The 72,089-nt window shown below is 40.5% G+C and overlaps 1 protein-coding gene across 1 annotated transcript; it reads left to right on the top strand.

Annotated features, from left to right (window-relative positions):
* The first annotated feature begins 19,673 nt into the window (after positions 1-19,673).
* uts2r (urotensin 2 receptor) lies at positions 19,674-45,740 on the top strand. The gene is made up of 3 exons (XM_030775411.1): positions 19,674-19,732; positions 20,439-21,530; positions 45,594-45,740. The coding sequence occupies exons 1-2, from the start codon at positions 19,681-19,683 to the stop codon at positions 21,527-21,529; spliced, it is 1,143 nt and encodes a 380-aa protein (XP_030631271.1). The 5' UTR covers positions 19,674-19,680; the 3' UTR covers position 21,530; positions 45,594-45,740.
* Positions 45,741-72,089: the final 26,349 nt, after the last annotated feature.

Genomic DNA, 72,089 nt, shown 5'->3' on the forward strand with positions numbered 1-72,089 from the left:
CCTCTGAAAACAAAACAAAAAAAAAACGTTTTTGACCGCAGCCTGTGGGGTGGTTAGGCAGGCGTGGCACTGAGCCCGCAGTGGTACAGGCCAATGTGAAAAAAACACGAGGACTTGTTTACGAGCCTGGCCCGGTGCATCGATGTAACATGGGCTCCAAGGCAGGTTTATTCTCATTGGTTGAGCTGAAGCTAAGTAAATCACACAGGTGCTCGCTCTCTCTCTCTCTCTCTCTCTCTCTCTCTCTCTCTCTCACACACACACACACGCACACACACACGCGGACAAACAGACAAAAAAAAGAGTTTGTGGTTAGCAGCGCCTTATACCTCACTCCAAAAAGTCAAGTAAAAGTTGAATGTCAAAATACATCCCTCTGCACGTGAAGAGGTTTCAAACCATAGCCAACTGGAGAACTTTTGGAAACTTGTTTTTTTTGTTGTTGTTTTTTTTTTTCTTTTTTTCCATAAGCATGCATATTCTTTATCAAGGTTTCGATCTGAGCATTTCTTAAAGTTGTCGGCATCGTAGGGGTAGTAACATTATCTCACCGACAATTCCTGCATTCATTCGTTGCAATCAATCTCACGGAGACCTCCTCCGTTCAGACTACACTTTATTAAAGTACCTGTAGCCCCAGCTGCTTTTAGTATGGATTTATGAGCTGTTGAAGAGATATGGGATTTCTTCATTGGTGATTATTAGTGCACTGTCACATTAATAATTGATATTCTTTCATCGGTTTTGGAGTGAAACGCCAGCACACAGCTCTAGCTCGTAATCCAGCTGCGTCTTTTGTTACAGATTGCTCCACACAGTTGGTATGGGGGCGTTTTTCAGAGAATAAAAAGCATCTCAGAGATAAAAAAGATTTTTCTCTTCCTTTTTTTTTATATATATATATATTTCCCAAGATGCTCTTGTATTAGCATAATTATCCGTGTGGGGTGTGCTGCTCATAGCACAGTCGAAGCAGAGAGAATGTTATGAATCCACATTAGTTTAAGGTTCACAACTCACAGTTTTTCAGTTCCTCCCCAAGAGAAGGAGCCAGTTAAAATAAGACTGATTCAGACCACAGGAACACAGAAAAGTCATGCCAATAACTATCTCTTCGCTCACATACCGCGTTTTCTGCTCTAATTCTGTTAAAACCCTCCTTAGGTAACTTGAACGATTTTTCCACGAAGGCACAGAATTAAGCAATCTGGCCAAACACAGGAACTGAATGAGATTCAGCACTGATCCAGCTGATACTACAAATGCATGGAAAGATTTATCTGAACTGTACAATTAGAAAAACACTGGAGGAAACCAACAGGTGGCCTCACTTAAAAGATTTCCAAAAGGCGATGAGATATCAAAGAGTTTCTGCTAATGGCCAACATGTCGTTAAGGAAATGTGCTCAAGCTGCTTTTCTGTCTCTTATATCAAACTAGCTGTTTGGCCATGAAATCAGCCGATAAAACCACAGTGGCCACCCCACGATGGGCAGCGTGAAACTACTCCAATCCAGAAACTTACATCAGAGGGTATTTTACATGAAAATTAACCACTGAACTATCCAAAGTTAGTCTGATGCAGATATAGAAGCGTTATCAATAATTCATACTTCTCTCTCTCTTTCTCTCTCTCTCTCACACACACACACATATTCAGACAACATTGTACCAATGGATGGACTGATCATGAAATTAAATCAAAGCTGTTGCAAAGATAATTAGGATAGACATAAAATGAAGAGATTTAATGAGCAGATTGCTATTCAAAAAGAACATTTCTCCCCCTATTGACTCACGGCTGAAAACCACGGTCTAATTACTCTTTTCAGAATTAATCTGCAATCCAGTCCTAAATAAACAAAAATATCTGTTTGACTACATTCGAAATTCATTAGCTAAGAATTATCATTCTGAGTTTGTGGATACTGGAAGAGAACATGGTGAGATGATAAACAAAAAAAGAGATTTTGTAATATGTCATTTATTTCTTTTCATAATGGAAGTAACACACCTCTAGGGAACCAGCAGTGGAAGGGAATGGAACATTCACGACAGCTGCGTTTACACTCAAGTAAACCAAAATCAATTTGCAAACTTTAAAAAACCAAAAAAAAAAAAACCAGCTCTTCTTACTCTTTTTTTTTTTTTAATACAGTACAGTTTTGTTCTTTCATTTTGGAATCTTTCTCTTTTTTTTTTTTTTCGTTTGTGTGCTACATATGAAGGAAGAGAAGACTTGAGGGTAAATGAATATAAGATTTTAGTATTCTTTAACTGCCGAATCAGATCAGGTTTCTCAGATCAACTTTCTATAGTGTTGTTACAGGTTTACTGGGATGGCGTGTCATTCGATTACCACTCGTTTCTACCACTCACCCAAAGAGACGCCCCTTAGATTCACTCTAGAAACATTGGGATTGTATAACAACAGAGGCGGTTGGCGTGAAATTGCATGTATCTGTGTCCCAAGAGAAACAGATAATCGAGTGAGAGAGAGAGAGAGAGAGAGAGAGATTTAGAGAGACTTTGGAAGAGACTATAGCTCCACTGAAAAGTTTAACAAAGTCACACCCAAAATGATTTACCAAACACGATTAACATACTTTAATTGGCTATAAACATTCACTTTAGGCATAAAAAGAAATTATAAACAATTTAAAAAGCCTAAGGGAGTTAATAGAGGGGTGTGTGGGGAGGGGAGGGGGGGTGCGGCGGTTGCGGTGAAACAGCATGTCCACAATAAAGGAGAAAAACTTTATTTCTCCTTTCCGACGGAGTACATCTCAATACATATCTAATGTTCTATCCAGAGTTCAAATACTTTACTTTTTGGCATGTAGTGATGGAGGAGGTGTGCCCAAGAGGCCATCCATCAGGTTATATTATAACCAGTCAGATATGAAAAATATTGACAAACCCTACAGCTCTCCTGGCAAAGGCTAATTGTAACTTGAGCAATTCCAGTCCATTCTTTATTCTCTCTGTGCTAAGGTTCATCTCATTTTTTGACCTTGTGTGCTTATTCACTTCAGTAGTGCCTGGAGGACTTTAAGAATGAGACGTGGTTAGTATTTTAAGGGCTCTTCTCCCTCCCACCACCTATAAGTGTTTGGCTTCACACAGTCGGCGAAAGAGAGCCTGAGGCGTTTTCCGTCTTGGCGAGAACATGGTTAGATCATTTTAATTACTGCGTCTTTAACGCGTTTTGATCAAGCGTTGAAAAAAACTGATTGTTAAACTTTTTTGGACTTAAGCGGAAAATTAGTGAAATGTCAGCCTAGAAACAGAACAACAGATGGAAGAGCAGCGAACCAAAACTTAACGAAATAATGAAGTTCTAGAAGGTTTCCATAAACCACGATAAAGAGAAGATTCAGCCTCTTTTTTTGTTTGTTTACTGTTTTACTGTTTAAGTTTTCTGGGAGAATATCTGAAACGTTGATAGGAAAATAGAGGTTGATTACTTATAAAAAAAAAAAAAAAAAAAAAAGAAAGAAAAAGAAAGTAGAACAGCGGGTTAGTACACATATCTGAAGGGTCATCTGAAAACAGTTCGCCAATGACCAAAACAGTAACTGTAAACTGCACAGTGGCATAGTTTAATCTCCACCCCCTTCTTCACTCTCCATTCTGTAAACAGAAGACTAAAGCATGTGGGGAAACAGAGCCCGGATGAAGGGGAATCTCCCTTCAAAAGACCTGCGAGCTTTAGAGAGAACCTAAAGGATCCTCCCTACATATTCTCACGTTTCCACCATATATGACGTCTTCACTCCCCTCAGAAGAACGCTTAACCCAGACAGAAAACCCAAGGAAACCAGACGCAGGGGCGCTAATAGACCGTGCGTCCTGTTTCAGAAGACGCCCGATCTGGCCAAGATAACCGCGGGTTGGGCAGCAAAGGCCGACCGTTTTACTCGTCATCTGTTCGCCAAGACGCGGAACGCAGAGCCAAAATCACATCTCTGAATATGCCTGCTGTCCAGCACACTCATCATTGTGTAGTTATCTATAAATATTGTGATGAGGCACAAAGCCACAGCAAAATTGTTACATAAATGTTCAATATGGCACATTTTGTACCATTTACTGGGCTTTTTTTTTCCAGGAACAAATCCGTTCATGCATACTGAGCAACTATCAACCAAGGACCTCTGATGAAAATGTCCCACAATTGTTTCCACATTTACCGTAGTTTCATTCGGATGTGCATCTCCAGGCCACTGTACAATTATATCTCCCTTCTATCAACAGAGCAGTTTTTTTAAGGTGCAACGCTGTTTTAGCAAAGCCATGTGTGTGGCATATATTTAAGGGGGTAGTGGAGAATACACGGAGAACATGCAGATGTTATCTCCTTTGCTTCCTGTTGTGTAGGTCAATGTCATGTACTTCTTCACGTCCCTAACAGTAAACATGTTTGTTCTTGTACATGGCCACACTGTGTAACGCTGTGTACGGAACAGAGGAACGTGATAAACACTCAGGAAGGATGTGGCTGTTGTTTGAATTAATAATATTTGAAACACAATAGATGGCGCGTATTTCATAAGTCACCTGTTGCAATCTTTGGAAAGTAAATTCTGAAATAAGGGAAGACTGGCAACATTCCCAAACTTCACTTACTTTACTCACTTTTTCATTTTGACCTATCTTGACTGCTGATCAAGTGTGGCTAGACACACACACACACACACACACACACACACACACAAAGAGAGAAGGCTAACGATTCCAGCCTTTGTAAATTTCCTGAATCCCTGCTTCACCCTAGCTGATTGGAACGAGACAAACAGAAAGACACTCTCCTGAAGGGTGGGGGTACGGGCTGGGGGTTGAGAGGTGACTGACTGGCTTCTTGACTATTCAGCAGCTGGCTGCTGGCAAACACACAACCTCTAGAAGTCACAGTTTGTCTCCATAGAAACTGTCCACACACACACTTTGGCCATAACTGTGCCTTTTTTTTTTTGTTTTTTTCAATTCTCCCGACAGACCTCAAGAAATATTAGGTCCCAAATCAGACACATGTGTAAGATCAGCGATGGTGCTCCTTAGTGGAGGTGCAGCTCATGCACTTATGGCTAAGTGAGAGAGAGAGAGATAGAGAGACAGGAGGGGGGGGGGGGGTCCTCTTCTGCCAAGAGTGTCAGTGCAGTGCTAATCTTTCAACCAGTGACATCAATGGTAAAGATCTGTCATGAAAACGATGGCTCGTTGACACACGCACTCTCTCGTTTAGATGCCGAAATTGCTCCAGTTTAACTACATTTCACTTTAGGTACACCACAGCTAATAACTACACCTCCTTTCACTGACAGAGAACAGATAGAAAGGCCACTTTTGGTCTTTCAAAAAAAACAATGTTTTAGCTAAAAAAAATGAGGAATATCTAGAGGAAAAAAGAAAGCAAGATATGAGGTCAAACTGGGTTAATATCAGGACAGGAAGTCCTACACAGCACTAGGAAATGGGTGTCTCTCACTATTTGAATTAAGCAACAGGAAACTGTACCAAAAACTGAAAAACCTGGAACTTAGAAAGAATAACACTATGAAATTGTAAACATGCCCCCCCCCACCCCCCTGTTGTTGTCCTGGTGAGTTGTACATGAGTGAAAAAATCACTCAGTATTACTGTGTACACATGCTGACATTCTCAGAGGTCCCTGCAACACAAAGGGATTTTTTTTTTTTTTTTTTTGGGTCACTCTACTTGAACTTTTGCACAGCTGAACTCAACGGAACAACAGCAAGTGCCCTTGCGTAAAAAAAGAAAAGTTAAAGAAAACACTAAAAGTCATTTCAAACCCCCCACCCCAAAAATTGCCCTAACGGCTGCATCTGATTGGCCATTGTGAGATTCTGGGACATAGAGTATGGTTCACTGAACTGCTTAGGCCACAGAGACCCTGGCTTCTCTTCTCCTCCAGTTCTGTTCAATCTTATGAGTATTTGCAGTTTTATTGATGACATAAAATTGCTATGTCTTTGTGTTGCAATGTTGCAGTGGAACAGCACCATGCCTCCTGGATGAGGAGATTTCGTGATCCCACCCCCCCCCCCCCTTCCGCCTACGCCGCTTTTAATTTTTAGAACTCTGAAATGCTCTGAATTTTCCCATCTAAATAAGTATTTCCGCCAAGCTAAAATGAACCTTTTGAGAGAACGCACTATGACTTTATATGGGGCTAGCGGAGCACACCCTCTGACCTTTCATTAATTATTCTATTTGTGTGTTCTACATGAGTAAGGATTTTGAATTATCATTAACATATGTGCTTGTTCTTATTGAGTTTTCAGAATTATTTTAATATGTTTAAGCGGCCATTTTTTACTGTTGTTAAACTTTACTGTTTGTTGTACAAAATGTGCCGGTGAATGAGTTTCAGTCATGAAGAGGATGTCTGTGGTTTCCAAGGCAGAAAACATTTGCAAAACGTGACTGTTTTTATTGTTGCTCTTTAAATGTCATTTCGCATTAACTTCTTCAGAGAAAAGAAAGAAGAGGAGAAAAGAAGAGGGGGAAAAAAACGAAAAAAAAATGAAATTGCAACCATGGCAACAATCGGCTGAATGGATGGACATCAGCCACAGTTCTCAGGAAAGCAGAACGATTTGTCTCTTTTTTTTTTGTTTTTGTTTTTTGGTACGCTTTGTTTTTTGTTAATTATAAGTCATCATCAGTGTTGGAGGTAACGAGCCACAGAGTAATGTGTTAATGTAATTATATTACTTTCCTCCATAACACAGTAAAGCATTACAGTTCAAATTTCAATAATCACATTACAGTGACTGGATTATTAAAATGTCCTTTACTGTGTTATACACACCTTTTCAAAAGAATGTTTTCCGTGCTGAATATTTCAATTTAACGGATAGTTCCAGTCCTGGGTGCTAATTGGTCAATACAGTGCTCCAGCAATGTTAAAATACATGTATACAGAAGCAGCTATGACGTGACACACATTTGTTCAACTTAACTGTATATCAATGATATGACTACCCACTGTCACTAAGGAGAGACTGGGTCCTTGACAGTAGCGCTCATTAAATGCGCCAACAGGTTAGTTAGCTGGCTAGCAAGGTCTGCTACATTTGAAAACCCCCCAAAAAACGGTGTAGCCAACCAGGACAATAATATGGTTAGCTTTTATGTTACTTTTAATCACAAAATACAGATAACGCAGCTGTTAGTTGATGATACCAACACGTATAACTAGCTACCTCAGAAACTACCAGTAGTTAACCATTGAAGCTAAATGACAAAATCCCGATTCATGTAGCTACACTATAGTTATCATTAGACGGCTAAGCTCGTGTGTTTCTATTTTTTGTTACGGGTCAAAACTGTGAACTCATGAATGAGGCCACGCTTTACAGTTATTTTAGAGCAGCTTAGGTGGTGTTCTTCACCACGACACGAAACTATTGCATTGAAAACAAAGTAATGAAAGGACTATGATGTTTGTCCTTGTATTTTTATGTGATAAACTGGGGAATTTGTAGTTTTAGAGAGTCACTCAAAAGTAAAGTAACGAGTAGTGTTATTACTTCTCAAAAGGAGTAACGAGTAAAGTAACCCCATTGCAATTTGAAGAAGTAATTGGTAACTTGTAACTAATTACTTTTTTTTTTTTGAGTAAATCCCCCCATCTCCACCATCCACCCCACTCTTCTGAAATCTGTTGAGCGCTTCTGATTGCTGATGTAAACCCTCTGACAGAGAACCCAGGTCATTTTGCATGTCTTTGGTTTGAAAGTACTCTCAGATCAATGTTTCTGTCAGTCCTGGTCCTTTGGTTTGAAAGTAACCTCAGATCAATGTTTCTGTCAGTCCTGGTCCCTTTCTCATTCAGCGGAGGTAGAAGAGCTCTCCCCAGCGTCCTCTGGGAGTCACTGACATATTTCAATAATTCACACCACTGACTGACTGACTGACTGACTGACTGACTGACCGATTCCCACTTTTGATTCTGTGCATTAAATATGCCTCTTGTCTCAGTCGAACCGTGAGCGGATTCACTAATCCAAGATCTTCAGAGATTTCAATAGGGCAAGTGTCCTTTCCCAATACACATATTTATATAAATATAATGTCTCTCATTTGTGGTTTTAATACTCATACACAGACACTGGTGGCTTTCCTGTTGCTCTACAGAGCACAGAAATGTGGTTCTCTCCTTATGAATTTATTCCATTATCTGCCCTAATCCCGTTCCGGATTGTTTGGTTTTACTGTGAGGCCCAATGTGGCACAGGCTCTCAGTTTCCAATCTACTCTCTTACAGCAGTCTTCAAATCCTCTCTCTTCTTAGTCAACCTTTCAACCACTCCATCAGAATGCGTGGCCCAATTTTTACCCATTAGAGAATCCAAAACGACAGTAATACTTGAGCCGTAAACATATCATATGAACTGAGTTAATACAAACAAAAATTACATAACCAAAGATTGATATATACAGATTTATCCAGATATCACACGCACACACACACACACACACACACACACACACACACACACACTCACACAGACAGAGTAAAAATTCCTTTTCAGCGCCGGCTTTGGGGGTCTAGGCCCAGGGATGTGTATGCACAGGGAAGAGATAAGGTTGTGCACACAACTGCATGTCTTGCTTTCTTTGGATTTTGCAGCCAGCGAGAAGTCTCGTCCAGGCTCCAAAATAAACACACAAAAGACATTTTGATTAACTGAAATGATAAAATGCAGATGATGAGCAAGGGGGTGCTGGGTAATTTTGTGGAATTTTGGAAAACGTTTAGAAAATGTGACAATTGTTTTAAGTTGCTCTGGACGAGCGGGGTGATGCGATATGATCTTCGGAAAACAGTTTTGCAGTTTGTGCCGCAAGAGTTACGTTTATGGCAGCGTCGTCACGCCGATGTCCGCTCACCGTTCGCCCCAAAAAGAAATCATCATTGTTCTGTGAAGACAGATCCAACCTCTCCTACCACGCATCCAACCTCTCCAATCTGTCAGAGAATTGAGAAATGGTTTCTCAAAAGTCAGGCGGGGATCAGTTTGCTTGTATGCCACAAAGTCTGCCTAAAACCTCTTATAATCTATAAAGATAACAACGCTAAAATCAAGTCCATGTGTTTCATATCAGTCTCTTCCTTTATTATTGTTCTTTTATTCAAGAAGCTTCTGCAGCAGATACATTTACTGGCATTGGGATCACCGCCATTCATGTCTGGCTATTACATCTCAAAGGGGTTACACAGTAAATTTCCAAACAGGCTGTAAAAATCCCTTTTAAACTCTGTTTGGGACTGTGAAAATGATGTCATTTGGGCAAAATGAGCTATTTGTGAATCTAGCACAGGTGGCTGTAGACAGCACATCCTGCTTTGACTGGGGAAACGCTGTTAAATAAGAACGTGAGAAATGATTTGTTGTTTTTCTGTCAAATCTCTGACGAGCGAGAACATTTTCTTCCCCACAGGCGATCTGAGACCCAACTCCCATCTAATTGAGTCATTATCTTCTATTATCAACATTTGGAAGATGTATTCGTGTAGTCTTTGGGGAATGTTCTATAGAGAGACGGAGGGTTAAAAAACAGCCAAGGGCGGGGAAATTGAAAAAAAAAAAAAAAAAAAGTTACAAAAGACAACGGGACTGAAATCTCTCATACAAACTTCGTGAGAAAAGATATCCCTAAGTAAACACGGCTTTGACCTGTCATTGTGTAAAGTTCTATAAACCTTGGAGCTCAGGAAGGGCTTGAACTCTGCTCTTCCATCTCCCCCCTGGGTCCCCGTCCCACACGGCTGTTGGAGTTGCCCTGACTTTGATTCGGCGGATCTGCGCTGGGAGTTGTGCAGTGATCAGGATTTTTAATGAGAGCAAACAAAACTGTCACTGAACTGATGCCATGATGGCATAATTGCACAGATATCCCAAAATAGCGAATATGCGACTCGCTGAAGAAAAAAAAATAAATAAAGGATGCACAAGTGTGTGCCAGTGTGTGTGTGTGTGTGTGGGTGTGTGTCTGTGTCTGTGTGTCTGTTTGAGTGTGTTTGTAGATTCAACAGGAAAACGAGGAGCCACATTAAAAGTATGACTTTCCGAAGTTTAAAAAAAAAAAATGATTAAGGAACAATTACATCCAAAAAAAAAAAAAAACTACAGCAACGTTTTAATTAATGTAATTGATGTTCTTATGTATTCTCGTCTAGCAAGAAAAGGGCATGGGGGAAAGCACCAAAGTAAATCCTTTGTAATCTTCCAAAAAGTAATCTTGTATTGAACTCAAAGAAGATTTGTATGCACTAAGGGGCTGGATGTCTCCTAATAGTGTTTAAGGGCAGCTGAAGCCAGCTGACTGTGTCCTGATCTTGCCTCTTTCTGTCTTTGAAGAGCAGGAGAGAGAGTTGCCCCTCACTGGCTTCTCGTTTCACATTGTGCCAGAGGTCTTCACTTTTATTGTCGACATGAACTGTGCTTGTCTTTCCCTCACCCTTGTCTTTCACTTTGAGGCCACTCTCTCACAATGACACGCCACAGGACTGCACTAAGATGGCCAAGAGGATGGATGCCTGTCTAAATGGAGTCCCTCCCTGTGTGAGTACAGAGTCATCTATTTTGAGTTACTGATAAAAGCTCTCTCTATTTCTCTCTGTCACTCTCTCTCTCTCTCTATCTCAGTCACACACATACACATAGATATATACTCATACATCATCAACAAGAGTGTTGCTTTTATTTTCTCTGTGTGTTAACCTCAAAATCTTTTTTATTTTTCCCTCAAACAGTGTTTTCACATTCAAGATCCTAATTCATTCCTGACTCCCAAACAAACATACAGGCACTTGGTTACAACCCACACAACTGACCCAAAGTATTGCTGAGTGTTTGAGTTGGCATGTTGTAAGATCTGTGCGAGAATTCTGCAAACTCAGACAAGAACAGGGAGAAAGGTAATAAATATTTAGTGAGAGAAAACATTTTGACCCGACATTTGAAGCCATGACGCAGACCTCTATATCGAGCTGTAATACAGAAATCAAAAAAAGTTCTTGAAGAAATGACAGAGCAAACAACTTGACCCCTGTCTAATTAGTGAAGTATAAGTCTTGCCCCCTTGGCTCCAAATCTGGTGGCTTCCAGTGCTTATATAGTGATCATATTAGAGGAAATTGGCTCAGTATTGAGAGGTTATGGAAAATGAATGACGACCCAATTAGATAATCACTGACGTTTAAGGTCAGACAATAAAAAAAAAAAAAAACACACACACACATTGGCTTTTCTCACAACTTATGGTCTATTAATTTCTCTCTTTTTTTTTTTTTTTGTCAAAGTTTTTTACTGAGCATGCTCCCTAATTGGTGTGGGAAGAGCTCAAGGACAGGCTGTTCCCAGTAGAACGCAGACACAGAGACCAGATGCTGAAAAGGATGATGGGATTTGATGCCCCATCTCTTCTCTGACCTCTATGACGCTGCTATGGTGACAAAAAAAAAAAAGTCGGCACAAAAACAGCTGCTTCACAGTTTGCGGTAAATATTCGGTGTCACACATTTGCAACTCACATTCAAACACAACATGAACAAATTTTTCAATAGGCGTTCACGCTGAAACTGTGGATGTAAATAAACATTTGACTCATTAACAAAAAAGCAGGAAGAAGAAGAAGAAGAAAGAGAGAAACGTCTTCTATGTAAGTGCACATGCTTGTCACTTTCAGGCAAAGTCAAAGCTTGGGGCTACATCCAGATTTACCCTGGGGCTAAGGGAATTCAGGGCAGGAATGCAAAGCCATCTGTGAAGTTAGACTAGATGTGTTTTAAAGGCATGTTTCAGATGCCTCTGATGACAGGCTGTAAGTGTTTTAAGTGTCTGAGGTCCTGAGAAGTGCCAGCGAGATTTTTTAGACGAAAATTACATTAGGTGGCTTGTAATTACATTCAGTCCAGTTCCATTTAGTCGAAATCCTTCAGGATCCTTTGGGATCAAGTGGTTCTAGTGCCACTCAGACGCAAACTGCGATCTGATCGCCCGCGGCTGGGTCACAGGGAGGTCGACCCTGAGAGATCGGCCGAAGTCCAGTAAGTCCAATTTACGTGACTGAATGTGAGTCCAAAAATATCCTTAGATTTCTGGAATTGAAACCAAAGCCGGACAAGTGAGTTGCAGTCAGCTTTTAATATTGTAGATCTCTTGCGTTTTTATCCTAGATGGAAATTGTCCTCTCTGTTTGCCTCCTTAATGCATTGGGTCTTCAACTTTATTTTGATAGTAGTAGAAGTAGTAGTAGCAGTAGTAGTAGTAGTAGTAGTAGTGGTAGTGTGTATCTATGAGATACACTGAGTTTTTAGTATATCAGATGAATTCAGTCACTGCCCTACGCTACAATAGCTACAAAAGAAATTCAAAGTGGATAAGACAGGAGCTGTAGATGGTGATTCTCTTCAACCCTGGTGTGAAACTCAAATTGGATTACAAGAGTCAAGAAGGAGGAGTAATTTGGATGAAAACCCCCCTTTGGCCGATGGACGTCACTAAGAAAAATTCATGCTGTGTTTTGACCCTTTGTTCTGGCTGCGTACTTTGATTCAGACCACTTTCAGTCGAATTTATTTACGGCCAAAACCTAACACCAGTCTATTCAGCTGGAATGAGGGAAACTACATAAGAAAGAAGAAAACCCCCCCCCCCCCCAGCAACATCATGTCTTCTGAGAGAACGTGCTATAGACTTGTATAGTTTACTTCCTATAAGTGGCGAATTTAAAAAATGAAACCCTTAACAAACAGAATAAGAAAAAATAATATTTCGGGTGATATTAACGATTGAGTCACGACCTTACATCCCTCTGAGATGAGGCTGGGAATGCCTGTTTTACCAGTTCCCACACATTTTTTGAGTTACATTAGAGTTTCATACCATTTTCTTCGTCTCTCTTTCGCAAAGCCAGCGCTGGACTGTGACTAAACCACAACGTGTTTGTTTGCCTCCCGTTGTCGCTTAAAATACATTTTTTGACTCCCCGCTCTTTCCCAGAGTAAGCAAGTTTGTTTTTAACACTAAGGTATATTTAACGAGGCTGCGCTCATGCACTTTCTGCTCCTCAAACGATGACAGACTCCTGGTTAGTTCAAAGATCAAAGGCAGTCTATGCAGGATGCTGCAAAGCTGGCAGAATCGCTCTCTCTCTCTCTCTCTGTCTCTCTCTCTCTCTCTCTGTCTCACTCTCTCTCTCTCTCTCTCTCTCTCTGTGTGTCTCTCTCTCTCTCTCTCTCTCTCTCTCTGGGTTCTATTTTCATCATTACAGTGACACATTCCAGCATGTGGTGGCTTATATATTATTTTCTCTCTTTCACAGACGCTAACATAATGGGGAAACGTGCTCTGTTTTCAGGTGTGTTAGTCTCTTACTGCTACTGCCCAGTGCTAGAGGGCAGCATGGCATTGTCAACTGCTCACCTTTTCAACACTGAAATTTGAAATCATTGGCCCTGTCTCATGTCTTCCTCCTACAGAGCCCTCAGCAAGCTTTCTCTCTCTTTCTGTCTGTCTGTCTGTCTGTCTGTCTGTCTCTCTCTCTCTCCCCCTTTCTTCCTAACCCTCTCTCCTACATTCTTGTCTGCTTATTTCTGGGCAAGTGTGGAGCACTGCTTTCACCACTACACCTGTCATATCAATGTCTTTCTTAAACAGAGCTCTCAGAGTGCATACATATGGTGTCTCTCTCCTTCTCTCTCTCTCTCTCTCACACACACACACACACCTTTACAGTTAACATTTGTGTTTTTCCTTTGAGGTGAAGTTGACCCCTGAGTGCTGGTTGTGAGGTCAGTGTGAGAGCAGAACAGCAGAGGCAGGGGGAACACAACAGCCCAGCTCTAACTCATTAGTGAAGACACCACACAAAGTATTCCCTCAGAATGTCACTCAGGTGTGAAAGTGTGTCTCTCTGTAGTCATTAGTACAGTGTGAGTGTAAGGACAAATAAAAAAAAAAGTTTGTTTTTTTTTCTTTTTATGGAAAAGAGCATGATTTTACACAGAAGAGAATCCAGTCAGTAAATGAAGCCTCGCCTTGTCCAAAAGGCAGAGTGACACGAACTCAGAGCCAACAACAACAACAACAGCAAAAAAAAACCCCGTGTGTGACGTTCTTTGACACTCCGTTCGCTCCGAACATTGTGTTCGTGAGGCACTTCACCGCTGTCAGTCGAGAATCTCATCACCAACCCGCGTGCCAGAGACCTCGACAATTCTTCACCGGACAAATCTACACCGAGATGCAAAAGACAACATCAAATAAAAAAAAAAAAAAAGAAGAAGAAGAAGAAGAAGGTTGTGCTGGATGTCGTGCAGTTCTTGGTCAGAGCCAACACCGTCTAAGAGATGAGAACATATCATTTCTTTCCAGTGCTAACCAGGACAATCTGGATCTACTTCATGACATCCTTCAGGTGTCTCCCACAAAAATGTGTTTTTCATATTAAGTCAGGCTGCCTCCGGATCTTAGCATCCCAACATCTTCACTAAACAGTTGCGCATGTGTGTGCGTGCATGTGTGTGCACATGTGCTTGCGTGTGTGTGTGTGTGTGTGTGAGTGTGTGAGTGCAAGAATGCACATGTGCACAAGTGTGCTGGCTGTGAGAACCAGGGTACAGGGTTTTGCAGTATCTTGTTGACCAAAATGTCACACTGAGAATATACATATCTGGGGGGGGGGGGGGGGGGGTTAAAAGCAACTTTGCAAGAACTTACAAAACTACTTTTCTTTCCCCCAAAACTATTCAACTGTTATCATTACATAATTAGGCGTAATTGGCTCATTAACCTTTAGGTACAGAACAATGGAAGTCAATGGGTACACCCCCACTTGGATACAAAGACACATATGTTTGCATGTGGGTGTTATTCTGGCTGTGCCAGGGGGGAAGAGCAAACAGTCTGTTTTGTCTCACCTGCAAATAGTTATGTTGGACTAACATTGAAACCTACAAATCCAAATCATTATACACATCGTGACCAGCATCGGTAAGAGGTGGACATGGCAGGGTGGAAAGTGATAATGGTGTCATTTTGTTGTTACTGGGCCTCTGGTGCTATATCAGATGATGAGGATGCTATTGTGAGCTGCCCAGATAAGAAAACAATCTCTTCCTTACCTGCCTTTGTCCCTTTGTTTACTCTACAGAAATCAACAAGCAACCTCACAAAACAACACTGGGGAGCCAAACCAACGGACCCTAAACAGACAGCAAACACAACAACTCAGACTCTCAACCTCCCTTTCTGTTCTTTTCTTTTCTTTTCTTTTCTTTTCTTTTCTTTTCTTTTTTTTTCTTTTCTTTTTTTTGTTCTCTTTCTGTAGTTCTTCCTGCTCTTCTCTGCCATTTTGCCTTTCTCTGTACCCCTGTCTCACTTCTGAGGCAAATAATTAATGGCGGTTTGATAGCCTCCAGATGTGATTTGCAAAGACCCACGAGAACATAACAAACTCCATCTTACTTTTGTGAGAGATCTGAAGTCAAAACACACACGCGTGCACACACACACACACGCACACACACACGCACACACACACATGCAAACACACAAGACATCTCGTTAAAGATGCGAAATGGGTGGGCAGGGTGGGCGGGGGGTCTGCACCTGTGCCCCACCCCTCCCCCATCCCACCTAAATTTTGGAAATTGTATATCAGGTGCTCTTAGAGAGAGCTGCTGGCTTTCATGTTGGAATGAAGGATGCTTATCTTAGATGAGAGAGGAAAAAAAAACAGTGACACCCCCCCCCCCACACACACACACACACACATACACACTGCCCACCTCCTCCACATCTTTCATACAACAGACAGGTCGTGCTTTTTAAAGGTTAAAACCAACTGGAGACGGTCAGCAACCAAATAAAAAACAGACAGGAATTCTTCAGCCTGTATGGACTCTATGAGCAGCGGCTGTTATCTGCATGCATTCCACATCCATGTTTGAATTCAGGCAGCTCTGTGTTGCCTGCCTTTTCACACAAATCACATTACCACCTTCTTTGAGCTTCATTTACCAATAAGGACGCCGTGTAATGTGATAAAATCAAAGAGACAGCATAAAAAGTCCGAGCTATTTGTAGAGTTGAACACCTCAAACAGACGAGATTCCAACAAAACCCAAGTTAATGCCAACACAGATTGACTCTGTAGTCTTCTGTCCAACACGGGATAATGTTACCGCTTCTTGTTGTTGATGTTATCAAGTTTGGCTTGTCCTTGGGCATGGAAAGTATAGAAATTCCATTCTAATATGTCCTTCGGGCAGACTCACTTTTCTGGACCTCTGTGGTTTGCTTTTCTCTCTCTCTCTCACACACACGCACACACACACACACACCTCTGAAAGGGTTTCATGGCCTCTGCTCTGACCTCCTGCCAACTCATGCTCTCTCATTAATTGAGATATTCGTTATGCACATTTGTAAAGACATGTTTAATGAAGGTGGACCACGGTTGCTATTAAATTAGACTGATATTGCCCAAGAGTACAAAACCAGTATCACACTAACAACATCTACACACACACACACACACACACACACACACACACACACACACACACATATATATATATATATATATATATATATATATATATAAGCAATTTACAAACCTCATCGCTTTTCAGCTAGTTTGTTTATTCACGAGAAAGGACATCAAATTCATACCAAAAGAATAGACTTTACTGCAGCATGAAGTCTCAGCAACTCTTAGATGTATATTAAATAAATCTTAAGAAAATACTGAGGTGTTTTTTTCTTCTTTTCTTCTTTTAAAAGTTAAAAAAAAGTCATGTCATGTCCTTATCCTCATTAGGATGTGACATGACACAACACAGCATGATAAAATACATTGCAAATTCTCCATGACAGATTTCTCAGAAATCCCTTTTCCATCTAAAACAGTTTTGCTCACATCCTCAAATATTACAAAAAAAATTGTCAAGAACCACCAACAACTGCTATTTTTTATTGCGGTTTCTTCAGCAGTCTAATTACCATAGGGTTACAGACGGGCTGTAATCTATTAAGTCTGATATGGGGTATTCTGAAGTTTCTCAACCTATTGGCCGCAGGGAATGTGTGTTCCAATGACTCACCAATAAGGTTTGGACATATTTTCAGTTGTCTGAATGGCCAGGCTGTGAACTGGCAGGCAGGCTATTGTGCCAAACACTTATTTCATATTACGTAACATTTTGATTCACTGCACTGCACAAAAAAAAAAAAAAAAAACCCCACAGAGATAAAAATCCGATTGCTTGCACTGAAGCATTGTATTCTTTGGAGAAGGTAAATTTGCTGAGGCACTTAATTGCAGCTAAAAAAAAAACCCCAAAAAAAACCACCAAACATGTGCTCTCCAAGAACACTGGAACAGCGTCAGTGAATATTTTCAAGTATGTGGTGTAACGTCCCAAATACTTGTTAAAATATTTTTATTGTACATTATGATCAGAGTTGGGATAGTATTATGCGGGACACTACACTGCATAAGATTTACTGTCAGGACATTTTGGTAAGAATTTTCAACCGGTCCGTCAGGACTGTTTCGGTTAAGAATAGGGTTGTCTTTATCACACGCTGGGGAGATTAAAGTGGGAGCATTATGAAAAATAAAATTATTTATAACTCTGTTTGGTGCAGTAGCAGAAAAATCATTAGTATACAACATCAGACCATCCTGTCGAGCCTCACAGTAGGTAATTCAGGGTGAGGAGTACAGGCTCTTGCCCTCTGCCAGCGGTGTTGTTTTCATGAGAAAGAACCCATACCACTCAAATTACATTGTGATAATAATGATAGGATTAATGTTTTTGTTTTGCCCCGGATAGTAAAAGATCAGCATTGCATGTGTTACAGGCGGATGAGGAATCAAGGAAGGTGGGAAAAAAACAAAACAAAACAAAAAAAAAAACGGTTTAACTTGATTTACGGCATACGATTCGTGTTTGTCAGAATTGTTTGGAGAAAAGATGTGTTAAAGTGACTATTGAATTCCGGGTTTACAAGCATACTGGGATGGTTTTAATTTTCTGTAAGTGGACTGAGTAAGACATTATCCAGAGTTCCACTCTAAATCTTTGCATATTGCAGAGGCGCAATCTAGCAAAACCTATCTGAATGATTAGGCTTACTGTTCCTCCTCAGAGATCTAAACCTTCCCTCCTAATTATCCATCCAACAAACCAGCTACACAGGGACAAGCAACAGAGAGAAAAAAAACATTTTGGTATGGCTTGAATATGATAGGGAGAAAAAGGTAAAGTAAAAAGCATTAAAAATAGCACTGCACAAATTGGGTTTCCCCACAGTTTCTACATGCACACACACACACACACACACACACACACACACTTGGCAGGCATATTAAGCGCGACTGCAGCATTAGGAGAAAGCTCACTGGCTTGTGTCGTACTCTCATTCTCCCACGTGTCAGGCATTTCTATACAACATAACCGTACACCACACGATTAGCCACGGACATATTGTTTTATTAGGAGCCAGAAAAGTGGAAAGACTTCTGATTCCACTCTCTAAGAATAACACGCAGAATGAAAGCTAAAAAGGGACCCATTCAAAAACGTTTTACGGGATTTTCCCTTGGTAGGGAACGTTATGTATTTCAAATGTTTTGGATTTTAGTCCTTAAAAGGAAAGTGTATCATTGTCTATGAGGAACAACAGACTCTTGTTGGGGGTCTTATTAAAAACTGAGACGGGCGCAGCTGGGTAAAAGTACACCTTAAAACATCATTACATAGAAGCCTACTTCAGTCCTGAGTCCTGAGTGGCCTGACGACCTTTGAGAGATTGAACGACGGAACAGAATGTGTCGTGGACGTAAGATGTGGAGCGGTCCAGCTGAGCTTCTCTGCCACTGGTGGCACGTGAATGTGAATCAAAAATAAACAAGCACCGCCGTCAGAGCACACGTACCCCGTGTACGTCCTCACAAATCCTTTCCTGTTCCTTCATTCTCCCTTTCTCTCTCCCTCCCTCTCTCTCTCTCTCTCTCTCTCTCCCTCCCTCTCTCTCTCTCTCCCTCCCTCTCTCTCTCTACCCTTTCTCCCTCATCTCCCCTCCCACTCCGTGTTAGTGTGTGTATGTGTGTGTGTGTGTGTGTGTGAGTTCCCCACTCTCTCGTTCCCTAACCCTTGTAGGCACAGACTCTGTTAGTGGAAGAGAGAGAGGATTTGAAAAAATCCAGCCATAGCTTAAAGTGCTTGTCGCCTTGGACTCCTCCACAACATAGGATTGTTATTTCTCTTTTTCCCCCCATTCTTCACCTCTAAGAATTACTGTTTTGTCATGGACTCATAAAGGTTTTGTTTTTTGGTTTTTTTTATTATTATTATCCAGATGTGTGGTACCAAGGTGTTGAGCTGAAGAGAAAGAGAAGTTTTTTCCACATAGCTGAAACACCTGGGTATGACTCATGTGCCCTCTTTCTGGGTATAATCTGTGCATGTGAAGACAATGTTAGTCTAGTGCTTTAATTTTTGTTTTCTCTTCGTGGAATCCATCGATGCTGGGGATTACAAATGAGCTGCCAGGATTTCTCTCCTGACAATGAAGCAAATATCTGTGCATAAACTCCAGGGAGCTAAATGACGTTATTCTGGACTCATTATAAATGCTGAACCTCTCTTTACTGGGAGACACGCGGTTTGTCGGATTCAATCAAGGTAAGATATCCTCCCTCTTAACCAAATGACATTTTCGCTCAGACTTACTGGGTTCGTCACTCAAATGTTCAGCTCTAATACATGGAGAAGATGAGAGGACCTTGTTAATTAAGGGTTTAAGGGTAGATGTTAACTATGTCCTTACGTGACAGCCACATAAGCATTTGAATTGAATAAGCCCTGACAATGCTTTAATGAGATCAAGTGTGAATTTTGTAAAACTTTACGTGGTTGTGAAACAAGTTACTCTGCTCTATAAGATTTTGACATCTGAATACTTTTGTCCAGAGTTTCATATCTTTCATGCTCTTTCTTAAACAGCTTTCTAGACGTGACTGCAAAACAAAAAAAAAAAAGAAAAAGAAAGAATCTTTAAGTTCTTGCATCATTAACACAAATACCAAAAACAAGGATGTGGAAATAATTCACTGTAACACAGACAGCTGGTTTCTCAGTCAAAGATTAGGACTGGTCCTGGACTAGAGTGTCATCTGAATGGAGCTTATCTTCTCAAAATGCAATTTAATTCAAGACTTGTCCTAATCCTTGTCTGGGAAATTAGCCCAAGGATTTTATGAAAAATTTCTCTTTAAACAGACATATTAAATAATAATAATAAAAAAAAAACCTCTATTGCATGTTATGTCCATTAAAAGAATCTTCTACCCGGTCAACTGCTGACTATGCCCGTCTGGTTCCCTTGCAGAAATGACTACCGCGTCAGTTGAGCCCATGGTCGTACTGGTGGAGCGTATCCCGAACGCCACCGAACTGCCAGCGGACACCTCGCCCGAAGACGTGGCCGCCACATTCACTATCGGTACCATTCTTTCCCTCATGTGCCTGGTGGGCGTGTCGGGCAACATCTACACCCTGGTGGTCATGTGCCACTCCATGCGCTCCGCAGCTTCCATGTACATCTATATCATCAACCTGGCATTGGCCGACCTGCTTTATCTTCTCACCATCCCCTTTGTCGTCTGCACCCACTTCCTCAAGGGCTGGTTTTTCGGAGACGCCGGATGTCGCATCCTCATCAGCATGGACTTCCTCACCATGCATGCCAGTATTTTCACGTTGACTGTCATGAGCACCGAGAGATACTTCGCAGTCCTCAAACCCCTGGACACGGTGAAGCGTTCCAAGAGCTACCGCAAGGCCATCGCTCTTTTGGTGTGGGCGGCGTCTCTCGTCCTCACGCTTCCCATGATAATCAGGGTCCAGCTAATGACGGTGGGCATCAAACAGATGTGCCAACCCACTCTCAGCCATCTGTCCTACAAGATCTACATCACCTTCCTCTTCTGCACGAGCATTGTCGCCCCGGGAATGATCATTGGTTACCTTTACATCCGGTTAGCGCGAACCTACTGGATCTCTCAGACAGAGACCTTCAAGCAGACGAAGAAGCTGCCCAACCAGAAGGTCCTCTATCTGATCTTCACCATTGTCCTACTGTTCTGGGCCTGTTTTCTACCCTTCTGGATCTGGCAGCTACTGGGCCAGTTCCAGCCTGACCTGGCGCTCTCCACCAAGGCCAAGAGAAACATCAACTACCTGACCTCCTGTCTGACCTACAGCAACAGCTGTATCAACCCTTTCCTATACACGCTTCTCACCAAAAACTACAAGGAGTACCTGAGGAAGCGACAGAGAACGTGGACCGCCGGCAGCTACTTCAACAGAAGGAACCGCTTCCAGAGGTCCCCCCGACGTTCCCTGTCCTCCAGTAGTCAACAGTGCACCGAGACCTTTGTACTCACGCAAACGTCACGGACCAACAACAGCAGTCTCTGAGGTAGGTCTGCCATCATTACTCCGGGGCTTCTTCTCTATTCTGACGGTTAGCATGTCTTCCCCAAGGGTAAAGTGTTCCAGACGGTCAGAATTTTCATTGAGGTTCAGTCAGTGAGTCACTTTGAAGAAAAACAAATTTTCTTTGGTTTAGATTTGTTCTCTTGTTACTTGACCCAGTCTGGTTCAAATTTAGGCAGGGCCAGACTATTTTAGCTCTGTGGTCTGTGGATCTGATTTTCAGATCAATGTTCACATCAGCTGATAAGCTACAGCCGAGATACCAGAAGCTTGCATGCGCCCTGAGCATTTTTTCCACGTCTGTTTCTTTTCTTGAAAAACCATTCTTTCTTTAGCCAAGAGTTACATTTGTGATTAAACATAGGATGGTAATTAAAAGGAAACTGTGACTCAGAAAGTTAAGCTAGGGGAGAAACGAGACAAAGACAAGAGGCAAACGTTAAATGAAGTTGAGCTACAGTTAAACTAAGTTAACTAAAATTAGACTAGGAGCTGAGTGCTTTGCTTCAAAGACTCATTATTTCAGCATATGATCCCCTGAGGCGACCTCGCCCGAGACACATTCCCATCCCTGAATACAACACGCTGAGTGGCACTTCCAATAATTTACAGGACCATTGCTCCACATTGGTGTTTAAAAGGGCACCACACGGCAGAACTGGTCTGCATGACTTTCTCAGATTTACACAGGGTGTGCATAAACAGACGCACACATGAGGCCCGGTCATGAACACATTTGGATATTTCGCATTGTTATGTTTAAAGGAGTTATTCTGAAAGCCAGGAGCAAGTTCACATGCTGTAAGATCTTTCACCTTATACATATGACCATGTCATGCATTGTACAATCGTTTGAAGTAGCCAGCTGATTAATACGAACGTAGGTATTCAGCACGTGGATTGCTGCGTAGAGGTTCCATTTGACTGAATGCAGTGCACGAATATTTTAAAAGATCATTTTCCGACAATTAGATCCAGATGGAGATTCACCTGTGCTATTCATCAAGTCATTGTTGAGATTATGCTGGTATTTGCATTGGCACTGTACACATGAGAACTCAGTTTAATGACACAGGTTGTGGTCGGTAGTTTCACATCGTCTTGATAACAGATCTGTCTTAAAACACCAATGAGAGTGGAATTAATAGGATTCGCTGATTTTTTTTTTTTTGATAATGTGTCAAATATTTGGTCATATCAGAGGTGCTTATAAACCATTGAAATAGATCACATGAGGTGCAATTAGATGTTTATGATTGGATCTCACTGCTGAAGAGTCCTCCAATCAGCAGATCTGAATTGGAGGACTGGAATTAATGAGCATTTTAAACAGCCAGATGTTTAGACTGAAACTGCTTGGCTGACAATGCAGCAACCAGAAGATAGGAAACTGAACAGGGTAATATATTAAATGAGCGTTGAAAAAAAAACAAAACTCTTATGACGATGACCAAGGAAAATGTTTTTTTTTTTATGATACTTATACATTAAAATGATTGCTCAAGACAGTTTTCCAAAAATAAATCTTAAAATTAACAACCTTTTCTGAAATCGTTAAATGGGTCAGTAATATTAACGAAAAACAGAGTGTCTGGAAAAAAATCGTCTTTTGTAGAACAAATATATAAATAAACGAAATTTAAAAAAAAAAAATAACAGAAAATGACGGAAAGTCTTCATTGAGTAAGGCAAAACATAAACTGCTAGCGTTAAATGCGGAGTCCCTCTGAGAGCATGACTCTCTTGATGTAGCTCATAAATGTCTCTCTCTGCAGACTGTTTTTAAAAGAGTGTCCTTCTGATTTATGAAGTCGTTCGAATGAAAGCACTTATGAACTCCAACACATGGGAGTGAATTTAGATCATTAATTTGTAACGTGTTATGTGAGACTGTATCCACTCAGTTTCATTTGAGTTCACCGGGAGAAACATGTAAAATGCCATTCATTTTCAATTTTCTTGAATAACACTCAAAATTGTTGGCATTATGTTCTAGCTAATAAAGGAACTCTTGCATGTTTGGAGTGGAATGTGGAGTGCATGTGAGCTAAACAAAGTTATTTATGTGAGTCTCCTTCATTTTATTAATCTCTCAGTTTTAAAAGCATTTTTCCCAGTGGTTTTACACCTGCTCAGAGATCTGTTAGTGTTAAATAACTCGCCCCTTTAAAACAATGAAATACAAAACTTATTTTAGTTTATCTGCTAGTAGCCTTCTTATTTTAGTTCTGAAAAATAGCAAATATTGAATCAGCCAAAGAGTGTTTAACTTCGAAGAATCAATGAGATTCATCAACACTGAGTCCGTGGACTTTCTAGCTGTTGACAATTCAAGAGTTCAAAGCAATCTTTTCCCTTTAACCTTTTTCAACATTCTTGCACAAAATTTCGTGGAAGTAATTATGGAAGGGGGCAAAGTAAGCCAGAAAAAGATCAGCTGAAAAAGATAAAAAAAAAAAAAAAAAAAGAGAAAAAAAGCAGAAAAGAGATCAGCAGAAAAAGCATGAAATCTACTTTGGTTTAACTTGATGGCATCCATGTCTGAGAATCCACCTTACACAATAATAACTGAAGCAAAAGGTCAACTCCCACATCAACAAACAATCCAAAACCACCACCAACAACAACATAAACAACCACAAAACAGGCGTGCATGCATGCATATGTATATATATATATATATATATATATATATGCGCACACCTGAGCACCTGTCTTCTCAGCAGTGAAGGAGAAATGAGCCAGCAGAAGGGAAGGGTCTATTTAAAGAGCTGGGCTCTTGTATCATACTCTCAGTGGATGTCAGTGGAGATAGCCAGACTGCCACTGGCCACGGGGCCAGAGCTTCAGAGGCAGTGACACACAGCCAAGAGGAGAACCCTGCATTCAACTATGAACCGCTCTAAATATAAACCACTCACTGCTTAGACCTCTGTTCACTGATTGCCTGGATGCTGTTCTATTTCAGTGATTGTAAATCACACTATTCAAGATGCTGGCTTTCCCAAACATGGGCTGTTTAGTCCTGATTAATTGAATGTCAACCAACCAAAAAAAAAAAGAAGAAAAAAAAAAATTCTGGGTAATTTTTTTTTCAGTATTAACATATGATGGAGTGTACAAAACCTCTTCATTTTCTTGTCAAGTCAGTCCGTGGGGCAAAACACAGAGAGGACCTAACATGACAGTTTCAGCATTGCTTATAGGGTTGGCACATAGAAACGCTCTGTATTTTCATTGAGTAATTTCATAGGCTTGATTACTTTTCTCATTGGAATGTTAATGAAGATACAAGTGTTCAGGAGTACACTGCCAATTTAGTTATTAAATTCACAATCTGTGTCCTTCTTGTTTTCCCCTTTGATGGCTAAAAATTTATTGCTTGGCAAGCAAAATTTCGCTCAATTAAACTTTTAAGCGCGTTTAACTTTTTAACAGCATGAACACAAACATATGCATAAATGCAAATCTACTACAGATAACAGCATGCGACTAATTAGAATGGATTTTCATCTATAGTTTGATTTTATTGATTAAAGATATGAACACACTTCATGTGGCTCCTGGTGTGGGTTACTGTGAAAGCTCTGTATGGATACATACGTGACATATACCCTCACATCTCTGTCTCTCTCTGCCTCTCTCTGTCTCTCTCCCTCTCTCTGTCTCTCTCTGCCTCTCTCTGTCTCTCTCCCTCTCTCTCAGAGAAGAGGAGGGAGGGAGGTAGGGGAGCTAACTTTGAAATGAATTCACTCTGTGGAATGGAGTGTTTCAAGTTTCTTATTTAGTTTCTCAAAACTTTACTATTCACTGTAACTACATGTCATTCTAGAAAGTCCATGACTGACCTAATTACTGAGAGAGAGAGAGAGAGAGAGAGAGAGAGAGAGATAGATTGATAGATAGATAGATAGATAGATAGATGGATGTACCCACGGTAACGGGTATCACATTTATAGTTTGAGTGTCAGTCTGTTGGATTCACACTGTGTTTATCCTATCCTGATTAGACATGCCCTGTGAACAAAACATGAACAGAAAATAGGACTGAAGACATGCCCTTTCTGTAAACTACAACTCTGTCAAATTACAAGACATGAAAATTATTTCTAAACATAATTATTATTCCATAAACCATGGAATCCAACCTCTAGGGCTCCAGTGAAAATAGCAAAAGTGAAAATAACAAAGAAATGGATAGGAATATGTCTTTCACTCACAAGATGCCATAAAACATATTGATCACAACCATATACCATCTAGTTTATTACTATGGGCATGTATGAACCATTTGTCTGAATAAGGCTTTGACATACATCACAGACTGTGTCTGCTGTTTACACAATAACCAGTTTGATCCAGTTTGATCCCGTCAAGGCCCAGATCAATACAAACCATCTCTTCTTGGAATCTCTCTCTCTCTCTGTAACAGAGCTTACGGTGGCTGATTCCACATTGCAGGATGACCCGAAATGATTTGGTTGAGCCCAGAATAAGAAGGCGTGTGCTATAGGACAGCACAGATTCCCATCAATGTCATTAAAATTTAATTTCAAAGCTAAGTCTCAGGGTTTTTTATGTATAGTAATCACAAACTAAGTGCTGATCTCTCTTCTCAGTGAAGAGATTGATGATTAGGGGCCGTGAGAAGGCATGCAACTATGGATTACGTGAGAGAGAGAGAGAGAGAGAGAGAAACAGGCAGAAGATTGATTGAGCAGAATTCCTCTTCTACCGGGAAAGAGAAAATGTCATATTTAGAGTCCGAGTTCAAAAAGAAAGTTGGGGGTTAAAGTTTGAAATGTCAGGGAGAAAACCAAATGACATAAATAATAAAATCAAGCAGCTGGAAAATATAAGGGAGAAATGCAGAGCCATTCTTATTTATTAAGTCATACACAAAGTCAGAGAGCTGACAAATGTGACAGAAGACAGCTGCTGCCGTGAATTTGCATAATGTATTCTAAAAACACGTGACTGACACTCAGGGCACAAGTGAAGAATTAACCTCTTGAAATTAACCTCTTGTAGTCACATGACATACCTTCGTTGACTGCACAGACACACTAAATGTTCTCTAGACATAATACGTTACGAAATACCCTCAATGTTTCCCAACGTTTCACAACCTTATGAAATAGGTGAAGATAATAAGCCCACACAATCGTCCCTCAAATGCTGCGGTTCCACGCGGTGGTATGCAAAGAGAATCCAGAGACAGCGCACTAATGGAGATGATTTATACCAGGGGTGTAGACCCGGTAACAGGGGGAGGCCACCGGCCAACCCTTAGACTGCTGGCTTTGTTTATGGGCCTCCGCTGGTGCGTGGCTGTAAATGGTTTTCCTGTGACCCTCAGACCGGAACGTCTTTCAGGCTCCCCCCCCGGCCCCCCCCCCCCCCCTCGCATTCGTGCCCTCCTAAGATTAATTATGCATTTCGCTCTAGGAGAACATGTCGAGGAGCCGCTGTTACGACGCTCTGTTTACAGGACGAGGATTTATCCCATTGTCATCTGATTTTATGCGTTATAAATCTGCCCCGGCCTCTCTTCTCCGGGGATCTGCTCTGCGAAGGAGGCTCGGGCGGAACGAGAGGAGCCTGGAGAGATGCCCGATCCCAGCGCAATTTCTTATCCGGCACACTCCAGCCATGTCCCCCCTCACAGCATCGTACAGAGTGGCCAAAGCAAGGTCAGGCCGGTACCAAGCGGACAACCCTCATCACTCATTCAACAGCCTGCTATAATGGCTTAGTAAACCAATCATTAGGGCACAGCAGAATCACTTAGCCCCTGCCCTGTCAGACCAAACAGGAAACCCCGTTTCCACCTCACTCACGCACTCCCCAGAGACTCCATGACCATCTCTTTTCCCATAACCTCTTGAAGTCACCTCTAAAACATATGCCCTGTAAATCATTTTATGTTCCTCCTTACTGGAGAGACATGAAAGAGGGTGTTTAATCCGTGGTATCAATCAGTTCTGTTCTCATTGGAGGATGAAAGAGATCTTGTGAGAATATAATGTTTATTAGTCTCTCAATCGTATTCATACTCAAAGCACATATTTAATATCACGGCAAGAATTTTACGGCGCGCACGACTTAACAAATCGTCTCCTCGTGGTTCAGGAACATGAAATGATGATTGGAGAAAAAAAAAACAAAAGCAAATCACCCACTCAACACTGCTTGTTAAAAGTAATTGATTGTTTTGTTTCCTATTTATGAAATTCTCGCAACTGTTGTTTCTCTCTCTCTCTCTCTCTCTCTCTCTCTCTCACTCTGTCTCTCAGTCTCTCTCTCTCTCTCTCTGTCTGGGATGAAATACAATGGAACTTTCTCTAGAGAAATATATCTCCATTTAAAACTTTTTGTCAAAAAAAAAAAGAAGTGTAGGGTCTGCATGTTATCATTCAAACATTATATTGTCAGTGAGGAATTTATATGACCTTCACAAATATTGCTTCATTTCTTGAGGATGATCTTATTCAAAGAGTCAGATTTCCACAAGATTCCGTAGTTGCGTCCGAATCTTTTTTTTCTGTCAACAAATATTAATGACCTTTACTTGTACACTACAGATTTAGGCTGATGTCGGTGGTAAAGATCGGTTGCCGTCGTGTCACTGAAAGCGTTGAGCCTACAAGATTGACACATAGTTGTTCCTATGCATGTGTTTTCCAGGCCATGACTCAGTTGTCAGCATCACTGAAAAAAAAAAATAGTCTAACCAGGGCTGATGGACAGAAAATGCTTCAAAGACTGAAGAGATGCAACAATTTCATCTCAAACGGACACTTTTTTGAAGCTAGAGCAGCATGACAGCCACCTCTAACTTTCACAAAATACTTCCATCAGCTTCCTTCACTTGCATTACCCACTGTAAACAGGCATCACACGCATACGAAAAGCGTTATTTCACATGGTTATTTCACAGGTTTTTTTTTGTTGCGAAGAGACAATTTCTGGTTTGTGAAAAAAAAAGGCTGTTATTTCTGTTTGGAATGGGGCAATTTACGGTGGGAACAAAATGGCTGTCTGACAAAGAGATGTAACTCTGAAGGGAATATTCCGCAAGGTTAAACATCTGTGTAAATCTAAGAACATGCTGCAATATTCTTTTTTTTTTTTTGTTTAACATGAGGGATGCTGTTATGATAATTTATACATCTAACCATAGACCCCAGCCTTTGCTTGTACTTAGACAAAGTGTACTCTGTATCCATTCAGTAAGACAGTCATAAACTACGGTCAATTACAACAAATATACAACTCACAAAGATTCTTTAAAGCAACTTAATGAATCATATCCAGCGATGGCCATTGATGCATCTTGTTTCTTTCCAGATGCATAATAGAATATCAATGCCTGTGTAAGGTGAGATAGATGGAGCGCCACTGTAATTCTCTGACCGCGCATATTAATGTCCCAAGGAGGTCGATAAGCTCCCCGCTCACTTTTAATCGCATCCAAAGACACAGTCATCTGGAAGGAACTCGCTCTGTGGAACAGAGCCGAAGTTTCTCATTTAGACGCATCAGACTTTACTACTCACTATTACCAACTGACTTTGTGGAAAAGAAAAGTTAGGACTGAACTAATTAGATAGATAGATAGATAGATAGATAGATAGATAGATAGATAGATAGCTAGATAGATAGATAGATAGATAGATAGATAGATAGATAGATAGATAGATAGATAGAAACTTTTTTTTTTTAACTTTTTTCATTCATGTCTCACTTTTTATATAAAACCTAAGGACAAACCTGCAAAATACAGATGTGTAATATATATATATATATATATATATATATATATATATATATATATTATATTTATATATATAATGCTAGTAACATAAAACAGTATCCTCAGTGCAGTGACAGATCTCTGTCATCTCACTCTCTGTCTGTACAGCCCTGACTAATGTGCATTGAGAGGAAAATGACTGTGCATGTGGTAACAGAGCTGACGAGTATTCCTGTTTGAATATTAGAATATGTAAGAACAGATATGCAATGCTAATAGTCCAATGTCCTTTCCTCTCCAAACTAAAGTCAAGGTCCCACTCGCCACGCTTTAAGTCTAATGATACAGCTCACGCTAGTCATAAAGTACTTTTCCCTCAGTAAAATATCTCTATTTTTCAATGTTACAGTTCCCCTCTAACTATATGATAATTTCTCCCACTTCAAAGTCACCAAACTTTACATGGAGACATGGTGCATTTTTAAAAGTTTCAACTGTGACATTAAGATTTCTCAGAGGAAGAATACAAATAAAGTCCTGCCCTTGCGTTCGACCTCACGCCAAAATAAACACATGCATCAAAACGTTGGTCTCAGGAAGAGCACCTCAAAGAGGTTGGTGGAGATGGCTTTGATAAACACTGCACTCCAGCAGCAGGAATTTCCTCTCGGCAACCTCTAAAGGGTCCCTTGGAAGTTTGAAACCAAACTTAATAGAACTGCTGCAAATGCTTGCTGCAACTCTTTGTTCTTAAGGGCGTGTGTGTGTGTGTGTGTGTGCGTGTGTATGTATGTGTGTATGTGTGCGTGCATGTTTGTGCATGCGTATGTGTGTGTGCGTGTGTGTGTGCGTGCGTGTGTGCGTGTGTATGTGTGTGTGTGTGTGTGTATGTAAGTACGTGTGTTTGTGTGTGTGTATGTGTGTGTACGTGCGTGAGCGTGTGTGCATGTGTTGCTCTAGTTCTACTGATTGTGCTATTTATGCGGTAGCGAGGAGCCTGTTTTGAATGGAGAGGAAGCCCTTGAAGGTGTTGTGGCTAGGCTAGAGCGGATCAGCAGGAAAAGACAGTGATTAGAGTCCTCTGGAGCGTGTGCAGAGCGGAAAGTGTGCAAACCAAGCGCCGTGCAGCACAAGCCCCGGAGCCACAAGCACATGACGGGCCAGGAATTGGACCCCTGGGCTTCCAGGTGCTTTAAAATACGCTGCAGCGAAAGGCCTTGTTTTCGTAACCCTAGAGAAATTGGGGAGATGGGGGCTGGGGAGATGGCGGGGGCCGCTCTGTTACGTGAACTCTCAGGTGCTATAGCCATTAGCGCAGCGCAAGCACAGTGGTGATGGATGAACTGGATACACAACCAAAGTAAGACAAATAAGGTCTATACAGTTTGTCTGGTCTGGCCTGCTACGCATCCCTGACCCCCCCCCCCCCCTCATCACCACCACCCCCACCCCACCTCGCACCCCCAACCCCCAAAACAAAAAAAAAAAAACCCAAAGAAATGGCAGAGGTACAGAAGATTTTATCGTTGCTTTTTTTTTTTTTATCATTTTTCATATCCCCAATGAAACGATTGTTTCGGAGAAAAAAAATCTCGGCTTTAATTGTTCTGGACTGCTCATTAAGGTTTCAGAAGAACATCAGTGCAATTAATCTGGGCTGGATGCCAATGGAAAATGCCTGGCAGTGAAGGTTAAATGGTACATGTAATTGTGTTCCACTTTTACATTTTTCCTCCTCTTTTTTTTCTCTCATTTTTTCTCCTTTACCCTCAACGTGAGAACAATCAAAGATCAGGGTTTCTTTTAATTATGTTTGTCTGTATATATGTGAAAGTAAGAAAGTGTGTGTGTGTGTGTGTGTGTGTGTGTGTGTGTGAGTGAGTGTATGCCTCACCTTCACACGTCTTAATTATCTGTTCTAGTTGTATAACATTTGCGACACTTACTGAAATGGTGAATTTAAAGAAATGTGTGGTGATTTTATCACACGGTCGATTGGGCTCAACCCCCAGCTGTTCCCTTGCAGAAACAACTAACCTTCACGAACTCTGATTGAGAAGAACAATGGGTCATATTATATGTCAAAAAATAAATAAATAAATAAAAAGTCCAGAATCACTTCCTGTAAGACCTGCTGTTATTGGACCACTGAGATATCAACACATCTGATTTTCATATTGAGCCCTGAACACCCTAACCACAGTGTTCTCCATGAACCAGAACTGCCTGCCTGGCAAGCTGGCGAACTCTGTTTGTGTTTTGTTTGCTGGTTTCTAACTGAATTTTTTTTTTTTTGTCTTTTACTTTGATTATGTTTCTTTTTCCTGGCTTTTCATTTTGCGCTTTGAAAAAAAAAATATGTAAATTTGAAAGCTATGACACACATCAAGACTGCTGCAAGACTAATCAAAGCCATTAACATCCTCTCACTAAGACAGCCGAGCTTTGCTTAGGAACTGGTCCAAAGAAATGATTTCAGCACCAGTTTAATGATATAACCTTATAAATCGGTCAAGCAGCTGTTACACTGCTGATGTCGACCAAGCTTATGCCGAGCTTGTGTGTAGCACTATGTGACATAGGCTACATATTGTGGCCCAGATCTTGAGTGGCAGTGCAGTGTTTGTCATTGACCAGAAGGGGGTGGAGTAATGGATTAGCATCTGTAGTAGCCCACCTTCCTTATCTCGTCTTTATCACGCTGGAGGGAACTGAGGCATAGACACAGGAATTAAAGATGACTTTTTATGCGAGAACTCTGTGTGCGTGTGTGTGTGTGTGCATGTGTGTGTGTGTCCCTGATGACAGCACGACCCAGGGAGAAGGAGACGTTAACTTTCACCACTGTGGAACGTTTGTCTGTAAGCCACAACCTCGGCTCACGTTACAGTGACAAATCGTGTCGCCGCCAAAAACACCGTGCCGAGGAGTTGCTACGGCGATTCTAAAAGGGCTTCCTCCTCCTGCAGTACCGCTGCCATGGCTTCTACCCAAAGCATTTCATTACTTACTCCCTTTGGACAACGCAATGTCTCTGGGTCACGCAGAACCACAACACACCTGTTGAGACAATTAAGTTTTACCTTATTCAAGTATTTTATTACAGGACTTAAGGAACAAGGCCATGGTAAATATCATCTCCTTTAGGGACGTTTTTCACAAAAGTCTGTTCATTAAAAAGTCGAAATCAAAGAAGTGAATATTTCCAGAGAGTTGACATCTTGATCCAGTGTTGGCATTAAGTCAGTGTGACAGAGACTGTTCCCTGTGTGCCCTGAGGGACTTCAGAGGGTTGGCTTCTTCCAACATGATTTTCTTTCTTTCTTTCTTTTATTTTTTTGATGTCAGTTCTCCTTCATCAATAAATAAATAACTACTAAATTGCCCATGATCAATTCTGTGTACACTGGTAAAGAAAAAAAAAATTAAAAGAGTTTGTGAGTAATTTAATGAACTGTTTATTCATGGAGAACGCCAAACAGTGCCATACCACTTCAATTGTGGCTCAAAACATTTGGAAGCAGAAAAGAAATCATATTAAAAATGGGCTGGATATTGGTTTGGACGATCTTAATTATTATTTCCACTTGCACTGTGAAACTTCAGTAATATGTCCAGGTCTTTATTTTCTCTCTCTCTCTCTCTCTCTCTCTCTCTCTCTCTCTCTCTCTCTCTCTCTACATGCTGATTTAGAAACCAATCTGTACACTGACACAGGATTTCACGTTTTATAACTAAACCACATGATATTACCCTACATAAATGTCAGACATCACTAAATTATCATAGATGATCCTCTCGGACCAAAAAAAAACCCCAAAGCATCCAAAGTAATTACTCTAAGCGCTGCACAGCAGACACACAAACACATTGCACATAGACTCCTGCATGGACCTGAGACAGCATGGCTTCTCTCTCACGCGCGGAGAAAATACCATATGAAAGAGTGATTTTACCAGCGAATGGCTGACAGATGCAAAGCTTATTAAGATCCGCTCTCTGGAGGTGAAGGTTGAACTCTTGCCGAAAAATTTCACTAATTAGATATTTTGCGCTCGCCTGTAGAGAAACAGACGGTCAGCCAAGACACCTTCACGGAGGGGAAAAAAAAAAAAAGAAGAAAAAAAAAAGAAAAGAAAAAAACTCAATGACAGAGAAAAAAGCATACGACCCTCCCCGTCACTTAAACACACCTTTGCCGGAGCTCTTCAAGGCCTAACGACTCTTCAGAAAGATGAATATGTATTTGAAGAGGAAGAAGAGGGAAGAAAAAAAAAAAAATAAAAACGAGTATCGTAGGTGCTGACTTTTGAGAATGGGGAATGCAGGGGATGGGATTCTGTGTGAGTGACACTGATTTGGCAGCCGCACACACACGCTGTAAGCTTGGGAGCTGCTGGAGCCGGGTTTGGTGAGCTGCCTACTTCCTCTGTTGTGAAGGAAACTTCCTTTTTAAGACGTTACTCTATTAGCATGAGAAATGCACTGCACAGTTTATGAGTAACATCGATCCTGCCCCAGTTAGAAGTCAGGCAGGTTCTTTCATTGGTAAAACTTAGTGGATACAAAGTCAAATATCTCCTAATTATATGGCAACGATAATTAGTTCAAAGCTCAAGTCATTTTTTATTCATTTTTTCATTAATCTCCCATTCATATCAGATAGACAATGAAACATAAATCAGTAATGAATTTTAAGTTTTTCATTTAGACAAGGGTAATTGCTGTCGGATTCCCTCAATGGTCTCCGCTTAAAAACTGAGGAACACTGAAAAGTATTCCAGCTGTGTGAAGTGTACTGAATAATTTGAAACAACAAATGATATCTTTGACACCACGGGGAAGGAAAGAAATACTTTAAAATTGCAAATTAGAAATTATGAGGAAGAGTTTCATCAGCATTTCTTCATAACAAGAGTGGAAATTCAGAGGTTAAAAGAAGTGTTCTAAAAACTTAGCTCTGGTGTGGACATATTTTCTAGCAATTTTTCAGCACTTTAACTACATATTGCTTTTTGGTCATATTCAGTTTCAAACAACGACAACAACAACAAAAATAGATGTCTTATGAAAACTGTTAATGAGATAGTAAAGACAAAGGGAACAGTAGTACTAAAAAGAGCCTTCATTTTCACTGAAACATTGAGGACAAAATCTCCTTGGGAAAAAAAAAAATGCAATTTCGCATGGCTGATTCTCATTCCTTTTATAGTGCAGGTAATTCCATTTTCCTGAAGCGCACAGCTTGAAACGATGCAAATTCAATGTTCAAAGTAAGCGTCTTTCAAAGGCATAGTTATCAGATGCTCTAATTGAGAGCTAATCTCTTTTTTGTGTGTGTCAGAGGCTCATGTAACTAATATGTGCAGCAAGGTCACAAAGTGCTAAACAAAACAGAACATTCTTTTCAATAATTAAACTTTGTGTGAGAGAGAGAAAAAAAAGACTATTTACTTTGAAAAGTGTTACTCTTGAATGAATCTTTGGGATCTGAAACTTTAATTCAATATATGCTTTTGAGGGTTATCTAAATGTGCACTTTTCAGCCATTGTTCTTTATATTCTCTGCAATTATTAGAAATATTTTGATGCAGATAATTAAAAGCACAAAACTTTCAGGCCAGAAAACAACTTTACGTTAATTGAGGCAGTGTGTTGATTCTGACATATTTTCATAAGGGATCTATTTAAATATGACTTATTTAGCTTTTATATCCAATACAGTTGGATGTAAAAAGCTTACCCTAGTGCAAATTTGAAGTGTCTTCATTAAAGTTCACTCCTGTCCATGGTCTCTGCAAGAGAATGGTTTTAGCTACGCTAAACTGGATACAAGCAAGGAAGACGTTTTGACTTACTCAGTCAGTCATTCTCGAAATCGTTCTGTTCAGTTTCATAATGTGACACAACACAGAGCACTTGGGCGAAACATTGCTAGGATCTGATGATATTCGGGTTTTTCATTTCAACGAACTTTGATTAAAAGGGTTAATAAGCCCAACAGCAGAAGAAAAAAAACCTGGTTCTCATTATCAAGCTACTTGTTAAGTCACAACAAGAGCTTCACCATTTTGTTGCGTCTTCTCGTCTTCACTGGGGACTTGGATGGTTTGGATAGCCTTTTTTTTTTTTTTCTTAAATTACACGCTTCTGCCTCTTAGAGTCCTAATGACCACTACAAAGACATGCAAGTATTTTACCCTGGCTCTTCTCCTTAAAATGTGTCATGTGTTTTCTCCAAGCGTTTGTGACTCATTTGTTTCTTAGTGTGTCTGTGCCTGGTCTTGCTGGAGATGGGTTTTGAATGCAGATCATGTACAGCACTGTATTCAGTGCATGACTCTTTCCAGTGGTTGTCTAGCTTTGATCAGTACAAACTCACATAGTTCATACAAGATGTTCCTTAACAGAGCTTTTTTCAGCTTTGGTGGAAAAAAAAATCAATTTTAATGCAAATTACTATTAGGATTTGCAGATATATAGGCATGGGTGTATGTACATTTTTTTTGTTTTCTCAATGAAGGCAAATTCTCAATTCCTTTTTCCCCATCTTTTCTTACACTCTCATTTACTTATGTTTGCATGTGACATACGTTAGTATTTTATTTGCCTCATGAATAAATTCTATAGGTAAATATGCTCCAAAAGCACAGTCAATTGTGCAGATTTCTGTGCTAGAATTGAAGCAGTGGCCTGAAACTAAATTATGACAGCTCAAATGAAGCTCAAGTTTTCCTCCTGCCAAACTAAGTCAAACTTAGATTCAGAGACAATAATCCATACTTACGAGAGGCGATATTTTAAGGACAAACTGGCATGAACAGCAGTTGAATTCATTTTGACAGAAAATGAGGGAAAACAGACCTACCTTCCCGTGTCTGGTGAGTAATTCTGTCATCTTTGTCACTGATGTCAGAGACAAAAAAAAAAAAAAAAGTTAAAAAGGTACACCCACTAGAACTATTTTGTTCCAAATCTTCCAAAGGACTTTCAGTCTTATAAATAATAAATAGATAAATAAATAAATAAAATCTAAATGTTTGTTTTGCGGTTTACTTTAGTATGTTGGACAGTACAGTTCTCCTGATAGGCTGACTTTCCAAAGTTTATGAGGGTTTTGCCATTGGCTCTGAATGACAAGATTCCTGGCTCTCGCATGTAAATGATGAAAAACAAAACAAGTCACAAGCAGCGTACTATAGAGCATTTTTACCTGATATTATGTTTACTATTCCACTCCTCTGCAACAAGATGAAGACCATTCATGTGGGGAAACAAACAAACGAACAAACAAACAAACCAACAAACACATGTGTAAACAGCAGAAATGTGCATATTTTGTTTCTTAACTCTATTTTTCTCAGTGTAGTGGAAAAATATTTCAAATTACTGATTCATATTTTGAAACGTACACTCTGGTCTGTTCTAGGACTAGAGACAAAGTCACCATCTTAATCCACTGAAAGCAGCTCCTCTCTCTCTCTCTCTCTCTCTCTCTCACTTTGAAATAGCATTGCATCCACACCCATTTGAGCACATTCCTGATACAAAGCGACATTTTTCTGTCTCTGAAGGCACATGTCTGCCTGTTTCCATGTCTACGCTCTTTCCAGAGCAATGCGTACGTATGCATGTTAGTCTCAAGAGCCTAATCTAGTCCCAAACGTCGATAAAAGTTTGACTGACAGGAAAAATAATAACGATAAAGCATTTTTAGAGGAGATTAGGGGAGTAACTGTTAGTCCAGATGAACTGATTGTGATGATTAAAAAAAAATATGTTTTTTTGTGTGTCTGTGCACTTTACTTGTACTTTTAGAACAAGGTCTAAATTAATCGGTCAGCAATTCTCGTGCCAAGTTTCCTTCTGCACTAGAATAGGCATAATCTGTAATTCTGTTAAACATGGAAGCTGAATCCTTGAATAGCAAAACATATCAGACAACATGGCCATGGGGATTATTAAAACACAGAGATCCTGAGAACACAACCTGAAAAAATATTTCCCTACTTTAAAAAAGAGTCACCCCTGTCCAAACCTTGTTATTTCATCGATATTCTAATCAAACAGGACAGAAAAGGACAGATTACAATGTTATTGTAGGGGGGAGGGGGGGAGGGGGGGGAGTTAGCAGTGAGATTGTACGACACGGCCGATGCTGGAATAAACGTAACAATATAAAGGTCATGCTTTTGTAAAATTACTGCTCCCCTTTAAAACGTATTGATTTTTTGGGGGGGTTTTGTCTGCAATTCAGTGATTATTTTCCTTGAAAATACTTATGTAATTATAAAAGAAATCATTGGCAAACAAAAAAAGTTCCAACATTTCTCCATAGAGTGCGTGGGATTAGTCACAGCCTTGTAAACATTCCCGAAATATTGTGAAATTCATAATTATCGTACAGCTGTAAAGAGTAAGCGCATCCTGTTAATATGAACAATGTGTACAGCGGGAAACTTTTTTTTTTTTCTTTCTTTTTTTTTTTTACATTGCCAGTATTGTTAGCTACAGTGATGGAACTGAGAGGAAAAAAAAAAATAAAACTGGTGAAGGTCAGTAGACTTTTGAGACAAGAAGTACATACTACATAAATAATAGGATGAAAAATGCATTTCCTAAAGGGGCTTGTGGAATTTCAAAAATGATGTTCTTTGTTCCATATAGTGACATATTTAAAGACAAAGGTGATGGAAAGAGAAAGTTAGCATTTCAGCTCTAAGCTTTCATCACCAGAGGAAAAAAATCGTACTTTTTCCCCCTCAAGGGTGCTTTATATTAGGTGAGCGTAACTAAACGGGGCTGAACCATGCATATCTAATGCTGATATTTGTTTTAGATGTGAGAGAACACAAGACAAAAAGCAGGGTAAACTGCACAGTCATGACAGTTGGAGGTGAACTGTGTTGCGCTAAGTTGGATTAGCTACTCTCATATAACAGATTGCAGCACTGAGGTTATCCTGCGCGCGTTGCCAAGAGGCGTCGAAAGCCAACATCAAAACGCCATCATTTCCAAGCTGAGGGGAAAAACTTTATGGCTTGAGTTCTCCCTATGAGGCCAGAGTTATGCACTGCTGTGGACTCACCAGATGAACCGCTAAATCCGGCGCTAACAGCACCAGATAAACATAGCCGTCATTGTCTGCTTCCCTGAGTGGTGCTAAAAGCAAAACAGCGTGACCAGTGAGGCCCACCTCCCAGACCTATTTGCACACCTGTGCTGTGAGAACAATCAGACCTGTGAGGGTACCACGGTTCTCAGCGTGACTCTTAATAAAAAAAAAAAAGGTAAGCCCATTCACGTTCTTCCAGAGTAATCAAACAGCACAAAAGCCCTGATGGTGCTGACCAGCAATATGTTCTGGTGCAATACAAAGTCCAGACACGTCGACTGTGTTACACGGACATGCCACGTCCCTACGGGCCAAGCGTAGACACTAACTGCAAACTACAATGTGTGTATGACACCGCACCACACGAACTACAGACACAACACTACCACTTGTGAAGTCAACCTTGGCATCTAGTGACTAAACTTTATTAGTAGCAGTACTATGAAGCAATGAAACACTTTCAAGTCAGCTTAGAGTTTGATCACACGTTTTCCTCTCAGTATGACCACTGAGCCCATCTCTCTGAACAGTTCTTACAACTTCACAGTGAGGACAATTGCAACCCAGACATGACACCCATCAGTATAACTCTTCAAAGTTATTTTATCTGTAGATCGCCCACATCTCCTCCTTCATGATGATTTATGGTGTAGAATCAAAACATGCCAAGCAAAAAAAAAAAAAAAAATCAGCTCTCAGCCAACAACAAAAAGCTTTTAAAAGAACGGAAAGCAAGGGTGGATGAGTCACTGAGGGGGAAAAAAAGGAACCTGGGCTGCACGTTGGTGGCGCGATTTCCATCACGATGGGGGATCATCCCTTTTGGGACCATCCATCGGGCAAAAAATAGAAAACTTTATAAATCTTCTCTCTTTGATGAACAATGTGACGAGTGGGTTTGGACAATGTCAGAACATCCTTTTCTATTCTTTTGAAGACTTTTTTTTTGTTGTTGATCATAGTGTCCCTGTCCTTTTTTTTTTTTTAATGAAACAACAAAGAGGAATCTCTCTTTATTCTTTTTTATTTTTTTTCCTTTTCTTTTTTTCTGTGTGGCATGACTCACCAGCATGCTGAACTAAGAGTGCTATATTTAAGTAAAGATGGCACCATTAGCCTAGCACACGTGACACCCCTTTGGGACCTCCATCCTCGTAAACACTGACCCAGGTGTGACCAGGATGAAACAATTCTTTACAGACCTTCCAGAGAAGAAGAATATGAGAGAGAGAGAGAGAGAGAGAGAGAGAGAGAGAGAAAAAGAGAGAGAGAGAAGAAGCAGAAGAAGAATAGGAAGAAGAAGAATAGGAAGAAGAAGAAGAAGAAGAAGAGGAAAAATCAAGGCTTGTAAGTGCCTTTTCATTTTCTGGCTCTACTCTGAGCTGAAGATCATTTTCAGCGACCAAGAGTGGTAGGGGGGAGGGGGAGGGGGGGGGGGGGCGGGGGGGGGCTGGCATAACACGCTCTCCTATCTTTGATCCTTTAACAAACAGAAGACGTTTTTGCACAAGATCAAACAGTAGTTGGAAGACCTGTTTTTGTGGCGCTATAGCTGTCAGTTACACGCAGAGAAATTCTCTCACAGTGTGAACAAAAAAGATATTTTGTTTATATTTTTTGTTTTGTTTTGTTTTGGTTTGGTTTTCTTTTTACAAGGTAGAGAATGGATTTGTTAATGATTGGATTTACCTGTGGTTACCTGCTACACTTAACTTGACTTCCGTCCAGCACTTCCATATATTCATGATAAGATAAACAAGATTTTGGCTAAGCTTTGATAAACCCTGTGTCTAGACTGTGAAGTAGTTGGTTGCTGAGGTATCAGATAGCTAAGATGATGTCACTTAAAGCATTTATGCACTGTCTCCATAATTATTTGCAGAAAATGGGAGCAGTCTGACTTCCAGAAGGGTCTTGTGACAAACCCCTCTCTTTGGCGGTTGCCATGGAGAATTGTTTCTGAATGGAACCCAGTAATAGTGTGTCACCTAACAAGAGGGCTCCCATGGGTGTCTGTATCTTTCACGTTAACACAGCAGAGCCTACAAGGACGCACGTACACTGTCCAGCTGTAGAGCAAAGGACCTCTGGAGGGTTGAAGTGAGAGGTCTCCTGCAGACTGCAGATAAGAAAAGAGCTCTCACAGGTCAAAATCCTGTAGGATTAGTCCTGTTCTGTGGAGTTCTCTTGAATGGGGACCCAGGCAAAAAAAAACATAACGCTTTAGAGGTGCACCGCTTTACCCTTCCACAGAGCACATGACTGTAATAATGACAATAATCTCCTCCATTAATTTTCCAGCACATATCACTGTAGGTTTGATTTATGCTTCAGCGTTAATGGACACCGCTTTAATCCGCTGTGTCGTCTTAATAAGTTGAAAATGAACACACTTAGAGGTGCTGATGAAGGGCCATTGGCTGCGCTAGACTGTTCTTCTGGCGTTCTCCGATCTTTTAGTCTCCGAAAGATGTAAACAGAGCGTTGTAAAAAAAAAAAGAGCGTGTCTGACACGGTGGGAGAGATGGACTCTGCGGAGAAGGCAAACAGCCAGGAAACACTTTTCCCAGAGTGAACACAGATATACACACACACGCACACGCACACACACACAAACACACACACACACACACACACACACAAACATGCACACACACAGAGATACACAGCATAGAGTAACTGGCGTTCTACTTCTGGTCTTGTTGACCGCTGATAAGAAGAAGCACCATTGCTAGGGACAGCCTGCATCCAAACAGCGGTGCTGTATCGCTTCCTACTGGACTACCATTCCATGTCAGCAAGGATTCTCAGCATGATTGCAGCTGGCTTTACTTATTCTGGGATTTTCGATAAAGCTCCCATCAGCATCGGAGCAGTAGGTCACATGACCACGCACAGAGGGAGCCAGATTATCTTTCTGTATTCTAACCGTAACTTGAACATGTCTCCCTCATCATGTGTCTGTCAGAGTGGGGCTGTTTCTACCCAATGAACCAAAGTAAAGACACGAGCATTGTGGGGGATCATCCCCCAAGCAGGGAAGAGACAAAGAGGAGAATACGGCAGTCAAGATGACAGACACTCGCTGGCTGGATTCTCTTTTGACTCAAGTGCGCAGCACAAAAGCGGACGGTTGCCAAGACTCCTGGCGGAATTTCCACAAATTCCTCGGCATGAATGAGATATGCAAAGTGTAGAGTGAGCTGCATAAGATTTCTCACCGCACTCATCCTCCATTGTGAAAATTACATAGATGCGTATCAGCAACATGTCCAGTAAAATCCTTGTCCAAACTCAACAGGACCTCAGACATATGGAGCTGAAATGAAAATATAAGAGCGCCCCCCCCCCCACTCACCTTCCCCATGTTTCTGAAATCTGAACACACATAAAAACTATAGCCAGGTAAAACATTGAAACATTATCTCAAATGTGAAACAACATCTCATCTGGCAGGAAGAAGCGTGCTTTTCAATATTTCACATCACATCAATGCTCATCACCCAAAATCCACAACCCTCTTCCATGGCCACACACACACACACACACACACACACACACACACACACGCACACACCCGTCACTGCATTGAGGATCCTAACAGCCACACAATGAGGTTTGCAGCTTGGCTAAATCTAATTTACCGGATTTTTTCTCATTGCTCTTTTCTTTGGTAATGACATTTCCTCTATATTTCCGCTTAATCACACTTAGGAGATTGTGGCATTTCCAGATCTGTTCTCAGTCAGTTCTCCACGCCTCAGCCCCTGGCCCCTGTTCAAGCTTACTATAAGTACCAACCAACATTTAATACTGAGCAAATTCTCGGTTTACCTCACTCTCAGCTCCCATGGCTATGCTGGAACCACTCTCCTAAACTACCCTGGTGTCATTTTTTACATTCATTTGTTTTACTAATTTTATTTATCTATTTATTTATTTTAACAGCGAAGCGTAAGAGAAGCCTAAAGGAAATGCCAGGTACAAAATGAGCACAGGAAAAAAAATAAAAAGATATGATCAAATAAATTGCGTTTCAAACTTTTTTTTAATTTATTTTCATAAATTATCAGAGCATACTATGTGGAATTCAACTCAGAAGAAACTCAACACTACGGATTTTTCATCATTCTGAGCAATGTTCTGAAGACATGAACACGCATTTCTGAAGATGGATAACTGCAGTAAACTAATGACTAATGACAGAACAAGCATTTCTGAAGATGGATAACTACAGTAAATGGTATAACTAATGACAGGGTAATTCTGAATAAAGCCCTATATTTATCAAACTGTAACGGTTCCTAGAGATCATGTTTTTTGGGGTTGTTTTTTTTTTAAATATGATGGACAGTCGAAAGAAGGAACAGAGCTTGATGGTCTGGACTCATTTTGTAACTTATCCAGACAGACTCTAGGCGTGTGGCGTTCTGGATGTTCGAGGTGTTTTGTTTCAGTTCACGGAGAGTCTTCTCTGGCTGTGCAGTTCGTAGCGTAGAGTCAGTCACTGAAGCCTGATAGTGACTTGTGAATGTGAATCCCAGTCTGGTTTCCAGACAGAATTCTCACCCAAACGTATGTAATTCATACCGCGTCTGGAGCACCTCTTTAAAGCCTGCTACTGCTCTCCAATCCTCTTTTGAAGTATACTTTCATTTCATCTTCTCTCTCTCTCTTTCTCTCTCTCTTTTTTTTTTTTGGAAGGATATTTTACACAAAAGCCTGTGAGTGCACAGTTTTACTTATGGATTTACTGAAAAAAAAAAAAAAAAAATTCACTCAGGTAACCATCTGCATCTATAACCCTGAGGTGCTGAATAGCACACTGTGTGCTCACATAACAAATCATTTAAACTATGTGAACTATTCATACGTAACGTCAATATAATTTGTAAAAATTACATTGCACATTACCTACAGTTGCTAATTGCATTAGTATGTAAATATTAAAGTAAATGGGATGCATAATGTAATATGGGATTCAATATTCTGCGTGTGGCAGTGTGGAAGAACAGGCTGTCCTGCCAACCGTAGCCATAGGTGGTGAGAATGAATGGTGGTTGGTTGGAAGTTGGGTCAGTGTAAAATGTCATTGTAAAGCTAATTGAATTGTACAACAGTAGGAAGGCAATCGAGGCATCAGTAATCCAGCCACTAATCCGTAAACACTTGGGAGGGGGCGTCGTCGCAGAGACTGCGCTTTGAATGTCACCTTGCTGACATCATGCACTGTCAATGTACAGCAGAGGAAGGCTCTGTTATCTACTGCTGGGCTATTATGGGCGTTATACGCACACACACACATACGTGCCATTTATACACACACACACATGCTGACACACACATCGAGAGACACGGGGAGGGAGAGAGAGATACATAGACCCAGATGACAGGGCAAAACCTAAAGAGGTGACTCATTTTTCTGAGATTATTATGGATGTATTCTTTCGCCCTCTCTCTCTCTCTCTCTCTCTCTCTCTCTTTCTCTCTCTCTTTTTTAAAAAATTATTGGGTCACCACCTCTGGCTGAAACTGGCAAACACTTGTTGGACCTTTTTGCCTTCTTTAATCAATAGCTTTTGTTGAAGGGTCAATGCATCTCTCTCAGAAGCCAGTAGAATCTAAAAATCTCTAATATTCAATCTAATGATGTAGGTCAGGGAGGAATCGACCATTTTATCTGTGAGGGGCCAAGAGAGCAACCAGTCATTTTCTACTTTAGCTTAGCCTGTACAGCATTCCAATAGTCCATCACAAAGAGCTATTTAAAACTCTCTTTCCTATCGCAACTCCAGCATAGCCTCAGCGTTGTGTCAGCGCTTGACTCATGCTGCGATTATTCAAAAGACGGCGTGTTTACCAGCCCAAGTGTGTCAACACCTTCCCGGGCAACGATACAAGCGCCCTGATCAGTAACACGTAGGCCGTGTTGATCTCCCTCCTCTAGCCGCCGCTAACCCCCCCCCCCCCCCCCCCCCTTCCCTGTTCATCTCAAACATGATGCCAGAATGTTGGCAGTTTTATCTGCAAACAAAGCTGCGTGAGCAGGATGCATATGGCCGGGGTCAGATGTTCATTTGCAGCCAAATGGAGGGTGAAATGCTAGGCTTCACTACACAACTGTGCGTGTCTGTGTGGAGCATTTACTTACGCCGTCCCGCACAAGAGGAGGCTTTTTCCATTTATACAGCTTTGGGTTTTTCTTTTCTTTTCTTTTTTTTTCTTTTTTTGTGTGTCTGTGTGTGTGTGTGTGTGTGTGTGTGTGTGTGTGTTTTGTAACATTTGAATAATGAGCACATGTGTTTAATTATCCGAAACTCTTTTGCTCCAAAGCAAGGAGAAAATAGTAAACAGGAAAATTGACTCAGTTTGTTGATTAGTAATATGCGCTGGAATATGCACTCTAAGGTGACAGTGTGAAACACTGGAAAATTGTCACATTTGTGTTATTTACCCATTCCAATTGAACAGTGATAGTGATAAGTTGACTACTGTGAGTTTATGCCTAATATATCATGGGCTGGAGAGAGGAATTGTATTAAATTATAGTTTACCATCATGCAAGATGTCAGCTAATGAAACCCAAGTGTGAATGTATTTACTGCACGGGGTTTAATAATAAATAAGTTATAGCATTAAATCAGTCAGCCTCTCCAGGGTTTTAGTTAAGAATGCACTCTCATCAGAGATTGGTGTAAGAGCCGGTGTTGTTCACTGCATTTCGGCATTGACACATTTCAGGAATCAGAGTCGAAGTACTTGATAGCACAAAATGAAGTCTGAACTAACGTGGAGCTCGAGAACCAATAAACAAACACTATTTTTAAATGTACCATATTCTGGCAATGCTTTCTTTAGTATTGGAGCACTACCGTAATAGGTGAAAGATAGATAAAGCAGACTCAGTCTTGGCCACTGCACATGACTTAATGAAACCCACACCGAGCTAAGACCTGCTTTCAGACACACGCTGTTCTCTCATGCTCCCTGTCTCTGTCTCTCTCTCTCTGTCTCCCTCTCTATGTGTCTGTCTCTCATACACTCTCTCTCTCTCTCTCTCTCTCTCTCTTCATCCCAACCATATGAGCGCAAGGTCTGGGTCATGAACACACCATGACGTGGTTTGCCAAGTTCTTTAGCAGGAGACTGACGGTTGTTTCTGTTTGCCTTTACAGGGAAGGATGGAGTCTTCTGGAGCAGGACAAAGCAGGTTGAAACATCTAGCATCTCCATCTTTGGGACAAAAAGAGAGAGAGAGAAAGAGAGAGAGAGAGAGAGGCTGAAGAAGTGAAGAAACAGCCAAAAAGAAGAGGAGGAGAAGGTTATGGCATGACACCTACATCATCCGAGGGATCCCAACAGAATGAGGTCACAGGAGACAGGGGTCCGGCCCTCTCACCTGCTTTTCCATCTCTTCTGTAAATCATACCCCAGCATGAAAAGACAGCATTATTTGCATCAAGTCGCTAACGCTCTTTTGATGGTTGAACAGCTTGCTTGCACCACGCCCCCCCCCCCCCCCCCCATCCCTTCCCCTCCACCCAGTTTACTAAAACTCTATAAAACTCTGATGTCTGGGAACAAATTTCACAGGAAGGAGGGAACCTCTGAAAAGGACATGACATTGCTTTCCTTTCAAGGTGATTTCCTTTGACGACCCTGTCAGAGTTCATTATGTCAGACTTGATTCTAGAACTTTCTGCTCTAGAGCAAAAAAAAAAAAATTCAGCTTACATGAAACACACACACAAACAAACAAAAAAGTTGCATATGTGCAGATGTGTATATCTTTGCGAGGTGTAATAAAAATGATTGTACATTCGATGATACAAAATATTTAATTCAGTTTGCATATGTAAATGTTATGTTGCTTGACAGTACTTGACTTGCTTATTGCTTTAAATGTTGGTGACAATCCAGTCCTTTTGACAAAAACAAACAAAACAAAACAAAACAAAACAAAAAACAGCTCATTTTTGGACTTTTCACAGACCTACTAAGACCGACTAAATTGTCTACAAGCAACAACCCATTACTTATTTATTCGTAATTTTTTTTTTCCACACATCCAGAGTCTTCAGCTGACAGACATGTTGTCCACTGATGACCTCAGTTCTGACTTCAGACCACTGTTCTGTCGCACAATCAATCATTTTAACCAGCCGCACATGGGTTGGGTCTGACTGGAGATCAGTGCTGGCAGCAGAAGACATGAGTGAAAGCAGAAAAGCACAAAAGGCATCAAAATGATGAATCAGCTTCCACAGAGGAGGGAGAGAGGGAGAGAGAGAGAGAGAGAGAGAGAGAGAGAGAGAGAGAAAGAGCATCAGCAAAAGTATGAGTGTTGAGTTGTGTTCGTGTGTGACTGTGAGCCTGGTTATTAGTCAGCAAAAAAAAAAAGAGAAAAGAAAAAAATCCTTAAGCCTCTGTAGCGAGAAATGTTATCATTAATCCACAAGAGAGACAAAAGCCCCAGTAAATTTTAACAGAGATATCTTACATAAGCAAAAAAAAAAAAAAGCTCTGCATTAGTCATAGACATTAAAATGTGGGTTGACCCTTTGCTTTAATGCACTGCTTCCTTAAGCAGTATTACTTCAGCCCCATAAAACTTTGCATCAACACAATTTGTGTTTTCAGCCCAAGGGAAAACTTCATTGCTCTTTTGAACCTAAGGGAAAACTTTATTATCTACGTTTCACTGATGCATAAATAGGGTGAATTTATTTCTCACCACAGGAAATATTCTGAAAAAGACATTCAGTCATTTTCACATGAGCAGACACTGACTCTTTTTCACAATGTTTCTTTTTTTTTGTGTGTGTGTGTGTGGTAATATATGCTGTTGATGAGAGTTGTCGTAGTTACAGTTACCAACAAAACTGTTTACAGCTGAATAAAAGCGTTCCTGCGTCAGATGTTTTGCAAATCGGTAGCATTCTTTTTGACAATGCATGATCCATTTATCAATGTGCCCTCTGACCCCAGGATGTGAGTGCTGGCTTTTCCTTCCTTCTGGACTGATGAGTGTACCTTGCGTGTAAATCAGACAAACACAGGTCTTGTGTTGAGTTAAAGGATTCCTCACTCTGAGACTGAAGTTATATCCTTAGGGGAGCAGTGAACTCAGACAACCACAGTCCTGACATCTGTGGCAAGCTTTCCAAATGACATAAACAGTTCCCCTCTGGTTTACTGTTTAACATGTTAATTTATTTCTTATAAAGACGTGCCCGCACGCACACGCGCACGCGCGCACACACACACACACACGCACACACACACACACGCACACACACACACACACACACACACAAAAGCAAAAGCCTACAGAGAAAGAGTTGGAATCCAACTGATGGGCAGAAGGTGTTTGGGATGTATTTTAGAGATGTAAATACTCTTCCGAGCATGAATTTCGTAATTTAATCAAAAGCTGTTTGTTTTCTCTGGCTCTCACTGCGTCTGTGTATTCACTTTCATGTGGCTTAATGGTGTTGTTCTTCGTACTGAAGACGCGTACCCAAAGTCAACCTGTTGCATCTCTAGGCACATCTGATGCATAGAGGAGCATCACTCGTGCCAGGAAACATGCAGTTTAACACATGCTGAACCAATTCTATGATTTATCTGCTGGCTTGATTTTTTAAAATTTTTTTTACAGGAGAAGAAGAAAAAAGAACCATGTACTTTATTTATGCAAAGGGAAGTCGTGTGTTCATTTGTAGCATCATCATTTACCTTCATAAGACGCTTTCGCTGATTGCAAAGTGATGAACTGACAGCAAACTCTGCTCCTTGTTCTTGGACTGGCAATACAGAGTGTGTAGACCAAGGAAAACCACTATGACAAGCAGGCAGGAATAAACACGGGACTTAATAAACACAGAGTTTTTGCTTTGCTTTGAGAAACTGAAGCTCCTTTATAACTTATGCCCACGATGTCCTTACGGATTCCTGATTGCACGCAAAACCAAACGGAACAGATGTTCTCCACTCTCTGGCTCGGTCCGATGTTGTCATCGATACTTTTATTAAATTCTGAGCAGAGGCAGTCTTCGTTCTTTTTCTGTCATATTTGAACGGCATAGTTTGAGAAGAATGGTGTGAACATTGTACCTTTCATCTGTGCAGTTGTCTCTCGGGGCTACTACACACTCCAGATACAGCTCATTTTGCAGAAAGTCAATAAAAGTGGTAATGCTTCCTTTTTTATTTTTTTTTAATGTTTTTTCCTTCCTGATGTAAATTTGTCCTTATAAAGAACATCCTTGGGAAATAGAATAAAATTGTTCACATCTTAAACGCACTGTTGTTGAAGTTATGATTCCTCTTTGATCTCCAAAGGACCAGTTTAGTGACACCAAAATCAGTGATCAATGGAAAAATACTCTCTCTCCACGCATCAGTGAACCAGTGGAAAAAATGACCCATCATCATCACATGACATTTTGTCTCTGGGAGTGTTTTTGATAACTCGGGAGGGTTTTTTTTTTATGTGTTTTGTTCTTTCCCTTTTCAGTAAAATATTATCCTTCGTGATTCATCTATCGGTATTGAATTCAAAATTTACAATTTAGGCCTACAAACAACAATGCCTCAGCCAAGGTTTTAGAAACGTTTTATGGTGCAGACTGAAAATGCAGCACACCACACAGCTCCCAGCTGTTAAACCTGGGCAGCAGGAGAGCTGATTAGAGGATGGGAGTGAAAACACATTAGATATGGAGGTTTAATTATTGACTCAGAAGAATTCCTATTATTCCCGGTGGCGTTCCACGGAAGTTTCTCAAAACATGAGTTTTTGTTGAGCCACCATTATGAAGCAATTGAAGCTTATATATATATATATATATATATATATATATATATATATATATATATCAAATATAAAGGAAAATATGCTTCTTGTCACCGCTTCAGGTGATAATAAACTAATTTTGATCGTATCTCTGCACCTTAGAGCATTACAGTTTAAGTTCAACCGTTTCAAATGCTTAAAATGAAACTTTAGTGGGAGAAACAACCACTGAGAGGAAATGATTTTGAAAAACAGGAAATTAGCCTCTGTACTCTTCTGGGTAACTACTTTCTCAGAATGGTCCGTGTCCCTAAAAGTAGATCCTTCTATTTTTGATTAACGCATATTTAAACAATCTGAAAACGATTTCTCGTGTTTTATCATGTTTCCTAAGGTTACCTGACTGCTCAGAATAGTCCACTTCTTGTTATTAGTCGGATTTAACATTTCGAAGAAAGAGAAAAGTACTGAGGAGGGGGGAGGAAGAGCTCTGTTTTGAGAAGTTCATGGAGGCTAAGTGGTAGAGGCAGCTCACAGATTAATTTGAGTGTATGTGATATGAATACATTAGGACAGACAACGACCCTGACGTTGACTTATGACTTTGACCGACGGCTGCAGCTCCGTTTAATCCGTAAAACATTTTTCAAGGTGCCACCCAACACAGCGCTGAGCCTTAAAAGAGACAGAAATACAAATGACACGCTCAATCAAGAAAGTTAGGCCAGCAGCAGCATCCCCCCGAATAAGTGCATTTGCACATTGGCTCGGCCGTTTCTCAGGGCTCAGCACGCAAAGAAAATACAATATATTTGTCTGCTGGTACTAAATCAATTCCTTCTCATCATTTTCCACAGATCAGTGAAAAACACTCCATATTTCAAGTCCAGTGTCTCCTAGCCAGCGGCTCAAAACAGAACCATTCTCCTGGTGTCTTTGGGGATCTAGCAGCACAGTAAAGAGCTGTCTGGGTCCTTCCCTAATCTTCAAGGGGTCTTCCACAGGAGATGCTAATTTGAGTTTTGGCTAGTGCTGATGGGTGTGGGTGTGTGTGTGTGTGTGTGTGTGTGTGTGTGCGCACGCATGTACACCACTTTTTTCTTGTATACGGCATCAGTCCCTCTCTAACTAAAATGAAAAAAACTAATTGCTAGTTATCACAAATTATTCACAACCAATGTACCCACAATATGTGTGGGCATATATATGTATGTGTGCATGAGTGTATGTGTGTGTAAGAAAAAACTAAATTAAACTAAATTAAACTAATTTAATAAATTTAATAAACTAAACTAAATTAAAAGCTGGACAACAGCCATCCACCGGAAGTATCAGAGATACTCCTCCTCAGGTCATTTGTGAGAGAAAGCCAGTAAGCTATGGAGAGAGTACGAGTTCATGTTAGCTGCAGACTTTATTTAAGACTCATGACCGGCCACTCAAGTTACCACCTTTTTCAGCTTGTCTCTTCTAATTCGACAGGTTTGCAAACAAACTTTTTTTCAAAACACTTCCACTGCTTTGACTAGGATTACAAAACTGCATCTGACAAAATGGATTTACCTTGTTTGCACCTCTATGTCTTTTTCCTTACATCAACAAAAAAAAAAAAAGACTAAAATAAAACAGCACATCAATTAATTAATACGGATACACAAATGGAATTTAAAAATGTATGTATTAATATAGACTTTCTATTTTTTTAGTTTACTTTTATTTTGCCACTCTGTGTCCTTTATACCACAACAGAGTTTGCACACTGAACATGATAATTAACACCCAGCAAAACCAATTGCTCCAAGCACCGTAGCTTAGAACAGACATGCTGTTATTGAGGTGAGGTCTGTTTATTGACCTCTGCTTGTGGAAAATACAAATTATTAAATTAGTTCTCAAAGGCTTTTGAAGGACAATGGCTTTTGTGTGGCACTTAGCACAGCCTATTGATCTTAGTGAAAAACAACATCAACAATCGTGATGAGAAATATGACCTGTAGGACATCCTTTAATTGGTTTGGCCATCCGAATCAGGTTCCAACCAGACATGTGCAATAACTAACATTTTAACAAGCCAAAATGTGTAAAACCTTCACATACTCTGGACTACATGGAACTAAGGCCGGTTGGAAAATAGAGAAAAGTTTTTGATTTCTGACACCACATAATTATTCACTTCCAATTTACTTTCTCTCACTTTCAACTCACTTTCTCTCATCTACCTTGTGAGAGACTAAAACAATTTAGAATCTTCTCACTGTGAAATTGAGAAATATGTCTCTCCTGTTTCAACAAAAGCTACAAGAATAAAAAGGAATACTCTAATCATCAGTCAGTGTCTTCTGTTCTAAATGTCTTCGGTATACAGCCGAGTAAAATAATCTCCTCTGCCTATTTGTAGCCTGTGGACAATCTCCCCAGGCAAAAGGATTGTTGACTAAAGTAATCGTAATTTTATTTTTCAAAAACAAATAAAACAAAATACATTTTCAATTTGATCTCTGAAGCACAATATTTGGCATATGAATAGTCTCTGTATTTCAATATTTCAATAATAGAACATCAGCCACATGTAGTAAATTCATATTCATTGCTTTTGACTTATATAGCAGAATGTTTACAGTACCAGTCAAAAGTCTGGACACACTTTCCCATTCACTTGGACACACTTTCCCATTCACTTAAATGTAATACACATACATTTGTTCCTTCATCAAAAGTTCCGATTTGTAACTACATATATTATTTACACAATATCTCTCCCTTAAATCAAACCCAGAGATAAAATCAGAAAGCACACATCATATTTTGATAAAAAAATGTCAGTATATTCTGAAATCGTATGCTAAACATGTCAAGATTCATGTGCATAAGCTGTGCAGTTTCCACAAATGGTATTTTGCACTGCGTTGGGGGCTCACTGAAAGTTTGTACTATTAAAAAAAAAACATTCTGCCACAAGATGAGCGATTATACCTGAGATTTCACTGTATAAGACAGAGAAGAGGAGACCTTGAAACAATGAAATGACAATTATTATGGTATGGTTTCTGAGGTAGTGCTTAAGATACAAGCTTTTGAAATTAGAAAAATAAAAGCATACCTGGGTATACTTGACTGTATTCTTGTATACTTAGTGAGTCGAAATGTCGTAACTTTGCAATGTATTGGAACTATATTTTAGGGCTAAACCAGACCAGTTCAGTCGACTTTAAAAATCCACACGAATAAAGCTTGACGTGATCTTGGAGAGGTCGGAGAATTTGTGTGGAATACTTTCAGCATTTTATAGGTTTACGTTACTCAAATATAGCACATTGTTATCATTTAGCTTGTTCACTCCGGAGCATACTAATTATTGACATTATTTATTAAGATTATTTTCTATGTTGAAATTCATAGGCTTCTTAATCTACCTTGGGCACAAGTGCTTGGCTCAAAGCGAAGCTAGCAGAGTGCCACCATGTCAAGGAATTAAATCCAAAACCCTTCAGTTACCGGTTTGTTTCCATCGCTACTGCACTCCTGGCATAGTATGAACACAACACTAAAAAGAATACTAGTTTAAACCCCTAGTATTTCATCCAGTGTTTTCATTATGAAAGTAAATCAAAAGCAAAATGAGTGGTCTCCAAGCTTAAAACTACTCTCCAATAATACTTGGAGCATACTTCAAATCTCCGTAAAAAATGAAAGCTTCCACTTGCATTTTTAGTGAAATTACACTCAAAGCAGACTTCAATAAAGTTCTTTATTGTACAGGCAAACTGACAGCTCCATTAGTGCTAGGTATGGGTCACTGAATGGCAATTCACCATTGATGAAGCTTGTCAAACTCCAAATGAGAGGGGGTTTTCTGTCAGAATATCAATCTCATTTTTATCTAGACCTGGTTCCAACAGCTGTCAGCATGAGCAGACTCTGATGAGATGCTTGAAACGGAAGAGTTAAGGAAATCGAAACAAGCAGACAGGTCATGGATGATGAATACAAGTGCAAACATCAGGGTTGTTCTATGGGCTATGAAACTGCACTGTGGCCACAGCCACGTCACAAGCCCTGACTACACATGTAAGAGCTTTTAACAAGCTCTCAGCTCATTGTGGTTGACTATGTACTGTGCTCTAAGGAAATTACAGTTTGATGCTGTGAACATGAGCGGGATTTTTTACTCAAATTAGTTTAATTTTATGAGAACTGTAAAAAAAAAAATTTCTTCCATAGCGTAATCGTTCCTTACCCTTCTGTGAGTGGAGATATGATGGTTTACTTGAGCGACAGAAACACTTCTCAGAGATGTTCTGCTGAATCCAAATGCAACTGTAAAATGCAAAAATGTGCTAATTAATTTCATTAATTTAGAAATCTCAGTGCGTTGAATACATGGCATGTATTTTAATTACACATAAAATTATATTCTCAGTAAATGTCTGCAGTCTCTATCTCTCTCTCTCTCTCTTTCTCTCTCTCGCTATCTCTCTCTCTCCCTCCCTCTCTCTTTCCATTTCTGTATGGGGGTGTGTAGAAGTTGCAGATTGAAGTTAATCTGAGGGCCGATGCATCTGTCCTCGTTCTAAACTATAATATGATTTGTCTGGCTTTTGTTCCTTTGGCTGTGAGGCTTTATCCTTCTACCTTTTGTTTCTTTCCAGTTTCCCTGACGCTTCCCTGACAATTTGCCTTTATGAACCAAAGTGACACACAGCTCCCCAGATGATCCACAAACCTGTCAGCACTTATGGAGAGGGTCTGCAAATACTCAATGAAGATAAATTTGGAGGACAGCTCCAACTTCACAAAAACCATTTGCCATGGTAACTTAACAAACAGACAGAAAAGTAATGTGATAATACATAGCAAAGGAGCAGATGCACATAGTCTCAGAATTTATAGGCTAATCTAGTCATCTCAGAGATAATAAGCATGATAAGAAAAATTTTTAAAAAAGGTGAAGGCAGATGTTCATGTTATGAAATGCATCTGCAGGATGAAGTATCGTCACATAAGACCAGTAAGAGAATCAAATAGGTTTGGAGGAATGCAATTTAAATGATGTGAGCAGTGACCAGTATAGGTTTGGAGTTTACTGAGTGTGGTATTATTAAAAGAAAATAGTGTGTGTTGGGTAGTTTCAACAGTCTGTTAGGTCAAGCTGGGGCCTGTACAGGAATCTCTTTTTAATTTCCGGATTTTTCCAGTTTGGGACAGTTCTTTGGACTTGCTGGGTTCCACACAACACAATCCACAACACTGCAGTTTTGAGCTTATTAAATTTTTGTGCAAAGTATCTGTTTAGGAGAACTTCTCTGTTAACTATTGGATTTCCGCCTTAAAGAGTCCCTTTTTAAAAAATAATGTGCTTTTTGAGTTGTAGTCTGTATCTCTGAACAACAGCATTAAAAAAAAAAAAAAAAAAAAGCAGGAAAATTACATTTGGGGGAAAATAATGAGTCCTTTGGCCATTAGAGACTCCCCTGAGCTTTCTGGAGATGGCAGATTAATTTCCTAAATGATGTAGAATCTTGTAAACGTCCCCACAGGAAAAGAGCTAAGCTTGTGATGGGCTTTCTTTCCCATTAACAGTAGACTAAACTGCTCCAAGCTCTTGTAATGGAATTGCTTGGCACATTGTATTCCATGGACTTATTAACCGCTCCGAGCACCTACCGATATCCAACTCTCTCTACCCCATACTTTACAATATCAATCAATCAAATCAGTCTTTTGTTATGATAAAGGTATTGCGTGTTTATGAAACAAACGTTGACATGAGTGATTTACGTGGCGGGTATCAGTTCTGAATGTCTAAGCAGTTCTGTGCTAGCTACTAACACTCCGTGATATATAAGCGTATGTGTATGGTCCAAAGTCAATAAATGAATTAGCTCCATTTTTTATCATTGATTTTCTGTCTGTTCTCATTGGAAGAGTTCCCCGATTTAAACGTTTCAATATGCACGGAGAGATACCTCTAAATTCGTTTTCCAGATCGTCTTTGGATTTGTCCTTTTTGACACTGAAGGTCGAGACAAACTCAGATACGTCGGTCCACCCGCAAATGGATGCATGTGCTATCCTGTATGCTAGACTGCTACTGTATACAGCACTGTGCTATTCTGTAGCACCTTGACAAGCAAACACTGTGACTGCGGCTTTATCTGCATGACAGACATATTAATGTTGCGAGACACACACACTTAAATTAAGCACGTCTCCCCGATGTCAAGGGAAGAGTCAAACACATGCCGAGCACTACAACTTTACCCTTCAATCATTCCTCAGGTCTTCACTGTCCTCTGCACGCAATTACATTTTCTCTGTTCAGAGACTTGAGCGGATTTTCATTTGAATTGTGTCCCATTTGATAATCATCATCGTTTGAACAATAAATAGACCAGGCGGCAAGTTCATTTTCAACGTCAATGTGAAGATCAAAAAAAAGAAATTAGAAAGGCGATGAACATTTGATGAGATGATTGGGGAAGTTGTTCAGAGAGAGCAAAGTCCAAATCACTGAAAATCAACTAAAAATGAATCGTGATTCACAACTGTTCTTCACTCAACACAGCATACTGAATAAATAAAGTTTTAAATTATTAAAAAAAAAGTTTCTGTACCATTGGATTTCAGATCTTCTGCAAGGTCGCTTTTGACTGCTTTTGGACGACTTTTTTTGTTTCTTTAAAACTTCCTTGGAAAGTATTACACTGTTCATTCTTCATAGATTTGATAACCTTGTCTGTGTTTTTGTTGCCACTGCATTGTTGTGTTTTTTTTCCCCTCCAAAGAATGACTCACATGTGTTTAAAAAAAAAAAGACTGGAACTGTGGGTTAAGTACTTTTCATCGCTAAAGCTCACATCTGCGGAGCCACTGAAAGTTTCCTGCTGATCACACAAACAAAGCCAGTGGCAAGATACTATAATTGGACTTTTTCTATGTTATTTACTTAGCCATCACTTCAAAGCACAATATCTCTTTTATTCTGTTTTAGTCCTTTTTTCGTCTCCGATACACATGCATCTGTCTCAAGTTTTTCTTCCACCGCTCATGCCGTGAAAAAGACACAGGAGGTTTACCAGACTTAGATGAAGACTCCTCTTTGAAGTAACAGCATTACCCCTACAGACTACCCCCAAAATGACAGGAGGAAACTTGTGGGTTTTAAACATCTTTACAGTACAGTAATGTTCCTCTCTGTTTTGCCATGCTTCACGGCTATCACGGTATGACTGTTTTACCAGAGATAAGGCTGGAAAGAAAAGGCTCTGTGGCTTCCTCTAGACTCTGCACATGGCTCAACCGATCACATACTATTAATCCCCTGTCAAAGTTGATGGGAACAGAAGCACCAGCCACCAGCCGGGCCCAGCGGAGCCCCGGGGTGTTGATGGGAACACACTGGGTCCTGCTGGTGCTTTCTCAGGACTCGTAGCAATGGTGCACAGAGCCCTTTTTTTTATGCCACCCACCGCTGAGAATGTGGAGGATTAACTCACCATTAAGGATCGTCCTTTTAAATCGCCTCGTTTTTCTAGTCAAAGCTTCAGATGGGAATGAAAACAGGAGGAAAGGAGGAAAGAAGAGAGAGGAGTGGAACAGTGAATCAGGCAGCAGAGAAAACAACATGTATACATGTACACAGAGGAACTGTTTCTGTCTACTGTATAAACCATAACATGTATACATGTACACAGAGGAACTGTTTCTGTCTATTGTATAAAAAATAATACCTTTGAAACTTTGAAATCTCTTGGGGTGTTTGTGTCTATATATATATATGTGTGTGTGTGTGTGTGTGTGTGTGTATACATATATATTTATGTGTGTGTGTATATATATATATATATTTATGTGTATATACACACACACACACACACACACACACACACACACATGTATTGTTTGTGTGTGTGTGTGTGTGTGTCTGTGACAGAGAGAGAGAGAGAGAAACAGAATCAGTTTTGACTGACAGACCACCAGGATGATTTCATTCAGTTTGAGGGTTAGAGAAGTAGGAGACTAGCAGCTGAGTGACATCTGTTTTGAATTCATCCTTTAAATATGTTTGTTTGACCGAGCAGTCACGACAATGACATCTGAGAACAGGGGAAGAGAATGAACGCCTTTGAGTGCAGGGGGGGAATAGCTTTTCCACAGCTGATTAGCGAACAGCCCAGAGACGCAATATTGCTTTAACTCCAGTTCTCCTGTTTAGCATAATGATTAATCAGAGCAGCAACCATCCATAACAGTGGTGTCACACAACCTGGGGGGAATTTTCTTTTTTGCTTTCTTTCGCAACATTCTCCAACACAGAGCTGGTGTAATAGAGAGAAATTTATGCTATTCAAAGAGGAATGTAGGAAGAATTGATTCTTCAGTTCTGACCATGACTTTTAATTATAATCAGTGTTCTCAATCAGTATCTACACAGTTAGGGAGACCACTGTCAGAAATGGTCTCATTGCCGGTGTGTTGTTCCCCCATATATAAGAGCGAAACAAAGGTTTCTTTACAAAAATATTCAGAGCCAGTACTATGAATGAGCCACTGTATCATCCATCCATCCATTACAAAAGGAGGAGTGTCAGTCTGACAATTTTTCTAAGATGTGTAAATTTTTACTGTTCACAGATGTAACTTTTCTGACAGCCAGACAGGAATAAGTGTTTATTGTCAGTCAGGGTTGCTATCGCATGAGATAACCTCTCACCATCACACTGAAGGATAAGCTTTAAAAAGAAAATAAAAATGCGTTCTGCTCAATAAAGATTTTTGTGCCCACACAATAGCATGAAAAACAAAACGATGAATTTACAAGAAAGGGTGTTAGTAATTTTCAAAAAAAAAAAAAAGCCTTGATTTTTTTTTTTTTTGGCTGCGCTGGAAAAGTTGGATAAACTGGAAAATGTAAATCTCATTTTGCCCAGGGAGCTTAGCAGACTGTTAAGAGCTGAGAGCAGACAACCAGTCGAGCTGAGTCCACTAAGCAATTGGGAGCAAACAAAATGATTACTTTGTGTACTCTAAAAATAAGAACTTGAGTCATGGAATATTTAAAGACGTGCTGTGTTTGTAGATAAATATTAGACCTTAGATACTTCCACAAAAAAAAAAAAACTTATTGAAAAGGTGCAACTAGTCTAATCATCTCTGTTGGGGTTACCACAGAAATAGACAAAATGGACGAAAACATATTCTATATGCATAGCATTCCCTGCTAAAGAACACATCCAAGAGACTTCAGTGATTATTTAGATAGATAAACAAGATTGTCTACATAGATACACAGATTCACAGACCATTTTAAATATTTATGTTTGTTCATTACAGAATATTACCAACAAGCATACTTAAGAATTATGTAACACATTTTCAACACATTTTCAGCTCTCCCAGGCATAAAAGGCATGTGCAGTATGTACAGAAGACACATTCATAATTAATACATCCGTACTGTATAGGTTGTACTATACATATATATGCAGACAGTGTTCCAGGGTATGCGGAGTATGTGAGTATACAGCGTCCGTGTTCAGACTATTTTTAGGGCTGGTACATCAGAGGATGCAGCTTTTGTTGGAGGCGAGCCATTGTAGCCGTGGGTACAAACGAGCACAGCCAGAAAACTCGGACCCCTGTGTCCTCTCTGAACGGGATCCAGTCCAAAAGAAGCAAAATCTTTCATTGGTTGACAGAGGATCTGTCAACATGAGTCTACAAGTGCTGCAATGCGAATGTTTTTTAGTTCGGGAATAAACATTTCCTCTCTGTTTGTTTTTATCAATTCGGTCATACTCTCAAAGAAGAGAGATTCCGTTTGTAAAACAGACAGGCTTGCACAGCTAAAAAACAGAAAGTTGTTCTTCCTCTGGGAACATGTATTTATTCTGCCTTTTGTATAGGACGTTACTCTACATTCGCAGCATCTCATTGGTCAGTTGAAATCCAAAAGAACAGCATAAATAACTCTGATCTGTCACTGACTTGACTCTCTGGAGCTTTACTTTGGAAAGCGAATTGAAGTCTCAGAGAGCGGATCGTCGGCGTACGGTCAGGATTGATCGCCCACACCCATACCATCATATCCCTGTGTTCCCAGACCCTTTTAATCTCTACTGGGTTTAAGAATAGAGGACCACAGCAGAATGGTCTGGGTACTGAGTGTGCCTTAGCAACAAATGCCACAGACTTTCTGACAAGAATCAGCCTGCGAATACAGAGTGGAAAATTTAAAAAAAAAAAAAAAAAAGGAGGGGGGGAAGGGAGAGGGGTTGAAACGAAAAGTACGGTGACCATCCAGACTTACCCAAGAAAGGCGAAACTTCACGATCCAGTCAAGATCCAAGCTGTCGGTCTAACTTGGATGAGACTGATGATTTCAGATGGCTTATTCTTACATTTCTGAGGAGTAGTCATAATGCCAATGCTCCTTCACGGTTTGCTGTTGGTAGGTCTAGGGGTGTGAAGGATTGCTTGTCTACAGAGCCTTTGAGAAAGAGCAAAACCATGAACAGTTCAGAGAGGGATCCACGGTGAACAACGAGATCAGAAATGATACAGAAATGATACATGAGCAGTGAACAGGTGAACAACACCACAGCATCACAAAGACAAGCTGTTACGTGTAAAAGAAAAGAGAGAGAGAGAGAGAGAGAGAGAGAGAGAGAGAGAGTCCAAGTGTATGCACACAATAGTCTTTATGCCATACGAACCACTGAATTGTCACTTAGAATAAGAGTAGTTAAATCAATAAGGCAAAGGCCAGAATTGAAGTCATCGGAGATACAGTATTTTCCAGTCCTGAGCACTGGGAGCTGAGCAACCTAAGACTGCGTAGAAAATGACATATTAAGACCATGACTGCAGGAAATATCTTGTTCATACACATGTGCTCATTTTAATCCCGTTGACAAAAGCGCGCCAGGAACAAACCCGTGTCGAACACAAAGAACCCGATTTCAATTCATTATGACAGGAATTCAGTGAGACGAGACAGGTATGAAGTCAAAGTATGGCAACTGTGCACATGAGTTAGCTGGTATGTTACTGTTCTCGCAGGAGTCCGTTACGTAATACCTATGGATTCACTTATGAAATGGAAAGATCTTCAATTAGAGCTAAATTTGAAAAAAGGTCTTAATTGCAATGTCTAAAAATGAATGCTATATATTTTTCTGAAGAAATCACAAATGGGGTTTTTTTGAATCATTTGACATCCTTAGTTGTAACCCAGACTTTAAAAGAGAAAATTGGCTAAATGAATAAAAAAAGGTTTCAATCAACAGGCAACGCACATACTGATTTCTCACTGGGATCAAAGGCTGCTTTTTGCTGTTGTTGTCGTTGTTTGTTTTATCTTTCATATTGCAAACCCCCCCCCCCCCCGCAAAAAAAACCCCAAAACATGTCTTTTCATGGTTATGAATATCTTATGCAGAAAACAAATCTAGTATCTTCCACAAATGAGACAGGAATAAACAAACAGAATCCACAAACACAAATGACAGAAAAGCTTTGTCTTGCATGTGTTGTACTAGGTAGATATACAAAACCACATTTTCATACATGTTCAAACCCTGAGATTTTCTCCACCGCAGAATAACATCTTTTATACAGTCAAATCTAATTAAACTCCATTAAATTTGGTGTAATCTATTCTCTAGTGCGACACAGAGATAGAACCAGGATCGTCACTTTAATTAAGTTTCTAAATTTATGCATATTGATACAGCGTTTCATTGATCACTTTGAACTCAGTCTCGTTCCCCGGAGAACTGCGCGCCATTCTCAAATTTTTGCAGTCTGCTATTTATTCTTTTCATCCACTAATGTTCAGTTTAAAAAATCCCCTCATTCAACTGATTATCTCTTTCCCATCAATAACACAGGTTTATCACAATAATTATATATGTATGTCAGGCTGCAACATCAGGAGAGATCATGGCCCAGTCCTTGAGGACTTTGTCAGCTGGTGTGACATGTCTTTCCTCCACATAAATGTGGCTTAGACCAAAGATGTTTACTGATTTTCGGCGGCGGCCCCTGCCCCCTTCCCCTGCACCGTGTGTGATCAAGGGCAAGCCAGTGGCGGCAGTGCAGTAATACAAGTATTTGGGCACCGTTATAGATGAGACGCTTCATTCTGATGCAAATACAGATGCTTTACGTAAAAAGGCAAATCAAAGATCGTTCTTTCTAAGGAAGTTGTGAGGTTTTAACGTGGACATGACACTGATGAAAAATGTTTTATTCTTCCTTTATCGAGTCTGTCCTTTCTCTTTTTCTATGATTTGTTGGTTTGGCACTCTTAGTCTTAAAAACAGGAACAAACTGGTCAAGCTGTGCCGAAAGATTACTGGTGCTACCCTCAAAGACTTCCAGCACCTGTGTGAAGTGAGGGTCGTCTCAAAGGCACGGTCTGTTGTTTTGGACCTTCAACACCCTTTACATGTTGAGTTCCAGATGCTTCCATCAGGGTGGAGGTTTAGTCTCCTGATAGGTAGCACTAATAGATATAGAGTGTCCCCTGTTCCATCTGCTATTGGCTTTTTAAACACACTGTAACCCCAGATGCTCACTGCATCTGTCCTTCTTTCTCCCATGATTCATGGTGAACATGTGAGAGAGATGGATCTTACACTGTATTTTTTGTGTGATGTATCATATGTTGGACTACTGTCTGTAAAACAAATTTGCCCCTCTGGGATATTAAAGGTTCAACTCTACTCTACCCTACTTGTACTGTGCAGTGCGTCGGATATTGAATGTTTCGCCAATAGTGCAATTAAAAATTACACAGATTCTCACTCTCTCTCTCTCTCTCTCTCTCTCTCTCTCTCTCTCTCTCTCCCTCTCTCTCTCTCTCTCTCTCTGGCTGCAAACCAAGAAACACATCCGTAAGAGTGACTCACAATAGCCAAAATCCCCCACTGTCATGCACAACAAAGACTGTGCTTGACGAGTGGTCCCAACACCGTCCACACCATGTGGCCATAAGCTGATAAGAGCAAATTACCAATGATGCAAGATCACCTCAGAAAGTAACACACTACAGACAGCATTCCTCCACTCATTCTCAAACCGAATCTGACAAAAGAAAACCAGACTGACGCTTAAATCACAACCAGATATTTACGAGTAGTTGCCTTAAGTGCACTGTAGAGTTAACTCTCAAACTGGCCGCAAACCTCAGCCTGGTGCAGTGTTAGAGCAATTCAAGTTAGCTGCACTCAAAAACGAGTGGACACAGACATTTTAGTATTATTTTACTATTTTTTTTTCGGGAAAAGTTATGTAAAATTAGTTCAAATGAGCCCTGATTAACACTTTCTAAACTTTCCAAATGGAATTTCTCCTTCCTCTGGTCAGAGACAGCCCCAAAAAGGATAGCAATCCCCCCGTTTCCAAATCAGATAAAAATCCAGCACGTTGCTATTCTTGGGGGTGTTCCAGAAAGCAGTTTTAATGAAAATTCAGAGTTAGTGAACTCCTCCTCATAGAAGAGCCTTATGGCTTCATTCTCCTAGCCAAAACAAAGCCATAGGGCTCTTCTATTAAGAGGTTTACTACTTGCTGTGAGTTAACTAACTCAGAGTTTTCACTAAACCCACTTTCTGGAATACTGCCCCTGGTCAATCAGCACATTTAAGGTGATTCAATTACTCTTCCCTGCGAAGAATCGGCCCAGAATCATGATGAATCCATGACGTGTGAGGCTCTTGTCTGCTCACGACCGAAGTCCCGTCCTTGGTGGCTTCCACTCCTAATTCCGGACTGAAAGTGCACGATCCGTCTACACATGGGCATGCTGACGGTAAGGGTCAGGGTTAGGGTTAGTTGACTTTTGCTTTTTTCTCCCTTCCTTTTCCTTTCCCTCGCTAGCATTACAGTAAATAAGTCAACAGGAACACGGGGGTCTTACCTCACGCAATGGTGAAGTATGGATGATACCCAGTCAGTATTACCGACAATATTTTAACGTTATTGTTACAAACATTCTACAGTAGCCCAAGATAGAAAGTTCAGTCAACACTAACTGGGTTGTCAACACTAACCAAGGTAAATTTGGAAATGCATAATTATTTCTCCATTATGTGTTCTTATAGTGTTTTGATATAGTGGCTGTTTTTTTTTTTTGTTTGTTTTTTTTAAATTTGGTGAAACCTGGTCATCATTAGTAAGCCTAACCGACTTAAAAATGAAATAAGTCATATCTGCTTGCATCTATTTTTGTAGCATTCCGGTAAACTGAAGTTAGTAAGGTTGTTGGCACAATCTTTCGCTAGTTTTTTAGTTCTCTTGTGGGAAGTTTACGGGTTAGTGTGTGTGTGTGTGTGTGTGTGTGTGACGAATGTGCCTTAGTTCCTTTTAAATCCTATTTCATTCAATAATAGATTCATTCTGTAGCATTGAACTGTTGTAATAAACACTGACATATGCGTTTCTTTTCTCTGAATACGTGATAAATCATTTCCTCGCTTTTAGAATGTGGCGATCCAGGAACCTCATCATTATCATCATCATGGGAAAAATTACAATGTCATAGCAATGTCTTTAAAAAGACATTTTGTGTTTGGAGAATGAATTATGAGGGAAGGGGATGGGGTGCCATGGGGGGGGGGGTACCCACAGCATTAAATATCTGTTGCTTGGAACAGATCAACAAACTGAGCGTGTAATTATCAAACATAGCCAAACATCCCGCTTACTGGAGCCAACTCTCCGAGCCCCCCTCCAGATAAGGTGTGTATGGTGAGTAAGGTGTGTGTGGTTGGATCCGCACTAGGGAATCCTCCTATGCTTTTGTCCTCATTTATATTATAGCCAGCATTCTTATCCACCCTGACAAATCAAAGCCAGGCCATGCTGACTAACAAAGGTTTGAGCTCTCGCTCCCTCTCTCTCTCTCACATACACACACACACACACACACTGCAATACGATTGCAATGATTACATCCAAAACCCAAATCAACCCCAAATCATGGAGAAGCATGAGGGCACAACAGAAGAAAAAAAAAAAACATTAAAAATGATTCCACTGTAATTCACATGCTCTTGTTTTCCTAGGATTCAGAATTATTTTTCCCAAGAGATAATGCCCCCCCCCCACTCCCCCCTCCCCATCCCCCGGTTTTAAATTGCCCCAATTACATCAATTTACAGTTTCACCAATCAAATGTAGCAAACTTGCAGGCTGAGGGAAGACTTGGGATAAACATGTGGTTGTCTGGGTCTCTTTCATACTGGCTGTCTGTGTGCTCCTGCTGGTCTTCTTTTTCTCTTCTGGTTTTCATGGTGATGTCCTCACACCAGGGAGTGATGTCAACAGTTGGCCCCAGTTACTTTTCTTTTTCCGCAGACACGAGCTGTAAGAAGAGAAATAATCAACAGATTAAATAGAAAAGAAAATAAACATTCCATTCGCCCCCCCCCCCCCTCCCAATTACATTACACGGCAATTGTCAGCCAGTACATCGCAACCCTTCCAAAATAATTGACGGTGATCTATCCTCCTTTTCTGCTACAATTCTGATGTGTTTCTGGTACTGAGTACAAAATGCTTGTCTAGTTTTAATGCCTCACACAGTCACAGCACTCTGATATATTTCGGTCTCCAGATTCCAAATAGCTAAGTCTTCGTTTTCACATTTTTATTGGAAGCATTTTTGATTCAAACCCTCTTCATTTATTTATGATTAAGTTCATGTTCTTCCATAGCCCATGCCAGAGGTTTTTATTGCTCAAGAAGGCAGCAGGTGTGGAGGACCCTAACTTTAATTGGAGAATGAATGTACAGACCAAATTCATGATACCACACACTTTTCATTCCTGCCAGAGGGCTTGCTTTTATCACTGCACTCTGGGCATGCTCAACACCCCCCCCCCCCCCCCAGCCCCCCGGCCGCCGCCTCTCCAGAGTGTTTCATTTCTCTTAATTAGATGATGTCAACTTGTACTACCATCCCAGTCATGTCAGTGACAGGGCAGCTCTGAGTGCCCAAACTAGAAATTTACAGTAACCGTTAGCACCGTACAAGAATTAGACGTGAAGGTCACGGTGGAAAAATTCATTAGGGCTTACAGTAATAATAAAGGAAAGTCGTCTGTTATGATAACTGCTATTGAACTGGCTCAGAAACATTACATTGTAAAAAGTACTGAGGCATGATAAAATATAGCGGTGCATAATATCCAAGAATACCAGTAAGCCTGCTTTAATTCAGAGGATGGTTTTCAGTAAAGAGTGCATGCCTTTTTTCATAGTACTGCAGTTGTATCACTGGTATACAGTACATGGGCTAAGGTTAGATTTTTGCCTTCCTGCCTTGTTTAGAACTGGTGCTGATGTTTCTGTCTACGTTATCCTCTTTGGGGAGGTCGTTGGGGTTGGGACCAGCATTAGTTAATTCACTTTTGCACGCATATTAATTTCCCATCCGTTCCCACGGTAATTACTTCAATGGTTCTCTGCGGTCGGAATCCTGCCACATTTCTGATCTTGATCGGAAAACATCTGGCCTTGAGAGGAACAGTTTGATAACCGCCATAAAAACAGCTTGAATCTCAGAGTTGCCGTCTTTTTTTTTTTTTTCCCCCAAAGCCCAAAAACGTGTCTATTAATGACACTATTATTCTCGTGATGGCTTTTTTTCCGCAAGCGCCTGAGTTTTAACAGTTTTGAAAATGAAAGGGTTCTGCTATACGTTTTTTTACCATATGAAGTCATGAAAGAACAACAACAAAAAAAAAAACGGAGGAGGGACAGAACATCTACAAAAACGTGAGCGAAGTCAAACCCTTCACAGAGAACAGAACTCAGTCTCAGAGCTCATCTGACCCCAATAAAAAAAAAAAAAAGGCGAAGAAATTCACAGACGCAGTTCTTCATAGAAAGGCGCTGTGTCTCGAGACAGCTCCGGGCATGCTCACTCGTCACGCAGTTTTTTTTGTTTTTTTTTAAATGTGTCACATCAGAATGACAGTTTGAATGGGGGAGCATCTGCGGTTCGTGGGGAGCTCTTTGGAGTGCCATGAGTAATTTGAACAGCTGAAGACAGGGAAAGTTCCTCTCAGGCGGTGGCAACGCTGCGATGGCTGGAGAGTCCTTTAAATTCACACCGCACCAGATGTTCCAGCACTGCCATAGCAAATTATTAAGAAAAATTTAGACCCAAGGTCCTTACCTCCCGAGAAATAAAAATTTCACCATATTTTTGCAGTTATACTTTGAAACCACAGGCCCGTTGTAAAATGTTGCCCCCTCCTCAACCAGTCTTATCTTCAATACCTAAGTGTCTGAATTTGTCATTGTTTCCATGTAATCACCTTCTAACAAGCTGAAGTCTCAAGGAGGCACAGAATTAATGTGAAACTATTTTTGACTTGTGTCTTCATCTTTCATCTCACTCCGAAAATTTCAAGTTCACTTCGGATACCTCAGGGGAAACACGATAAAGTCGAAATGAAATGGAACAGGAAAACTACTTATCACCTTTTTACTCTTTCAAATGTGACACCTTATGCTATTTTTATTTATTTATTTATTTATTTATTTACAGCTTAAACTCTCCTCTCCTCTGGATTAAAGAGATCCATTTTTAGCCTGTTTTTGTGAGGGGGGATTTAGATGACAGTTATTATGAGTTCGTGAATGAAGAAGGACACTTGAGAAAGGACACGAGATTTTGAACTTAACGGTTTTCTTAGGGATTTCCGGCAAAAGCAGCAGAACTCAGCTGAGTCAGCTACAAATCCGTTTAAAATTCAAAACCAAAGAAATTTATATATATATATTTGTTGCACTTAAATCTGAAGCCATAGTGAAATCATACTGACTCTTCTCTGCGTGACATGTTTACATTCAGGGGTTCAGGGACTTAATGCCTTTTTGTTATGTTCCAATAGTTTTCCTCCATAAAATTGCAGAGAGAACATAAAGGTTACCTTACAAGATATGAAGATATTTTACGAACATGACGTTTGGCGCTTTGGCTGGCGATGTATGTGTTGAAGTCTTAGACAAGCCAGCCCTCCTTTAGGTACACACTAATCATTGTCTGTCTGTCTTCTGCCAGGACCTCTGGAACAGCAACTGTAATTCTACTGTCGGAGGCTTCCAAGAGTCGACCTCAGCACAGACACACGAGTGCACAGTTTATGGACAGCCAGTGAACACTTGGAACCAGTGGCAAGCAGACATTCATGCGGAAGGAATGTTGTAATTATTTTGTCTTCCAGCTAGTTTGGGGTGGGGGTGTGGTGGGGGGGGGGTTGCATGGCTATAGTCTTTGATCTTTGATACATCTCAAGAAATCTTGTTTTTTGTGTCAGTTCATGTGATTGAAACTCCGTGGAAGTTTGTTGTACTCTGTTGTTTGTTGTACGGTCCAAGTCCGTCACGGACGGTATCTTATACCCCCGCTAAAATTTTGTTCACTCTGTTCATTTCAAAAAGACTAATGTTAATCAGTTTCGAATCAGAGTGAAGTAGAAGGACAGATTTCCTCAGGAGACTGTGGCTGGATCCTTGCAAAGTTCAATACCTGACACATAAGCACGATTTCAGCTGGGACTAACCAGAAGATTAATCACTGGTTTGCTGGCAAAGGAAAACAACAGTGCAATATTTCATGACTCACACAACATCTGCTGCAAAGCTACTGTGTGGCCCCTACCCCCATACCTGTGTGTGGACAGACAGACACGCTCTCTGGAAAGTTACTGTGTGGCCCCTGCCCCCATACCTGTGTGTGGACAGACAGGCTTGCTCTGTGGAAAGTTACTGTGTGGCCCCTGCCCCCATACCTGTGTGTGGACAGACAGGCTTGCTCTGTGGAAAGTTACTGTGTGGCCCCTGCCCCCATACCTGTGTGTGGACAGACAGGCTTGCTCTGTGGAAAGTTACTGTGTGGCCCCTGCCCCCATACCTGTGTGTGGACAGACAGGCTTGCTCTGTGGAAAGTTAAGGTAGCTTAAAGGATCTTCAAACATTTTGAAAACATTATAGAACAGTTCAGAACAGCACTTGTGTTTGGTTCTCTTTTCTGAAGACGTTTTCTGCGACATCTGCACTAACTATATGAATATTAAGCACCTAGCGTGTCTCGTCACCACGTGACCAGCAGAGAGAACTGAAAGTAGTTCTTGCAGAAAGCATGTTCGTGTGAGCAAAGTGTACATGTTTCTACAAACCTGCTGATTTTGAAAGAAAAAGAAACAGAAAATAAGGGAAGCGCAACGTAGCGATGCACAACATTTTAACTTCCATTGATTTTCATAAAACAATTTCCTATTGAGGGAGTTCATTATAAATTGGGTTTAAATTTGAAAACAGCTCTTCAGTGAGAGAACTTCATGAACATAAAACTGGCTGTAAACCATCTCCAGTGAACATGAGGCTTCTTGATGAGTCTAATTAGTAGGAAAAGACAGAGGAACTCAAGCCTCAGCAAATTCATGCACTTGTTTAAAATCAGTATTGGTTCTGTGGATTTATGTGTCTTATTTACTTGTACTCGTCAGTGTTCTCATCTCTAAACAGATATCTGCTCTCCTGGCTGATAGAAACTAGATCTGGGCAATTATCATCATAATATCATCTATCATCTACGAGGAAAGAAAAAGAGAAACAGATTTAAAAAAAATAATAATAATGAATTAACCGAATTTCTTCTCTAGAGACACACATCAGAGAGTATTTTCAGTCTGCGTGCCTAATTTGCAAATCGAATTAGCATATTTTAAAATGGGAAAGAGAAAAGACATACTTTTGATGGCACAGTTCTAAGCAGAAACGAAAGTCCACAACAGAAGAACAAAAGAGAAAACCACAGTTCTGCCCAGATTTGGCCTGATGTAGAGGCTCTCAGAAGCACCTTGAGGTCACTGGGTTCATGCACAGCGCTGCGTTACAGATGACAACTGATGATCATTCTCCCGCTCTTGTCCTTCAGAGCAGAAGCAAATGGCCGCATCAGAAGTTTTTATCACTGACATTTTAGGATTCTGTTATGACTGAGTGCCATTGGACCACAGAGAATAACTATTTTCTCTATCTTTCTACATTTTTCATCTTGTAACTGGATGTCTGTTTAAGGCTCTGCAATCCCCGAGTATCTCAAATCTGGGTGATTTGGATGTATCCCGTCACCTCCGCGGATATGAGTCAAGTGTTCCATGCTTTCTATAATTGACAACATATGTTAAAGGTAGGTCATAGAGACTCGAGAGTATGAAAAATGATCGGCTCTTGACAAATATTTTGACTATCACTTAACCAGATTTGCACAACAGGATAGAACACTGCGTTTTTGCCAGTGTCCTCTCTCTAACACAAACAGCAGACTTCTCCCAACATCTCTGGTTTTGTTTTACGGCTAGCTTGCAAATTAGCCTGTGTATCAACCCGACGTATAAATAAGTTACGCGTTGGACATCGCGCTGTAAGTAACCTCTGCATACGCGTTCGATTTTTTTTTTTTTTTTTTAACGTGTCTAAAATCATCATCTCTAAAATAATCTCTTATTCAAGAGGACAAAATGCATGGCAAAAAAAAATCATAATAATTACAGGAGCGTTGCGTTAGAGTCAGTGAGAGTTGGCTGAGCCTCTGTGTGGGTCTAAACTTCACACATCATATATCTGTTTTTCAAAGCCAAGCGGCTGAGGGTGGAACAGAGGAGAGAAAAGGGGGGTTTGAATATGCTGAAGGGATCATCTCCAGAGAGATTCTGTGTTTCTCTCAACGACAATGACATGAGACAGGCTTTGATTTTCTCTCGGCCTCTCATGCAGAGCCAGAGGTCGCAGAGTTGCAAACCTCACCCAGACTCATTAGCATACCACGGCCTCGTAGCCTGACGTCTGGAGACAGATATGGCCTTTTGCAGCCTATTCACAAACAAAAAGCAGACAGTCTCTGTCGATCCATAACTTTACACTACACACATGAGATCGTATCCAAAAGGCTTGACTGTTTTTCACTGTTTTGTATTTATTCTGTGAACTCTATGCATCAAAAAGGAAATAATGAAATGAAACTATGCTTCGTAAATGCCAGAACAGTTTCTTTGATGTGATATGATCCGACTGCATTTGTACGGGGTCAAATAAAAGGGTTTTTTCGAGGGTGCTTGATGTAGCTACCACGACCGATCGATTGGAGAAGAGCCAGGTGTGATTCAATATTAATATGTGAGAAGCCGATTCAAAACTAATTAAGCCATTGATTTCTTCCACTTGAGATTCTGATCCATTTAGTTCCGTTATTTGCCACCGAGTTGGAAAAAAAAAAAAAAAGTCGCTCAAAAGAAATGCAGGCTGAGAGAATTGCTCGAGTCAAGTCTGTCATTCTCCCCTTTCACTCGAATCGGTTAAATTCATATTGGACATGATGGTCTGCATCCAGTAAAGGCTGCCTGAAAAGGTACAGGCTGAACAGTGGAAGCAGTAGCTTAACAGTGGACTGGAACTTTGCTGGTTTGAATCTGAAACAGGATTAGTGTTGGAAGGCTGCTGGTGCTAATGTCACTGGCCTGTTTCTGGCTACTGCTCTGGTGTCCTTGAACCCCCCCCCCCCCCCACCCCCACCCCCCCGGCGGGTGCAGAGTCACGACATCCCAGATTCTTCGACCCCTCGCCCCAGCTTGACAAAAAAATAAAAATAAAAAAAAAGCAGGAGCACTCAACAGATTTAACATAGATCAAAGTTAAAAAAAGAAAAAGAAGAAGAAAATAAAAGAAAAAAGACAACTTGGCTGGCACAGGAGGTTTTCTTTCTATAACAATACTCAGCATCAGAATCAAGTAGAATAAGTTGAGAATGAACTCGGCTTGAGGTGATGGTTAAAAAATGTGAGAGAGTTACTGCAGTAAATCCTGCTGTCAACCTGGATATTGAAATTACACGGGGAAAAAAGCAAGATCCGACCTTGTTCTCTGTTCTTTTATGTTCATTCGCATTTTATGACCATCTGACCGGATTCAGCTACATTTTCAATTGCATTTGAATGTTCATTTGCCAGTGTTCAAGAACAAATCTACTCTAGCTGGCTTTTTCTAAAATCACTGTGAATAAAACGTTTGGGAGAGAGAAGGGGGGGGGGGAGAGAGAGAGAGAGAGGGAGTGAGAGAGAGAGAGAGAGAGAGAGAGAGAGGGAGTGAGAGAAAGAGGACAAAGCTTTGAGCCTTTCCCTAGATTAGAGCTCCTTATTGGGAGTGTATAGGCTTCATCTTATTATGAACTCAGTAAGACGGTACTGCTCTCCATTGGCCATGTCCTCCTGTACACTCTGTGAGTGCCCCTGGGTACATCCACACAGATCCACACAACATAAAGGGCTCAGAGATTCACCAGCGTTGTTATGGTGGAAGACAGCAGTCACCAAGGAGGCCATGAAAAATTCACAAATGATTGTGTTATAAAGAGGTCTATGCTCTGCAGCAAAACGCAGTGCAATTTGGGTCATAGTCCCCCAGCCTGTTGCACACTCCAGTCACCATCTTATAGAAGTGTTGACGAAAAAAAAAAAAATACAAAACAAGCAAACGAGAATAACAAGTATCTCAAGTCTCAAGTTTTTATTTTCTGTCAGGAGAAACTGAAATCACTGTCGTGGGGAGTAAGTCACAGGGAGAGAACAGACACATATGGAGGGAGAGTTGAAGAATCTAACACTGTTTATATCCCTTAACAGAGAACAGGAGAGGTATTCTGTGGTTAAAAAAAAAAAAAAAAAAAGATCCAATTTGTAAGCGCACTGGACATTGTTTTAGATTACAGCAGAACAGCAGTGATGTAAATGATTCTACTTTCGATTGTCATTATCTGACTCGTAACTTATGGGATACGATGTCCTCATCGCTCATG

Source organism: Chanos chanos, chromosome 5 (genome assembly GCF_902362185.1).
Source record: "Chanos chanos chromosome 5, fChaCha1.1, whole genome shotgun sequence".
NCBI classification, from domain to species: domain Eukaryota; kingdom Metazoa; phylum Chordata; class Actinopteri; order Gonorynchiformes; family Chanidae; genus Chanos; species Chanos chanos.

Coding starts and splice junctions, on each gene's coding strand:
- uts2r (XM_030775411.1), top strand. CDS start 19,681: ATGCTGAACCTCTCTTTACTGGGAGACACGCGGTTTGTCGGATTCAAT. Junction 19,733..20,438: donor GTTTGTCGGATTCAATCAAG/GTAAGATATCCT, acceptor GTTCCCTTGCAG/AAATGACTACCGCGTCAGTT.